Source organism: Myxine glutinosa, chromosome 13 (assembly GCF_964187855.1).
Source record: "Myxine glutinosa chromosome 13, kmMyxGlut1.1, whole genome shotgun sequence".
Lineage (NCBI taxonomy): Eukaryota > Metazoa > Chordata > Myxini > Myxiniformes > Myxinidae > Myxine > Myxine glutinosa.
In genome coordinates, this window is record NC_136273.1 from 15,905,507 (window position 1) to 15,977,595 (window position 72,089).

General features: G+C 46.5%; 1 protein-coding gene across 6 annotated transcripts; it reads right to left on the reverse strand.

Annotated features, from left to right (window-relative positions):
• Positions 1-15,598: 15,598 nt before the first annotated feature.
• LOC137438319 (liprin-alpha-4) lies at positions 15,599-57,690 on the reverse strand. Of its 6 annotated transcripts, XM_078767118.1 has the most exons (18): positions 57,537-57,620; positions 56,968-57,184; positions 56,393-56,422; positions 49,395-49,528; positions 40,405-40,544; positions 34,373-34,466; positions 27,291-27,372; positions 25,787-25,987; positions 25,588-25,650; positions 25,334-25,360; positions 24,286-24,461; positions 23,985-24,082; positions 20,042-20,217; positions 19,768-19,836; positions 18,806-18,992; positions 18,156-18,215; positions 17,373-17,417; positions 15,599-15,832 (listed from the first exon to the last, which is right to left on the reverse strand). In XM_078767118.1, exons 1-16 carry the CDS (start codon positions 57,575-57,577, stop codon positions 18,157-18,159), a joined length of 1,794 nt encoding a protein of 597 aa, XP_078623244.1. In that variant the 5' UTR covers positions 57,578-57,620; the 3' UTR covers positions 15,599-15,832; positions 17,373-17,417; position 18,156. The 6 variants fall into 6 exon arrangements, with proteins under 6 accessions (XP_078623244.1, XP_078623246.1, XP_078623243.1 ...); XM_078767120.1 differs by lacking the exon at positions 25,334-25,360 and having other exon boundaries at positions 57,537-57,690; XM_078767117.1 differs by lacking the exon at positions 17,373-17,417.
• Positions 57,691-72,089: the final 14,399 nt, after the last annotated feature.

Consider the following 72,089-nt stretch of genomic DNA (forward strand, 5'->3'; position numbering starts at 1 on the left):
GCGGATGTGTTGGTTTGGCGGATGTGTTGGTTTGGCGGATTTGTTGGTTTGGTAGTTGTGTTGGTTTGACGGATGTGTTGGTTTAGTGGATGTGTTGGTTTGGCGGATGTGTTTGTTTGGTGGATGTGTTGGTTTGGTGGATGTGTTGGTTTGGTGGGTGTGTTGGTTTGGTAGTTGTGTTGGTTTGGCGGATGTGTTTGCTTGGTGGATGTGTTGGTTTGGTGGATGTTGTGGGTTGGTGGATGTGTTGGTTTGGTAGTTGTGTTGTGGTTTGGTGGATGTGTTGGTTTGGTAGTTGTGTTGGTTTGGTGGATGTGTTTGTTTGGCGGACGTGTTGGTTTGGCGCATGTGTTGGTTTGGCGGATGTGTTCGTTTGGCGGATGTGTTGGTTTAGCGAATGTGTTGGTTTGGCGGACGTGTTAGTTTGGTGGTCGTGTTGGTTTGGCGGATGTGTTTGTTTGGCGGATGTGTTTGTTTGGCGGATGTGTTGGTTTGGCGGATGTGATTGTTTGGCGGATGTGTTGGTTTGGCGCAAGTGTTAGTTTGGTGCATGTGTTGGTTTGGCGCATGTGTTGGTTTGGCGCATGTGTTGGTTTGGCGGATGTGTTGGTTTGGCGGATGTGTTGGTTTGGCGGATGTGTTGGTTTGGCGCATGTGTTGGTTTGGCGCATGTGTTGGTTTGGCGGATGTGTTGGTTTGGCGGATTTGTTGGTTTGGCGGATTTGTTGGTTTGGTGGATGTGTTGGTTTGGTGGATGTGTTGGTTTGGTAGTTGTGTTGGTTTGGCGGATGTGTTTGCTTGGTGGATGTGTTGGTTTGGTGGATGTTGTGGGTTGGTGGATGTGTTGGTTTGGTAGTTGTGTTGTGGTTTGGTGGATGTGTTGGTTTGGTAGTTGTGTTGGTTTGGTGGATGTGTTTGTTTGGCGGACGTGTTGGTTTGGCGCATGTGTTGGTTTGGCGGATGTGTTGGTTTGGCGGATGTGTTGGTTTAGCGAATGTGTTGGTTTGGCAGACGTGTTAGTTTGGTGGTCGTGTTGGTTTGGCGGATGTGTTTGTTTGGCGGATGTGTTGGTTTGGCGGATGTGATTGTTTGGTGGATGTGTTGGTTTGGCGCAAGTGTTAGTTTGGTGCATGTGTTGGTTTGGCGCATGTGTTGGTTTGGCGCATGTGTTGGTTTGGCGGATGTGTTGGTTTGGCGGATGTGTTGGTTTGGTGGATGTGTTGGTTTGGCGGGGTTTTTTTTTTGGTTTTTTTTGTATACAAGATCGAGGCTCGTGAAAGAGCGAACATTAATCACACAAAAAGTCAAACCGACACAAACCGACACATGAAACACAAAATCAGGGGAGCGGTAGACAAGATGGGAGAGAGGGGGAAGGACACAAACACAACACATTTGAGAGCAGTGACATCGAGAGAACTGTGGGAGGGAGAGGGCTTTGGGGGAGGTGGGAGAGGTATAAAACATATGGACACTGCAAGGATTTACATATCGGCTAACTGAATTCAACCACCAATTATTTTTGAGATCAACATCGGTCATAAGGTCAACATCGGCCAAAGGTAAACCACTTTTTTCAAACTTCTAAAATCCTCAATTTTCATCCGATTGACTTGAAATCTGAATAGGATTTGCATATCAGCTTACTGAAACCAACCACCAACTATTTTTTAGGTCAACATAGGCTAAAAGGTCAACATAGGCCAAATTTCTAAAATTGTCAATTTTCATCCGATTAACTTAATTTGAAGATGATTTACATATCAGGTCACATAATTCAACCACCAATTATTTGTGAGGTCAAAAGGACGCGCTACCGAGTGCCATTCTACTTTGTTCTGTTTTGCCAAGTGTCGCTCTATGAGTGATTTTTCATTTGTTTGTTTGTTTTCTTGTTTGTTACTCGGATATTTTTTTTTGACAAGTTTGTTAATCACTCCGGTTTGTGTGTGTGTGTGTGTTCGTTTGTCTGTCCGCTCACTTATACTTGTGTACAGGTCACAATTTTAAACCGATCTTCACAAAACTTCACCAAACTGTAGAGTTCGTGGTCTGACAAAATCCTATATATTTTTGTGGTCAAAAGGTCAAAAGATTAACATAGGCCATAGGTCATCCACTTTTTTCGAATTTCTAAAATCCTCAATTTTCATCCGATTGAATTGAAATTTGAATAAGATTAACATATTAGCGAATTGAATTCAACCACGATTTTTGATCAACATAGGTCACAAGGTCAACATAGGCCAAAGGTCAACAACCATTTCAAATTTCTAAAATCCTCAATTTTTATCCGATTGACTTGAAATTTGAATAGCATTCTCATCTGGGCAATATCTCAGGCACTTTTTGAGCTAGGAAGCTAATATTTGGACATGGCAGTGACCAAGTAATGTGGCTATTAAGGATATTTTTGATTTATTGATTAATCAATTAATTATTTAATATTCTCGATTAATGACTTATTTAATTAATTTTCGAAAAGTTACAGCTTCGGATGAAGCACTGGTGCTTTAGGTATGCTATGAGCCAATTGATTAAGAAAATATTATATGATTAATGTTTATTGATTTTAATTATGCAATTAATCAATCAATTATTGTACACCTCTCCCTCCCAATACAGTCTCGATGCGGCATGCGCTGCATGGCAGTATCGCCGGACACCGAAGGTGTGTGTAACGTGTGTGATGTGTGTGTGTGTGACGTGCATGTGCGTAACGTGTGTATAACGTGTGTGTGTGTGTGTGTGTGTGTGTGTGTGTATGTGTGTGTGTGTGTGTGTGTATGTGTGTGTATGTGTGTGTGTGTGTGTGTGTGTGTGTGTGTGTGTGTGTGTGTGTGTGTGTGTGTGTGTGTGTGTGTGTGTGTGTGTGTGTGTGTGTGTGTGTCAATGTCATTAATGCCCTCTTGCTTTGTAGAAGGGAAAAAAAGGGGTAGGGGAGGACAGAGAGTTGGGGTGGGGCAGAGAGGGAACCAGTCCGTTTCGTCCTTTTACTCTTTTAGTCCTTTTAAGACCCTTCCAACACTTTGGAAGTGTTGGAAGACTAGACCCCTTAAGACACATACCCCGAAGATTCTTAAGAATCCCAAGACCCTGAATACCCTTAAGATCCCCAATACTCCAGAGAATCTTTAAGTCCGTTTTTACTCATTCTCGAAACTAAGCTGCTCTTTTCTTAGCCACTCAAATGCCTCTATCTATTTCCAGTATGAGGACCATAGTTATTCTTATTTATTTAAATAAGTCATCCTATCATTTTGTCATTCTCCAGATTTTGATACATTTTGTTTGCATATTGTTTTGTACTTGTTCTTTTGCCGCATTTCCTCATTTTCTTTTTCCCTCATTTTTGTTTTTCTATACTGAATCGAGGCTCGTGAAAGAGCTGACAACCGCGAGGGAAAGACAGCACAGGGGGGCCGCGAGGGAAAGACAGTACAGGGGGACCACGAGGGAAAGACAGTACAGGGGGACCGTAAGGGAAAGACAGCACATGGGGACCGCGAGGGAAAGACAGTACAGGGGGACCACGAGGGAAAGACAGTACAGGGGGACCATGAGGGAAAGAGAGCACAGGGGGACCACGAGGGAAAGACAGCACATGGGGACCGCGAGGGAAAGACAGCACATGGGGACCGCGAGGGAAAGACAGCACATGGGGACCACGAGGGAAAGACAGCACATGGGGACCGCGACAGCACATGGGGACCGCGAGGGAAAGACAGTACAGGGGGCCCATGAGGGAAAGACAGTACAGGGGGACCACGAGGGAAAGACAGCACAGGGGGACCACGAGGGAAAGACAGTACAGGGGGACCACGAGGGAAAGACAGCACATGGGGACCACGAGGGAAAGACAGCACAGGGGGACCACGAGGGAAAGACAGCACAGGGGGACCACGAGGGAAAGACAGCACATGGGGACCACGAGGGAAAGACAGCACATGGGGACCGCGAGGGAAAGGCAGCACAGGGGACCATGAGGGAAAGACAGCACATGGGGACCGCAAGGGAAAGACAGCACGTGGGGACCGCGAGGGAAAGACAGCACGTGGGGACCACGAGGGAAAGACAGCACATGGGGACCGCGAGGGAAAGACAGCACATGGGGACCACGAGGGAAAGACAGCACATGGGGACCACGAGGGAAAGACAGCACATGGGGACCACAAGGGAAAGACAGCACAGGGGGACCACAAGGGAAACACAACACAGGGGGACCACAAGGGAAAGACAGCACATGGGGACCACAAGGGAAACACAGCACAGGGGGACCACAAGGGAAAGACAGCACAGGGGGACCACGATGGAAAGACAGTACATGGGGACCACGAGGGAAAGACAGCACATGGGGACCGCGAGGGAAAGACAGCACATGGGGACCACGAGGGAAAGACAGTACAGGGGGACCGCGAGGGAAAGACAGCACATGGGGACCACGAGGGAAAGACAGCACAGGGGGGCCGCGAGGGAAAGACAGCACATGGGACCGCAAGGGAAAGACAGCACATGGGACCGCGAGGGAAAGACAGCACATGGGGACCACGAGGGAAAGACAGCACAGGGGTACCGCGAGGGAAAGACAGCACATGGGGACCGCGAGGGATGTGTTGGTTTGGCGGATTTGTTGGTTTGTCGGATGTGTTGGTTTGGCAGATGTGTTGGTTTGGCGGATGGATTGGTTTGGCGCATGTGTTGGTTTGGTGCATGAGTTGGTTTGGTGCATGTGTTGGTTTGGCAGACTTTGACCTTTGACCTCTTGGCCCCAAATTCTAATCCGTTAATCGTTACATTATTACACATACCTGGTTTGGTTGGTTTGGTGCATGTGTGGGTTTGGCGGATACATTGTTTTGGCTGATGTATTGGTTTGAGGGATGTGTTGGTTTGGTGGATGTGTTGGTTTTGCGCATGTGTTGGTTTGGCACGTTTGTTGGTTTGGCGGATGGATTGATTTGGCGCATGTGTTGGTTTGGTGCATGCGTTGGTTTGGTGCATGGGTTTGTTTGGCAGACTTTGACCTTTGACCTCCTGGCCCCAAATTCTAATCCGTTAATCGTTACATTTATTACACATACCTGTACCAAGTTTGAATTCGATCACTTTAGCCGTTCTCCAGTTATAGACATATTACAGACTTTGACCTTTGACTTTGTGAGCCCAAAATATAATCAGTTAATCTTTACCTCATTATACATACTTGTACCAAGTTTGACTAAGATCCCTTCAGCCGTTCTCAAGTAATCGCGGTAACGAAAACCTATCACAAGCGGACAGACAGTCAGACAACCTGAAAACACAATTCCTCCGGCAACTTCGTCGGCGAAGGTCTAAAAAGTGACCACTTCATCTGTGATGTAACAAACTTGATAATTCATGGGAGGCTTGTGTGGGTCATTTGCTTTATATTGAAAGGGGGCTTTTATTTCTTCTATTATTTGTCTGAAATATATGCATTTACATAATTTATGAATATCAACATTGAATGAACATTATCACAAGACATAAGCCTAAAACATGTGTACAAGGTAAAGTAGGCCCTTGCTCGATGGTCAATCCAACACTTACCAAAGTTGTACCAAAGCACCATTTTTTAAATAATCTTATATCCCATTCTTACAAAATAAGAACTTACAGATGGGTCTTTCCCCATCCACGGAATTATCTGTTTGTGCAGTTTATCGACGCACAAGCTGGCATTTTACTGATGATAGAACATGCGTTGCAAGTTTTATACGAGTTTTAAAATGGCGTCCGCTGATCTGACCTCATCCCACATGCCTGACTCGATATCCAGTCAGTAAGATCAGTGGCTTTAGTTAACTAGGAGGCCCGTTGGTACATTGGACCAAATTTTCATTGGTCTTCACCGCCTTGTCGCACACCTGCCTGCCAGACTTTGGGGGCTTACCTTTGGGGGCTTACTTTGGGGGCTTACGCATGTCTTTTGGGTCCTCAGTCTTTTGGTTGCTTGGGGACTTTTGGGTCTTCAGAGTCTTTTGGGTCTACTGGGTTTTTTGTGTCCTCAAGGACTTTTGGGCCCTCGGGAACTTTTGTGTCTTCGGGGATTTTTGGGTCATCTGGGTCTTTTGGGTCCTCGGGGACTTTTGGGTCCTCTGCGTCTAAAGGATCTTAGGGGTCTTCAAAGGTCGAAGGGGTCTCAGTAGTCTAAAGAGTTAAAATGTGCATTTGAATGGTACGTAACTAATTAAGAGACCCAAAAATTTGCAACACAAAGCGCCAGCGAGTGAGTCCGCACGCACACCTCATCCATTTATAGTAGATACGCTTTCTTCTTTATATTCTTTTTCATGAATCCGTATTCCATCCTCGATCGCCCTCTTTTGTCCAAAGTGGGATTACTATACTGTATACATAGTCGATATATGAAAAACACACAACCTCCCCCTTTTTGTTGAATACCTCAGAATTGAACTTTGAAATGTTAAAGAAAGCAACCAGTCAAACAAAATGCACATCACAGTAATTATCCCATTACAATTCGTACTCTCAAAACATTGTTACGGATCTCGGGGGTCGGCGCTCCCCTTATCAAGGGGGGGGGGGGGAGTTAATCCCCTTGTCTTTTTAGCTGGCCGTCCCGAGTCCTGGGAGGTTATAATGCTCCTTCCGGTCGGTATTAGCTAGGGTCATTGGTCAAAGTAGTCCCAAATACCTACTTACTAACGCGACCGTAAAGCAGGGAAATAACTCCCTCTCGAACCACGGATACGATGGAAAACGCTGAGCGGATGGCAATCCGCGATCCGAGCCGTTAACAATGAGACTAAACCCGATTATAGCGGTTTCCTAATCGTGCCACAGGTACTCAATTGAGAAAAGACAAATGCGATCGGATTAGGGAAAACCAAGAAAGAACAAGGTAATTTATTTACAAATATACAGAAAGAGGAAAAAAAAGGAATATACAAGAAAGGAAGAAGAAGAAGCAGGACACAGGGCAGTCTTAAAAACAGTCTTAACTTATGACCCCAGACAAACATACACACTCACACGGGGATTGTAGCTGGTAGGGTGGAAGGTCCAGGTCGATGGTCCAGGCTCCAGTCGACTCCGTCCAGGCTCCGGTTCCGCGGGCGAAACCCGGCAGGCAGCTCCATGTGTAGTTGGACGTGAGCGGACCTTACATATAGCGGGGGGAGGCTGGTGTCCTTCAGCGTACGTAATAACTGCACCAGCGTGCCAAACGCGCCCTCTCCAAGGTTCTCTTAAAAGCGCCAGCGAGTGAGTCCTTACGCCAATGTGCGCTCCGTATTAGGCTTTCGAAGCAACCAGCGCTCTCTCATCAAGTAGTCCTTTCAATAGCGCCGCTCTCGCACCAGTCCACCAAAAGAAGAAGTCCTTTCAATGCGCGCGCCTCCAACAAGTCCCCGGAAAAAAGTCCGTTACAATGCACGCTCTCCCACCAGTCCTGTGAAAGGGCTTTGCGTTCGCGCTTATGTAACGCGCGCCAAGATCACTCCGCCAGCCAAAAAGCCACGCCCGTCGGTGATATTGCCTCAGCCTTAGTTGGCTGGTGAAGGCTTACAGGCCACGCCTTTGATGGCTGGATGACAGGCCACACCTTGTTCTTGGCGTTCCGCCCCCTTTTTCCTCGGGCCTGACCGCATGGTTAATGGCGGCGTTGAGCGAGTGCTAAGGCAGCGAACGCTGCTGGCAAGGCGCGTAATGGTGGTGCATGGAGAGGGAGGTCGCCAAATGGACAGAATGAAATGGGACCTACTCCTTATTTAATTGATGCAACACAGATTCAACTATTGGAAACACGGCCTTAACTAAAACACATAATAATGAAATAACTGGAATTTCTAAGGTGGCCTACGTGTTGCTGTGGCCTAACTAAGGGTGCTACCTTTAACCTTTAATGTCATATTTACAAGTGATTATTTATTTACAAAAGTGTGGGTTCTACAACCGCAACACTATTGACACTATCTATCAATTAATTCTCATTATGTTGGAGAGCATTGCCTAAAACCTCATAACGATATTAAATGTAAGGAACGAAATTGTAAATTATTAAAGTATATTGAGAGAGGACAGAAGAAGTGAATTGCGGCCCATTGTCAGTAACCGTCAACCACTTACTGTAATGTTTCACCTGGGTGATGGCAAAGTGGACATCCCGTGTGCCACTTTTGAACGGTCCAACAATGTCTAATGCCACTTTGAGCCATGGTCCCTCAGGAAGTTGGACTGTTTAAAGTGGAGTGGAGAAAGTTTCGCTGCTTTGTCGCTAAGTTCACAGGACACGAAAGTTGATATAATGGAGTACACAAGAATGTCCAGCTGTGGTCACTAGTATAGGTCACAGACGCTGTTTAGTGCACACAATGCACTTGTGACCTCCATGTGTCAGGTTGACCAGTTTGCTGTGCAAGGATAGCAGTGCGATCAAACATATCCCTCGCATCACATATGCATTGTCCACGGCCAGTTCATCATGGACAGCGAAGAACGAAGGGATAGATTTTGAAAGCCCACAACAACTGCTTTCCTTGAATTTGGCCAGCCATTCCCAATGTGGGCATGCAGTAGACACAGTTCTGCGATTGTACCATATCCTGATGTGGTACAATCACACGTGTCCTGATGCTGTGTGGGCTGTGCTTCCTGGCTGATGGGCCTCTGGTAGCTTGTAACTTTTGCTGCATTTTTGCCTGAGGAAGAACTGCTTAAATATATCTATCCGAGTTCTTCCCAACATCTATGTTCCTTTCGTATTTCTTTCTACTTTTTCATATTTCTCTTTATTCATTCTAATTCTTGGTTCTTCTTTATTTCTCTCTTTCTTTATCTATCTGTCTTAGGAGAAGTGAATTCTTGCAGAAATATTTCTGAAAGGTTCACTTGACTGTGCCTGGATGGGTTGGAGGGTGGAGGAGTAGCAGTTGAAACCCAAATCCTATCCATGTTCCTCCTGATGACTCCATCTTTGCTCTTTACTTATTCTGGTTCCTTCTGATGACTCCAATGCGGTATTTGGTTTACCGTTTCAATATAGCTGTGTTGCAGTCAGTCAGGAAGGAGACTGTCTTTTGAAATGACATGTCCCAGAACACACACAGGCTGGTTCGATTGAATGAACACTTTTGAGTGTTAAGTATTAATCCAGCGTCCGACAAGTGGTGTAGGACAGCACTGATGCTTGTATCTTGTATCTTGCGGCTTGTATCGTGCTCAGCTTTGCAACAACCACAAACAATTTTTGTCCAGGTAGTTTTATACACCAGGTAATCAATCACTGAAGAATTGTCACCATCATCTTTTGAAACGCAGCAGGGTCTGATTCCAAGCCGTATGGAACTCTGCAGTATCAGAAAAGTCCGTTGTGTGTAACAAAAGCTGTCAAATTACGGCTGTCCTCATGCAGGATAACCTGATGGTAAGCACCAGCAAGGCCAATTGTTGAAAAGACTGTAGCGCCTCTCAGTTCAGCTAAAAAAAAATCCTCCATGTGACGCAATGGGCGATAGTCCAGGAGCATTGCTTTGTTGAGCTCCCGCAGATCGATATCCCACCTGATTTCTTCTGAATGACGACTAAATTATCTTCTGAACTTTCAGAATTATACCCATAACCAGAAGGTGTTTCAGTTCATCTGCAGACAGCTTGTCTCACAGGAGAGTGGAGGCCCGCACAATTTTTGTTGTACAGGAGCCGCATCGTTGGACATTAACCTATACACGTACACTTTTGCACATCCCACAGGTGTCACAGAATCGGTATGCATCTAGCACACAAACGATTTGTTCTGAGGTCAGTACCGAATAACTTACAATGTGGCATCGCAATGCTTTAAGTCCATTCCTACTAATGGTGAAGCAAACTCAACTATGCAGAACTATAACATGTGGCTGGAGCTATAGCCCCATCATGAAAACCGGTGACATGATGAGCTCAACATTGCAGTTATGCCCAGCAGGTGCTTCGATTTGTACCTAACAGAGAATTTTGTAGCGACAGCAGATTTTGTTTCTGGACAGAGAGGCAGCAGATTGTGTTTCTGGGCAGAGAGACAGCAGATTTTGTTTCTGGGCTGAGAGACAGCAGATTTTGTTTCTTGGCAGGGAGGCAGCAGAATTTGTTTCTGGGTAGGGAGGCAGCAGATTTTGTTTCTTGGCAGGGAGGCAGCAGAATTTGTTTCTGGGTAGGGAGGCAGCAGATTTTGTTTCTTGGCAGGGAGGCAGCAGAATTTGTTTCTGGGTAGGGAGGCAGCAGGTTTTGTTTCAGGGCAGAGAGGCAGCAGATTTTGTTTCTGGGTAGGGAGGCAGCAGATTTTGTTTCTGGGCAGAGAGGCAGCAGATTTTGTTTCTTGGCAGAGAGGCAGCAGAATTTGTTTCTGGGTAGGGAGGCAGCAGATTTTGTTTCTGGGCAGAGAGGCAGCAGATTTTGTTTCTGGACAGAGAGGCAGCAGATTGTGTTTCTGGGCAGAGAGACAGCAGATTTTGTTTCTGGGCAGAGAGGCAGCAGATTTTGTTTCTGGACAGAGAGGCAGCAGATTGTGTTTCTGGGCTGAGAGCAGATTTTGTTTCTTGGCAGGGAGGCAGCAGAATTTGTTTCTGGGTAGGGAGGCAGCAGATTTTGTTTCAGGGCAGAGAGGCAGCAGATTTTGTTTCTGGGTAGGGAGGCAGCAGATTTTGTTTCTGGGCAGAGAGGCAGCAGATTTTGTTTCTGGGCTGAGAGACAGCAGATTTTGTTTCTTGGCAGAGAGGCAGCAGAATTTGTTTCTGGGCTGAGAGGCAGGAGATTTTGTTTCTGGGCCGAGAGGCAGCAGATTTTGTTTCTGGGCAGAGGCAGCAGATTTTGTTTCTGAGCAGATAGGCAGCAGATTTTGTTTCTGGGAAGATAGGCAGACTTTTGAGAAATGTTGCACTTTCCCACATGCTTACATTTTGCCTTTGAAGCAGGGCAAGGTCCATTGGCAAGATGGTTTGCACATCCACATCTGCAAACATCCACATCTGATCCAAAAAGCAGAGATTTTTCAAGGATGAATTTTTTTCGTTTGTGGAAACGATTTTTCGTGGTTGCTGATTGCATTGCTGATTCAATTGCTGATTCAATGCATTGCATTGCAATCAGCATTGCTGATTCAATTTGGCAAGCCAAATGAACTGCTTTCAATTTCTTTGAACTCACAAACAGCAGACAGTTCGTACAAGGCCGCAACATATTGACAGACTCATCAGGCCTCTGAGCTCTCTGACGCAATTTACAGCGTTCAGCGGCCATATTGATTTGCTGTATGAAGTGCTTTTCTAAAGCAACGACAGCAGATGCGAAGGTATTACCTGTGGCTGGTAAGGTGTAGAAAAGCCATTGTCCCTCCATCCCCAAGCAACATAACAGGCTTTCAGATTTCAGATGCTTTCAGATTTCAGACCAGGCCTCACCGGTGGTGTCGATTACAAGTAGTTCTCAAACATTATCTTCCGAGTCAGGAACGGAAGTGCAGGTTTTCCCATGCAGAGCAGGAAAGGAAGCCGCCATCTTTGTCGCAAATTTTGTTGTTTGTAGCTTAGACTTACAAGAAATTATAATCAGACCACAGGTGTACAGTACACAGGCTATACTTAAAACGACATCATCTTTCTGTTCTTCTTCGCCTTCTTGTTCCTGAATCCATATGCCATCCTCAAACGTAGTCTTGGGTCCAAAGTGAGATTAGCATTTATACAGTCAAAATACAAACATGACGCAATATGCATTTTCTTGAAAGTTTTGTCATACTTTAAAAAATCATTAAAGTCCCTTTCAATTTAGATTCCTTTCCCTCATCGTGCCCATGAAATGGTAAGCCAAGCTTATAAAGTAACTTGACAATGTCACAAACCATTGCAAGGTGAGGCCTGTTTCTCTGAATGGTGCTTTTATGACTTTCTGTAACCTTTACTGCTACTGATCTCGTTTCTTCGCTGTTTAAAGCATTACCACTTTTTCATACATTTCAAATTGACCAGTCTGACTCACAAGCATGTCTAAATCCGATGCTTCATAAACAGTAATTACTACGATTACTCTACTTCGACTATTTATTCAACAGACCAAATTTCCACCTTGCTGTACTGGCAAAGTCCCCACATCTGACAATGGTTGATGATTTGAGGTGTCATATTGCATATACACACTGTCTGGCCTGGGGTTGAAGCCTAACCCAGCTATAAACTGTCATACTGCTGTTTCATAGACAGGATGAGGCATCAACACGTTAATCTGGACATCCCGTCTGCTAGCATTACTTGGTGGACGCTATAGAACCCAAGATGTCCTTTGCGAGGAGTAAGCGAGATACAAAATCGTGCCCTGACTTCCTGTGTCCAGAGTGGCAACCTGTCCAGGATTTTAACCCGAGCCAAGAAACTACCTCTGCAGAACCGATGCTCTGTACATGATTGATTGATATTGCTTATACAGGAAGGCTGTACAAGATGGCACAATGTATTTTTTCTTCATAAAGTGTTGGCTCACGGAAACTAGCAGGTGTACCCAGCGTTTCCACGGGGGGGGGGGGGGGAAGCAGGAGAGGGAGGGGGGAGTGGAAGGAGGTGGTAAGGGGAGAGGGAGGAGAAAAATATACTACATATACATACTCTACATATACAAAATATACTACAAAAATATACGATATATATTTCTACTACATATACAAAATATACAGATATCTAAATTCCAACTTATTTCCTGGAAATCCTGGCAGTGTCCATATGTTTATACCTCTCCCACCCCCCCCCCCCCCTTCACATGCCTCCCCCCCTTCACATGCCTCCCCCCCTTCACATGCCTCCCCCCCAAAGCCCTCTCCCTCCCAAAGATCTCTCCATGTCTCCATGTCTCTCGGTCCCTGCTCTCAAATGTTGTGTTTGTGTCCTTCCCCCTCTCTCCCCATCTTGTCTACCGCTCCCGATGTTATTTGTTTTATGTGTCTGTTTGTCTTTCTGTGTGATTAATGTTCGCTCTTTCACGAGCCTCGATCTTGTATACAAAAAAAAAAAAAAAAAAAAAAAAATACTACATATTATTTTGCCAGGGGGAGGGGGGGGGGCTTTGACAGGCCCTTCCATTTTTGGGGAAGGGAAGAAGGGAAGGAGGAAAAATTTTCCCATGCAAAGAGTGCTTCATGACCTCAGTGTTGCAAAAGGAAATTGTAATACCCTCTGCCACCATCACCAGGTGGTGCTACACGGTACACATTTACATAGAGAGTTTACGCCCCTCTCCCGGTCCCCCACGCCCCCGAATGAGGCCTTGGCCACATAGCCTATGTTACCCCCGAGACAAAGTTGTATTTGTATCCCGAGTAAAGTATAAAAGTGTTTATAGCTGGAGTACCCAGCATTGCTCAAGCAAAAAAGAAACAGTAACATATTTGAAATGAGGGCAAATATAATGGAAAAGCAATTACATCCAAATCAGAATCCATCACAGATGTCAAATCATCATTTCACCTTTTTGTTGAATATATGATGCTGAATGTGTCGCTCATCACGTTTCTGAGTTTAGTATAACTAGGGCATGCCTGTACTATATATATATCTTAAATTATATCCCCCCCCCCCCCCCCTCTATTTACATGAAATGGTTTGGTCCATTCACAAAGCCAAAGCGAACGGCTTGCAAGTACGGTGACAATCCCCCCCCTCTATTTACATGAAATGGTTTGGTCCATTCGCAAAGCCAAAGCGAACGGCTTGCGAGTACGGTGACAATCCCCCCCCTCTATTTACATGAAATGGTTTGGTCCAAAGCGAACGGCTTGCGGAGTTTGGTAAAGAAATCGCCATAGCTCGGTAACTACTTGTCCGATTAATATGAAACCTTGAAAAGGCACATCCTCGGGTCCCCAGCAATATACCTGGCAAGTTTCAAGTATATCGGACCCGTGGTTGTCGAGAAACAGCGGTCACAGACAAACACACAAACACACAAACACACAAACACACAGACACACAGACACACAGAGATTACTGGAATTATAGATAGACTAGGGCATGCCCGTACTATATATAAGCTAGGACGTGCCCGTACGTGGGTGCCCGTTCCTTGCCAAAAAAAAAAAAAAAAAAAAATTTGTGTAGGGGTGTGTGTGTGTAAACATCCTAGGGCGTGCCCGTACGTGGGTGCAAAAAAACATGCGTGCAAACAACAACAATAAAAAAAAACTTTGAAACCACGTGGCAGTAACGACCACAGAACCCCCCCCCCCCCCTCTATTTACATGAATGGTTTGGTCCATTCGCAACGACCACAGAACCCCCCCCCCTCTATTTACATGCAATGGTTTGGTCCATTCGCAACGCCAAAGCGAACGGCGAACGGCTAAATCGCCATAGCTCGGTAAGTACGTGTCCGATTAATTTCAAACCTTGAAAAGGCACATCCTCGGGTCCCCAGCAATATACCTGGCAAGTTTAAAGTATATCGGACCCGTGGTTGTCGAGAAACAGCGGTCACAGACAAACAAACAAACGTACAAACGTACAAACGTACAAACGTACAAACAAACACACAGAGATTACTGGAATTATAGATAGATGACGTTCAGGAAGAAGAAGAAGCCTTACCACCAACATCGACCGCTTCTGGAATTGTTTTATTATTTGTGTTCAAATGTCTGGCGATTGTTTTGTATTTGTTTATGCGAATGTGTACTTGTATATAACTGTCATTAATCAAAAGGTTTAAGTACTACAGAGCAAAAAAAAAAAAAAAAAAAAAAATTCCCTTTTTTTTGTTGTTGTTGCCTCAAACACTCCCCAGGCACTCATTGATGAACCTCTGAAAGTTTGACGAAGATCCGTTCAGCCATCTCTGAACGCGCAGGATGGCAACAGACCAACGGCTCTCTTATATACTACATTCATGGTACTTATCGCACCGAATCTGTGAAGGTACGAATATCTTCTTTCTTAACAGATGATATGCTCACGACACACAGTTGGGGCGATTTTTTGACGCCTTTTCTATAGACATCGTCGCAATTCACCCCTTCCGTAGAGGACGCCATTGCTGGATAAATATAGGGCTTGTTGTGACAATACTGACTGATGATTGGCTGGGTGTAAATACTACTACGCAGTGCAAACAACTCACTGCACCCGCGACGGCTACGCTATAAGAAAATAGTGCTGATTATTCACGGAAACTACATGGCGTTGGACAAAATTCATGATTCGAACTGTTTATATTGATGAGAAAATATGTTTCTGAAATTTATTCAAGCGAAGATAAGTTTCACCCCTACAATGCAATGAAACTGAACAAAAACTCAGACCTGCTCATGACCAAATGTAGAGCAATGTCACCCGGCACCTACCAAAGTGTATGGCACCGTGGAGGAAGCAGTCGTTGGGAGTGAAAATCCACACGCCTGTTTGGAAGGCCAAACTGTACCCAATACGATAAACATGGATTGCTTTACCAAGCAGGTCCTTAAAAATATTCCAACACGACCACTTAATTTTGACCTTTTGCAGGGAGTAGGGGGAGGGGGGGGGGGGAGTTGGTCCCTGACACCTGCTTATTAATTAATTTCTCATTCAATTGTCACTCAAAAATGAATAATGAAAACAAGTTTTCTAATTGTTTGGGTTTTATTGTTAAACACGTTTTGAGGAAATCACCCAGGACAGTCTGCACAGAAAATGAAACCGATAGCACCATCAGGCATGACAGAGATGGCCAGCCGACAAAGAGGCAGCCTCATGAGGCCTAGTCAGGCCGACTTGGGCCCGGCTTAATCCTAGGCCTTGTGCGGTAGGCGTCGGGTGGTCAGATCACTATTCAAACCCTTGGTGCTCTGTTTTGTCTGGAAAAAAACAAAAAATACAGACCATATAATTAATGTACAACACCAACTGCATAGACTTTGGAAAACATAGCTCGAGACTTGTACAACTTGTATTTGCATCATCAGATTGCTCCATAATAACCGATATATTAAATTGCCAGATTTCTCCGTCCGTCCCTCTGTCACGCTCTTTTCACTGGGACCTCATTACGGCTTAACATCTTGTACGTCATTATGGCATAACGTGTCGTGCCAGGCACCTCTGCGGATGCGCACGTCATCCCGGCGTCCGGCACTCAACCCGTCCCGTCGCTTTGCTGATGGCAGTTGAACACCATAGCCCATATATCTGACTCTATCTGACGTCAGCGACTGGCTGTATGCCAGACACGAGGTGGAGTTAGTAAGATGGTGGTGTAGTAAGAATGCGTTACGTCTGGGACATCATTACGGCATTTTGTCTAATGCCAGGCTAGGCCTTTACAACAACAACAACAACAACAACAGGCATTTTAAGGCCATTTTCCCTGCTAGAGCGGGGATTGGGATTACCACAATCTTCTCCATCTTGCCCTATTTTCTACATCCCCCCTTGCCCGCATTTCTTCTTCCACCACCTTTAGCCAAGTCTTTCTCGGTCTTCCCCGTCCTCTACGGGCCTCTACCTAGGCTAGGCCTTCACAGCGTGGATTATTCATGACTCGATGACAATTGCATTTTGCAACTTGAAAAGGAATAACGACGTAACATCTGATCCCTGGGAACATAAAACGAATTTACAATATTATTTTTTGGCGAATGCATGTGCGTATTACTACAACTAACGCTGGGTTGTTAACAGTAAACAAAAGGTTTTTAAAAACCACCTTTAGAGGCCATTTTTCCCCGCAAAGCGGGGGTTGGCCTTTTTCGGGAACCGTGGTTGTTGTTGTTTTTCGGTCCCCTTTTTGAAGCAATGTTTTACGGCCGGATGCCCTTCCTGACGCCAACCCTTTTTGCCGCCTTTAACGACAAACAGGGCATTACCAGTAAACTGGTACTCAATTAGCCGACCTCGGAAGGATGACAGGCTGAGTCAACCCCCCTGGCGTTAATTCAGCAATCGACCGGGATTCGAACCCAGGATCCTAGGATCCTAAGCCGGCACCCTAGCCACTAGCCCAACACCAGGGATATTACCCAGTAAACCCAGTATTACCCAACACCAGTAAACAAAAGGTTTTTGGAATAAATTTTTTTTTTACAAATATTGACTGACAATAAACTATTATTGGACCATGCAGACAGACAGACAGACAGACACGCCCTTAGTGAGGGCGGGACGTGCCAGTGCAATCGAGAAGGTTCTCAGCGGAATCGGGAATCGGGATGCCGCTTCACCCCGTCCTTACCAGGAACAGACAGACGTATACAATGTTATGTTGTTCAACTACCGCCAGTGAAGCAACGGGTTCAATGCTGGTAATGTATAAACAAAACAGGCCTACACTTAAACAGCAAATCCAATCAAGTATGAGCGCTCCATACATATACTTGAGCATAAAAACGTCTCTTTTACCTTCGTTTTCCCACAAATCAAAGTTGTTCATTATTTATAGTTTCCCTAAAAGGAGAAAAGAAAGGCAGGGAATAGCTGTGGTCTTTTCAAATGCTGGTATGACATGACCATTTATGTGCACATCCAAAGCTGTTGTGGTCCAATGCCACCCAAAAGGTCTCGTCTTCGGCTGATAAAACTGCCTCTGGTAGTACAGCTCTGAGGCTTCTCTATAGTCTAATCTACAAGCCTTGAGCTGCTCCGAACTCGAAGGGGGAACTTTTAAACACAATCGAGTATTGTATATTTCAAATGGTTTCTACAAAATATCTGGCTTCTTTTCTTTGTTGTCCTTCTTTCATATGCAGCACATGGCTGCAGGTAGCATAATTTTCTGCGAGTGTGGCTATGCTGCTGATGCAGTCGCCCTGTAGGTTAGAGCATGATTTGGGAATTTGGCCAGGATGCCAGCGATAACTCGCCCACTCTTTGCGAAAGACATCGAGGGATCTTTAAAGTCCACCAACTGATGCCGGCAGAGAGGACACCCGGTTCAACGTTCATCCAAGTGACAGCACCCACATCGATGGATTTCCCTGCAAATCAACACCAGGATGGCGGTGTTAAGCAGCGTCAGAATTCAAACCCAGGCTAGACAACTCGGAGTCATGTATGCACACCTCTAGGCTCTCCTGCCATCCCAAATACCCCGCCATTAAACATTTATATTATGACCAGTATCTCCTCGTGTCACAAGCATTATTACATTATATAATGGCACAATAAGGTGAAGTAGTGGCAGACCTCAGCACGAATACGTCCGCACAGTAGAGGTGTCAGGCCTTGGTGGTCCGGGCAAGCTGCCTGTAGGGGGAAGATGTGGATAAATAAGTATGTTGGAAAGATGATTCACAGATTGTGCAAATAAAGCAGTATTCACTCTCTCTGTGTCAATCCACTGCTGCTGATGAAATTTACAATTTGTACATGAATGAATGAATGAATGAATGAATGAATGATCGTTTTAAGGCCATTTTCCCCGCTAGATCGGGGTTTAGCCTTGCGGGCCCCATGACAATCATGGTTCCCTGTTTGAGGCAATGTTTTTATGGCCGGATGCCCTTCCTGACGCCAACCCTTGGTCACGCTCCTACGATGCGCAGGGATACGGTGTACCTATTCTAAATCGGGGTACACACCGTGATCATTCATCCCAGCAAGCTGGTACTCAATTTGCCGACCTGGAAGGATGACAGGCTGAGTCAACCCCCCTGGCGTTAATTCAGCGATCGACCGGGATTCGAAACCAGGATCCTAGGATCCCAAGCCGGCACCCTAACCGCTAAGCCAACACCACAATTTATACATGATCCTGTTAAATGGTTCTCATTTTCACGTCATCTTTATAACATTGTGTGCTGCTTTAAAACACGTCATGCACCCCCACAGCTCACTCTCTGATGGCAGCTTGCGATGGGGAGGAGGTGTGGCCACTGGGGGAAGGGCTGTCGGAGGTGGGGGTGGTAGACGATATGCTGGAGGGAGGGGTGGCTCTGGAGGAGCACCCACCCCCAGAGGGGGTTCCTTCGGGCGAAAACGCTTTCTCCAAGAGGGAGCTCTTTGGAAACCCCGGTCTTCACCCTGCGGTAAAGAGGGTGAAAAATTAACAAATTCAAATACTCCGCAAGAGGAAGTTTGAAGCCATGAAAGCAATAACATAATGGATGGATCTGACATCTCCATGGAACTTTTCTTTTGCACATATTGAAGGACAGGAGGAAAGGAGGGGAGAAAGAAAAGAACAAGCTGCAGTCATCTTCATGCTCCGTAAAAACGATGTCGAGTGAGAACCACACCAGAGGATGGGCACTCAACCTCAGCATGAGATGGTTTGTATGGTCCCTGGAGTTACAACCAAAGAAGCACTCTCTTGGGATCACTTGCTAAATTCCGATGGAGCAAATTATGACCAAAGTTGAGAGATGCTGCAGACCAGGATGTAAGAATCTAGAACTTGGCCAGGGTACCAGTACACAATAGATGATTGTCAAAAAGCATCATGCGGTCTTTATTATTCCAAAGCGAATGCTAGCAGCTGGAACAGAAGGCTTAATGTCTGCTCCAATGGGATGACATGCTCCACGATGAAGAGGAGAGGAGCAACTTTTGTAGAGAAGAGGACGGCGGGCATTAGGATTAAATATACATTGAATAAAATTCCTTCCGGATAGACTAAATAAATTGAAAAGTTTAACAACAGTCGTGGATATAATATAACAAAAGATAATGTGGAAGAATAAAAAAGGCAAATAGTAATATGCAATTCCGAGTTTGATCAGTGCTTAAAGACCATGATGTACAAATAGCGAAGTTGTTGTTTGCTCAATCACAGAGAAATACAAGAATGGTTCCTCACCTCCTCTAACCTCCTGTCTGTGCCAAGAGCAAGCAAGTTGTTGAACTCTCGCTCGAGAATCTGTCGGGCCTGGAAATAGAAATGCAGTACAGCTTCATTATACCTCATGGCATATCAGGTCTCTATCCCAAAAAGTCTTCATTTTCTAATCTGCCAAGATCTCCATTGCAACAATTATATTCTCAATCGTTTCCAACCAACCCCCTTCCAGGCCCTCATCCTTATCAGCTTCGCTATAGTTCCTCAACTTACTTGACTCTCTGTCCCTATGTACCTGTGTGTTCTGTGTTGGGACCTGCAGAGCAAGTGCCAGACTGCAATGGTCGAACCCATCATCAAGGGCCAGCAAAGCCCCATGGACTCCACTTTCCACCAGGTTCCCGGCAAAGTCTCGCAGACCAATCGATACCACCCACGACATGACCCGCTCGTTACTCCAAACTAAAACATCTGCAGGTGGCAATAATTAATCAGCCTCATTAATGACACTTGGGGAGACACAATGTTAACCTCATTTCTACGATGCTGCATCGCCGTGTTAACCTCATGTCCACGAAGCTGCATGCATTGAGGCAATGGTTCACAGCAGGTGCTGCAAAATGAGCGAGAGTGATAAACTGTGGTGTATGAGTACCTGCCAGTGTTATAACAAAAATAGCCATTTCCCTCATTGAAATATTGAAAGCATTTGGTATTTCAACCATAACCTATTTTTCAACTAACCTCCCTTCAACACATTCTATATTATTACAGAATTATCTCTCATTAGCTCGTCCCCCACACAGCCAGCGGAAGACGGGGTTTGGCAATCGCTTGTTTGTGTGCGTGTCGTTGGTTGGTATCTCCATAATTTGGGTTTTAGAAGGTGAAACGGAGTCCTCCCAGGACTCGAAGTATGTGCACGCTCCCAACCCCCGCTTCGGTGAAGGATTGCGATTCATTGGCTGAGTTGTGAAGTTGTGTTGGTCTCAGAGTTTTGCTCCAAGGGCTCTTTTCAGGATCGTCACTGAGCCCCATACAGCCTCCAACTGTAGATGGTTTGTGGAAATGTTCCCAGGGATGGTTTTTAACATCTCTGTAAGGTTCTTCTTTATCATTCCCGTTGCCCCAATTATCACTGGTACAATTTCGGTGCTCTTCAGCTTCCAGGATCTTTTCACTTCATTCTTGAGGTCCTGGTATTTGGTCATTTTCCTGATTTCTGCATGATTTAGGCCAAAATCGCTGGGTACTGATATCTCAATCAGCAATGCTGTCTTTTCCTTTTTGTTCCTGAGTATTATGTACAGTCGCAATGCTTTGTTTTCTATGTTTATTGTTTACGCTGGATGGGATCATCATGTCATATGTGAGCATTATGTCATTATTTTTAGTGGTTAGTTTTGGTTCATGCTTCCACAGGTTTTGTGCAACTGGGATATTGAAATTTCTGCAGATGTGCCAGTGGATTACTCTACATACCTTGTTGTGCCTTTGGGTGTACAGCTGCTCTGACATGAGTTTTTTACATCCCGATACGAGGTGACTCATGCTTTCTGTTTCCACCTTGCAGAACCTACACTTGTCCGATTGACTCGGTCCTGCCATATTTGTGAAGCCATTGATGTAGTGTCCTTGGTCTTGGCCATGAATAAGGATTTGTTCTCCGTCCCAGTTGAGCTGACCTCTTCTTAGCCATTCCAGTGATTCTTCTTTGTCTTTCCCGAATGTGTCCAACTCTTCTTTTTTTGTTCCTGATATCAGCTGGTATTTCATCTTCTATTATTATTTTGTCTTTTTTGCAATAATTGGGGCTGTATTCAATTCTGTTTCAGTTTGGTGCATGACATCTTCTAATCACACCTGTTTTTGGAAGTTTTTTTGTAAGGTGAGTGAGAGATACCTTTTCTGGCTTGATGTGTTCATGCTTGTACACAAATTGTATTCGGTCGTCAATTGAACGTTTCACATACTCTGCTAAATCTACAGTCTTCGCTCTGTGCACTTGTGTTCCATCAGGCCACCACCTTCTTTTTTCCTCAACAGGTACATTCTTGAGATGCACTGATTTTTGTAGAACATTATGTGGATAGTGAGGGGTTTCCTTGTTTTAAAAAAAAAACCACCTTTAGAGGCCATTTTTCCCCGCAAAGCGGGGGTTGGCCTTTTTCGGGAACCGTGGTTGTTGTCGTTTTTCGGTCCCCTTTTTTGAAGCAATGTTTTACGGCCGGATGCCCTTCCTGACGCCAACCCTTTTTGCCGCCTTTAACGACAAACAGGGAATTACCAGTGAACTGGTACTCAATTTGCCGACCTCGGAAGGATGACAGGCTGAGTCAACCCCCCTGGCGTTAATTCAGCGATCGACCGAGATTCGAACACAGGATCCTAGGATCCTAAGCCGGCACCCTAGCCGCTAGCCCAACACCAGGGACTTGTTGTACATTTTGTATGTACAAAACAACACCTTGTTTTGATATCTTGTTTTTTGATGTCCACTTGTGGCCAGTTGTCGTTGTTCTTCTCAAGTATGGGCTTGTTTAGTAGTAGGTGGTCTATTTTTTTGTATACAAGATCGAGGCGCGTGTAAGAGCTAACATCAGGGAGGGGGGGGGGGGGGTATAAAACACATGGACACTGCGAGAACTTCCAGGAAATAAAGAAGTCGGTATTTCCCAAAAAAAAAGTGGATTTGGGGTGAATTAAAGGGGGTAGGAGAGATCAAGGTTTTGGATGGGGGAAGATAAGAGATGGTGGTGAACAGCTGTTTTTAAAACCTGGAGGGAGGAGTAGGATTGAAGAGAGTGAGGGAGTTTGTTCCAGAGGCGGGAGTAAAGAGGAATGAAGGAGTCTTATTAGCCGGCTCCTATTCCAGATAACAATTGTGTGTTTGTGTGTTTGTGTGTGTGTGTGTGTGTGTGTGTGTGTGTGTGTGTGTGTGTGTGTGTGTGTGTGTGTGTGTGTCCGTCTGTCCAAGCCAAAACGTATTTTTAACCTTTCCATCTTTTATCAAATTTTCAGCAAACCAATTACTATGTGAATATGGAGGAAAAAAAAAAAATTGGGTGAAAATGTAAAAGGGCAAAGTCATCATCTATCTATAATTCCAGTAATCTCTGTCTGTCTGTCTGTACGTTTGTTTGTTTGTCTGTGACCGCTGTTTCTCGACAACCACGGGTCCGATATACTTGAAACTTGCCAGGTATATTGCTGGGGACCCGAGGATGTGCCTTTTCAAGGTTTCATATTAATCGGACAATTACTTACCGAGCTATGTCCAAAAAACGATTCAACCAATCAGAGAGCAGCGAACGATCGCGTGTGCCGAACGTGGCGGGCACACTCTGCCTCGGATGGCACATTTGAGAGCGTATTCATTTATTTCACGTTTGCAAACTATGTTGGCGTTAAACTATGTTTTACAACTAATAAAAACGAATTTGCGATTCATTCGCTTTCCTGCGCGTTTGTGTACGCGATGGCGATTTCTTTACCAAACTCCGGAAGCCGTTCGCTTTGGACCGAACCATTTCATGTAAATAGAGGGGGGGGATTGTCACCACTCGCAAGCCGTTCGCTTTGGACCAAACCATTTCATGTAAATAGAGGGGGGGGATATAATTTTAGATATATATATAGTACGGGCATGCCCTAGTGACTATAAATGGCCCCAATTAGCCCCGCTGCAGTGCATCAAGCATGAGATGCCCTGTTTTTTAAAATCGCTTCCGTGTTTATTTATCGTTGAGCTTCAGTGTTTCTGTCCAGGCCATATGGTTTTCAGAACATGGAGAACACAAATCAATAAAATGTACAATTTTTTAAAACTGTCGTTTGCGTCAAGTTTAGTTTGAGTATAAAGCGGACGCGGACAGGCATTTTTAAATGCTTTCAAGTTTACATTGCTATTTGTTTCAATCATAATGGATGCAAGGTTTACAATAAGAAAATGAAATATGGTGATACCCCACATTGCATGACACTGCTTTGTGTGGATTCACTTTAGCACAGACTAAATATCAAGTTTTGAATTGTCGATATTCGGTAGTCAGTTCAGATTTGTGTCTCGGCGGGTCATGCATGTTTTAATGTCCGTGTTTGTGTTACATCGACAAGTGTACATGCACTCCGGCATCCCCTCAAGCACTGTTGCATTTATCAACAACATATATATTCAGGTACAGTGTCATATATACTGTACAAAAAAAGGCATTTTGGTCTTTATCTTAAGAACGAACCTATGATTTCATGCTGGCCCTCTTCCCTCCGTCTCTCAAGGTCTTTGCGATCATAGTTCAGCCGTTTCAAGCACATGACACCATATTGCAGACTCATCCTGGAGAAACAGTGATATTAACCTGAGAGCAGTTGAACAGGCAGCACATATACCCAGTGATAGGACGCATGGGTCACATTCCAATGCCATACCAATCTTGAGCAGAAACATAGCAGAATGATATTATAATGGACAGGTCACTCAAGTTACCACCTGGGCCTGTAGATTAAAGAAACTTCTGTTTCCCAGTCCGAGCTACTGACCTGTGAAAGCTGTCGACCATCTTGAGATGAAGTCGAAGATCTTTCTTGGTGAGGTGGTCCAGCATTCTTGCATCTACAAGACTTTCCATAAAGTGGCTACGATATTGTGGTAGGCCAAGGCTTGGTAGCCAATAGTTCCCAATCCATTCGTGATTCATTTCTCCATATCCCAGCGTCTGTGCATGAAACCACAACCAGATGTGTGTTCATTAATAATGTAAGAAATCTCAATTTGTACTTCAATTACGAGTTTTACTTCAAAAATGAATTATTTCAATTTTTACTTCACATGATAAAGATATGGCTCTGGGAATTGAGGAAAAATTTAGAAAGATAATAAAACTAGAGGTTCCAGGGAACCTGAAGTCAACTGGTCAACTGTCAGAGACTTGCTTCAATTGCAACTTTTTCATTTTGAAGAAGATGTTTGGGACATTGGACGCTGCCCTCCTGTCTACATTTCGAAAAAAAACCATAATATATGTGTTGACAAAAAATTGACAAAAATTAATTTTTCAATATGGCCGCCCTGCCACGCCCATTTTTGGGCGTACAACGCCCAAGTGCAATCCCAAACTAGTTTATGTCTTTAAGATGCTGCATAACAAGTTTCATCAAATTTAATCAATATTTGTGACTTTTAGAGCGTAGACGTCAAATTGTTTACAGACGACAGACAGACAGACGATAGACGGACGACGGACACTGGGTGTCGACAAAAACTCAGCTGGACATAGTCCAGTTGAGTTAATAAACATGTTTGTGCACATCAAAAGAAAACAAGAAAAAATAGAAAATAATTTTTTAATTAAAAATAATCAAATAAGAATTTTTGAAAAATTCACCATTCATGTGAAACTGCCTAACGACCCCTTTGTAGTCGTCAATGGGAAAAATACCTGCTTTATCCAGCTTTCATAGGCAAACAATTTTGGGACAAAAAATTGATCTGCTAATTGGAAAATGTCTGCGGGCAATCAATTGCCCATTGTGCTGAAGTTTTTCGTTTAACTTTGAAAATAATTTTGACACTCATTACATTTCTCACCTGAGCCCAGGTAACCTCCTCAGCCTCCTGGGCTCACAGTCCAAGTAAGGACAGCAGGGGAGGAAGAAGAATTAAGAAGAATAGGAAGAAAAGGTAGCGAAAGAACATGCAGAACAATACGATTAGTAAAAGAGGAATAAAAAGCAAATGAAGAGACTGGAATAGGAAGGAGTTCACATGAACGCAGTTAAAGCTTCCCTGAGGTTTCACTGGCGGTACCAAAATCATAATAAATATTTGTAGGAATAGCGTACGGTTTTGGTAGCAGCTGCTAGATGTTCCATTTCCTCGTGTGTCAACCACACGTTCCCGGTAGGCTGGTGGAAGGTGAAACAGGCTTGGAACATGAGCGTCACTTTCGGAGCCGAGTTAAAATGCAGACCCCCAGGTTTCCAAAGTCGCATTAGCTCAATGTAATTTACCAAGCTGCAATGTGATGGACGTTGGTCTCACCGTCCGGGAGGTTGGCGGTGCCGACGGGCTGGTCAGCGAAACCATTTCCTGGATCGCGAGGCGCAGCTTGAGGCGGTGCAGTGGGTTGCTGATGCCGATCTCTCGCTGGATCTCGGTGTCGGACAAGGCTGACATTATGGCACCAGACTTGACGTTCGCTCGACATGCTGCGACGTACCATGCTGGCATTCCTACCCAGAGCTGAGGAGATATGCAGGGAAGGATGCATAAATAAACGAGCAACTCCTCATTAGGTAACTGCACACACAGACTTCAAGAGAAAAGGTATATCTTTCTCTTTGTGTGGTAGTCGAAGCAATCATGTGATAATTGTTTTATAATCCGTGAGCCCCAATTGATGTCATAGGACAGCTCATTCAGCTTAGCTTTGCAGTGAACAGGTTAGTTATCATGAATCTGATGGTATATTTTTGTGAATCAGGCACTTATCAAATGAAAGCTTCCTGTTTCTTCCACCCTACCTCTCCCTCCTGATAAAGGCACTCTGGCCAAAGTGCTCCGCGCATTTTTCATTTCGTGACAAAACTTATCCCTATTAGATAAGCATTCTGGCACCCACACTTGCTGACATCCCCCGGAGCCCCCCCCTGCTGAGGCCCTCTGGCGCCCTCTCTTGAGCTCCTCTTGTTAACACTCTCTGCTCCCCCGTCCCATCTTGCTGACGTGCTCCAGCGCTCCCTTCTGTCAAAGCACTTTTGCACCCCTTATTGCATCAGCACTCTGACGCCCCCTCTTGTACAGCACTCTGGCACCCCACCCCCCCCCCCTCTTGCACAAGCACTCTGGCACCCCCCCCCCCTCTTGTACAAGCACTCTGGCACCCCCCTCTTGCACAAGCACTCTAGTGCCTCCTCTTGCGAAACCACTCTGGCACCCCCGCTCTTGTACATGCACTCTGGCACCCCCCCCCCCCTCTTGTACATGCACTCTGGCACCCCCCCCCCCCTCTTGCACAAGCACTCTAGTGCCTCCTCTTGCGAAACCACTCTGGCACCCCCGCTCTTGTACATGCACTCTGGCACCCCCCCCCCTTGTATATGCACTCTGGCACCCCCCCTCTTGTACATGCACTCTGGCACCCCCCCCCCCCCCTCTTGCACAAGCACTCTGGCACCCCCCCTCTTGTACAAGCACTCTGGCACCCCCCCCCCTCTTGCACAAGCACTCTGGCACCCCCCCCCCCCCTCTTGTACAAGCACTCTGGCACCCCCTCCCCCTTGTATATGCACTCTGGCACCCCCCCCTCTTGCACAAGCACTCTAGTGCCTCTTCTTGCGAAACCACTCCGGCACCCCCTCTTGAAAAAATGCTCGAGAATAATGTTTGGTGAAAGCGCTTGGGTGCCCCCTCCTGATGAAGGCACTCTTGTGTTCACTCAGGCCAAAGCAATCATGTGCCTTCAGTTGGTGGTTTCTGATTCCTGGTGTTTATTCTCATTCAATCAATTCTCCTTGCAAGATGTTGAGCAAAAGTCTGAACTTACCTCGAGCCAAGCCACCACCGTCGGTCCATCCCATAGGGCAAAGGGCAAGCTCTGCCTCCGAGCCTCCTCCAACAATTCATGTCTGCAGAAGAACACTAATTGTAAATATAAATACTCTACCATAACAACTACCACCATCGTTTGACAAGACATTGCAAAAATAGTTCGCCTACCTTTGGGCTGTCGAACCTGGGCCTGATTCCCAACCAGACAGGCCTATAAACTCTCGGATTGGTGCTTCACAGGTGGAAATTGCATTACAACGTGTGCTGCCCCTGGATAGATGGGAACTTGGTGTCTTGTTTGCGAGCATTAATTGACGGATGTTAAAGATGCCACGGGGTGTCTGCTCTGAGTCTGGGAGGTTGACAGTTTGAACCCCGGCTGAGTCGTACCAAATACCCGAACAATGATACGTGCTGCTTGTTTGCTTGATGTTCGTCATTTAAAAAGGGACAAACAACCACAGGTTGGCAACTATTGCACAAGTTCAATGGGCTGATTGGCCTCCTGCATTGAAATTCCTTGTAAGGTAACTCATTTCATGTGTGAATAATTGGAACCGTTAATGTAGTAGTCGTAGTAATTATACGAGTAGTAGTAGAACTAGAACGGCACTCAGTAGAGAGCATACCTCCGCCAGGTGAACAGTTTACGTTTTGTATCCCACAATAGACCAGAAAATCACAATACAGAATCACATTTAATCAAAATCATCTATGCACAACTTTTTGAGATATCCTGCTGTGTATCGTTTTTGGCCATATCTCCCAATTGTGAACAATCACAATAAACATTCTACTAGCCGGATCCGGATCTTCACCAAAATCGAATCGATTCTTCCTCGTCACACACACAACCTGTCCACAAAGTTTCGTCGAAATTCGTCCAGAACTTTTTGAGATATCCTGCTGTATGTTGGTTTTAGCCCTATCACTCAATGGTGAAGAATCACTTAAAAAATTGAATAATTCTCATATCCGAAGCCATATTCAGATCTTCACCAAAATCGAATCTACAGACTTGGCATTTAATATGGAATATTTTTTTTTTCTTGACTTGGGTTTACTTTCTTAACTCAGTATATCAATCTGGTGAATTTCTTTTACACTTTGGTGATTTATTTGTTAAAAGAACCATGTCACTGATTGTCTGTCGCAGCAAGAAGTCAACAACAGGATTATATCACAGGTGGCGTGGCAAAATGTACGGACAGGTGCATTTGATGATTGGCTTCACAGTCGGGTATACAAGGGTTGTTGCGTTCTGTATTGGTGGAAAACAACTGCTGCACGTCTCCAAAAGTTATTGCCGCTTCCTCTGGAGATGGTCCGTCAACTCAACAATGCTGTTTGTCATGGAGTGGTGGCTTTACGAAATTACGGCATGAAACAGCGTGCTATTGCTCGGCAGTATGGCATCACTCAAGGTCAGGTGTCAAAGATCCTGAAACGAAATGCTCAGAGGGGTATCCCTCCTCCAATACCGAGGCCAGGACGTCCCCGCAGAACCACAAGGAGGGATGATCGCCAGCTGCACCTGTTAGTCCGCAATGGCCGTACCAAGTCAGCTAATCGGCTTAGGGCTGAGTGGCAGCAACTGACAAATGTGCCTATATCCAGAAGGCGAGTCAACCAACGACTGGTTCAAGCAGGCAATCGTGCCAGGCGTCCCCTGAGAAAGCCACGCCTGACCAGACAACACCACCAGCGCCTATTGCAGTGGGCCAGAGAGCACCGTCAATGGCAGCCAGGACACTGGAATCACGTGATCTTCAGTGACGAGTCTAGATTTCTGGTCTATCGTCAAGATGGCCGCATCCGAGTGCACAGACAAGTGCATGAAGCCTACAACAAAGATTGTAAAGTGCCAAGAGTCCAGGGTGGAGGTGGTGGGGTGACCGTTTTGGCTGCTTTTCATGCAGGGGGCAAAACTGACCTGGTTGTTCTGAATGGAAACCTGAACCAGTTCAAGTACAGGGCCATTCTGGAAGAAACATTACTTCCATTTGCTCGTGCAGCCTGTCGAGGAAACTTTGTCTTCCAAGATGACAATGCATGGCCTCATCGTGCTCGCATGATCCAACACTTCCTTGCTGACCGTGGTGTAGAGCATATGGAGTGGCCTGCCATGTCCCCGGATATGAATCCGATAGAGAATTTGTGGGCAGAATTAACGCATCAAATCGACCACTTGGACCAGCAGCCGACCTCTGTGCGTGAATTGCAGCAGGCTATTGTCACTGCATGGCAAGCGATTCCTGTCCAAACCTTGGAAAATCTCGTGAACAGCATGCCTCAACGTGTACGTGCTCTCCTGAATGCTCGTGGGGGTTACACGAAGTACTGAACTGTAATTTTACTGTCCGTAATCCCAGTCGTAATTTAACTTTTGTTTTTGTTAAAACAAAATTTGGCTAATGTGCAAAATAAAGAGATACTTCTGGAAAACGTACAGAAGTTTAACACAGTACTGTCCATGAATTGAGTTCGATATCAGTTTACATCACTTTCAAGGATCAATTTATTTGTTTCGAAATGTCAAATGTGGTTTTTGTTTCTTTTAAAGGTCACATTAACAAAATCTAGAATAATTTCAACATAATTCCAATGAACTTTTGGTTCTAAGTCATCTTGAAAAGTAAGTTCACCCCCACAAAAAAATATTCCATATTAAATGCCAAGTCTGTATTTGTCCTTGTCGGACACCCAACCTCTCCACCAAGTATCGTCCAAATCAGTCCACAACTTTTTGAGATATCCTGCTTTGTATCGTTTTTGGCCCTATCTCCCCCAATGGTGAAGAATCCCTTAAAAATTATTGTAGTCGAATCCGGATCTTCACCAAAATCAAATCATTTCGTCCTTGTCGCATACGCTACATCTCTGCCAAATTCCGTTTGAATCCATCCCCAACTTTTTGAGATATCTTGTTCACAAACAGACAAACAGACAGGGGTGAAAATATAACCTCAATCCACCTTTGGTGGCGGAGGTAATAACTACTGCCAATCACATTTATGTGTATTTCTATGAAGAGTAGAACAGGTATCATGGACACCCTGGCCAAATTCAAAATTCTTGCCGTAACCTGCAGGGGACACTGCATTTGTGCCACAACCGCAGCCCTTAGGGCTTAGACAACGGTGCACACCTGTAGGCCAAACCCACAACTGACTCTCAGTCTCATATGTATACAAATTAACCAATTCAATGTTATGTTATTTTTGACTTGATAACCTGCTTAATTACATATATATTCAGATATATTAAATTGAAATCATTTTCTAATGACTTCCAAATTTTAATCAAAATATATCAGCATATCTGAGCGTTTCAAGCTATATTGAGTTAAAATATCTCAGTGGTAAACAACTGCACAAAGATGACCAAATTTTTGATGACCAAACAAAGATGAGCAGATGGCAAATCAATTTCCTGCCTCTGAGCTTTCTGGTACCGAGTTTGATCTCTGGTCATAAAATTGGACTACGACCGCCATGTGTTGCAATACCAACAGAGGGCATTGCATCATATAACAGAGAGGGGATATTTCAATTGCTCTTCCAAGGAAACCTGGAGGCCATTTGTCCCATCATGCCTGTGCCATATCTACTGTACATTTTAACACCTCCCAACTCCCCCAACCCTTGCATTTGTGTTCTGCAGGTAATTATACACATTGCCCCAAGCAGGAAATTTGACCAGAATAAAAGGTCAAATGTCCTACTTTCTTCAAAACAGTGTTGTGGGAATGACTCCTCGGGGTTAATAGATCCTTAGCATACGGTTTGAGACTCAGAAAGGTCCAAGGAGGCTTCTTTGTTCATTAATACGTGTTGTGGTGAGGCAGCCTCGTTCACAACGGTCCAGATGGGCTTATTCATTCATTATTACATGTCGTGGTGAGGGAGCTTCATTCACAACGGTCCACGAAGGCTTCTTCATTCATTACAACGTGTCATGGTGAGGGAGCTTCATTCACAACGGTCCACGAAGGCTTCTTCATTCATTATTACATGTCGTGGTGAGGGAGCCTCTTCACAACGGTCCACACAGTCTTTGTTCATTACTACGTGTCATGGTGAGGGAGCTTCATTCACAACGGTCCACGAAGGCTTCTTCATTCACTACAACGTGTCATAGTGAGGGAGCTTCATTCACAACGGTCCACGAAGGCTTCTTCATTCATTACAACGTGTCATAGTGAGGGAGCGTCATTCACAACGGGCCGCGAAGGCTTCGTTCATTACAACGGGCTGGGCCATCATAGTTTTGAATGATTGATTTTTCTGGTAACCATTTACTTGGTGTAAATTCACAATGGTCTAAACTTGGTGCAGAATAACCACGACTTTATGGTATTAAGTAGAGCAGGGATAGTGGGACATAAGGAAGGTGAGGGGGTGGGAGCAGGGTGGATGGAGGAAGAAAAGAGGGAAAAGAAAAGTAGGAAAGAAAAGAAAAGTGTGTGGGGTGCAGGTAGGGATGAGTGCCTCGAGGGTGAGGGTGAGGAGTGGAGGGAGAGGAGTGGAGGGAGAGGAGTGGGCAGGTGGGAGGAGATGAACGAGTGGAGAAGGAGTGGTGTGTATGTGAGAGTGCACACGGGGTTAGAATAATAGGCTGGGGTAGTAGGTCCAGCGGTTCAGCCTGGGCAGCACTGATGATTGATGGCCTGAGCATCCTAAATTGATCAAGATGGTACTTACTCTACCAGGTGGGCAGCGGTTCAGAAGCGAGGTGAGGCTAGGTAGTTTGAATATGGGATCAATGCAGGGAGAGGGTGGAGGAGAGCGGTGGCAAAGAATGGTGTGGCCATAGCCGATTCATTCTTTCAAAGGCGGGAAAGCCACAAGATTACATATCGGAGTGGACAGCAAAGAATATAATTGGATTTGGTAGTGGAAATGAAGCGACAGTTGTGGAGGGTTAAACATTGCAAGGCAGTGGCAGGAGAGCATGTAACCACCCAGCATAAGCCTGTGGTGTTTGTGGTGAGGATGAAGAAAAGGAGGGACGTTAAGAGCAGGGGTCGGAAGGTAAGTACAATGAGAGGGTGAGAGCCAGGTATGAGCAACTTAACGAAGAAGCGGAGGGCTTGGAGGAGTGGAAGAACTACGGAGATGCATTTAGTGAAAATTCAGAAGTGTTGTGTGGAAGGAAATCATGAAAGAGTGCATGGTCGAGGGATATAAACCAGGTATGGTAGACGGAGGAAGTAGTGAAGGCAGTTGGTGAAAAGGAGGCTTGGAAGAGGATAGAGAAGATCAAGGATAAAGAGACGCAGCCGGTTGTGGGGTTGCTGTACCTGTATGGGCAGAAGAAGAAAGCAGCAAGAAGAGCTGTGGATAAGGCGAGGAATGATATGGAAGAGGTGTACAACAAGTTGGAAGAGGATGGTGGGAGGAAGATGATCTATAAATTTAGACAAGACGCCCGACATCTGGCAAATAAAATACATTTACTTCTTCATGCAGCTGTCTGAATCAAATTGGCGCCTCTTTATATGAACTTTTCTAGAGCATTACTTGGTTCCTCCAAAGAACACAAGGGTAGTCCAGCATGCACACGAGATTATTTGAATGCCCCTTATTTTGTATTGTTTGGCATTTCCTACAAGCTATGGAATGTCCCTTCATTTCTGTACTTTGCCACATGGCACATTCCCTTATATAAAGGTGCCTTTTCTATACCCCTGGCATTTTACCCAAGAATATCGATTGTGGAGTGTCTGAAATGCCTTTACTGACAAATAATGAAGAATCTCCTTTCGTTCGTTGGCATCATAGGCGCGTATCGGTAGCCGGTTAAGGGGGTCTTTTATAACGGTCGATTACATTATTACCCTCGCCAGAGTAGAGGGTATTGCATTTGACTGTCTGTCTCTTTGTCCACACAGAATAAATAAGATTTTCTCTGCAACCGTTGGTCCGATTGACAGGAAATTTTCACCATAGGTACATCTCCTCCTGTAGAATTTCTAAATGATAATTATGATGCCATGGGTCACGTGGCACGTGGTACTTGGAAAAATTGAAAAATTTGCATCTCTATATCTCCGAAAGTGCTGCATAGAAAAAATTGAGGCATGGCTCATTGTAAAGAACTCTCCATGGGGAATAGCATGTGTTAATGATGACGTCATAGGTTCCTCCATTATGACGTCATAATTCGACAAGTGCAAAACTTCATCCGATCAAGATGAAATTTCTTGAGCATCATCTCGGGATAAATTGGTGGAGGAAAAAAAAATAATTATGACGTCATCAAGTCAAGTGGTTCGGCCGCCATATTTGTTTTAACAGAAATGCCTTCAAAACCACTAAAACATGTCCTAGTGAGGGTCTGCAATCTCTGATTGCTCTTTCCTGTTTGTTATTGTGATTGCTTTATTCTTGTAAATTCCTTCGCCCATGCCATTTGTTTGTTATTAAATAAACCTGGTCTTGGGGTGAATTTCACTTGTCCTGGCTGTTTTGTTTGGTGGTTTAGGCTGGTTTCAGGGCAGTTGGGATGAGCTTCAAACTGCTTAGACTACGTCCGTTACGGTTTGCTCGGTGGAATTGATAAGAGGCACGGGCATCAGAAGAAGGGCATGCTCCAAAATGTAGTTATTCCCTGCTGGATGTGTCAGAATGCCATTTTTTTTAGAGAACACTCCGCCCGCCCCCCCCCCCCCCTCCCAAGGGATCAAACACAGACTATATAGCTCATTTGAAAGCAGGCCACCAAATAAGCTATACTCAGGCTAGAGCTCCCATATTCATTCAAAATTTGTGTGCCCTTGGGTCAGTGTACCAAGTTAATTATATAACTTGGTGTTAATAAGAATACGAATGTTGAGGGAGGGGTGCCATGGTGGTGGAGGAAGGAGTGGGGGGGGGGGGGGAGTTGACACTGCATTAACAAATGCATCAACTTTACAGCAGCATTTTAACGCCAACAGTAAACTATTTGGGGATTTTCAAAAATGTGCAACAAGAAAAGCAACAGTGAAAAAAAAGAAACAAGCGATCCAGAGAAAAAAAAGAGGAATTAAACAGAAAGGAAAACAATGAAGGAATTTCCAAGTTTGGTACATACTTTTTCTGCAAGCGTCTATCCCTCTCTGCCTTGGTTCCCAATTTTCCGATTCCCAGTACATCTGACGGTGTAACTTCCGAATCGGATGAGCTGCCTGGAGAGAAGCAAAAAAGCGAAGGATCAACAATGAATCAGGTAGAAAATAAGGGTTCAACCTCCTGATTAAGATTCTCCAACTTTCCCATAGGGGTTGGGGGAGGGATCCGTAGCTACATTGTGTTAAGAATAGTATGTACCGTGTGCTCGAGTAGGTGAGATTTACACCTGTATTAGGGGCACGTCCCAGGTAAGTCAGATGTACGATGTGCAGCGAGGGGATTGTCAATATCCATTATAAATCGGCATATGCTAAGGGTGTTGGTGTGTGAAACTTCCTGACCACAGGAGAGGCCAGGTGGAGGACTTGAGGTAAGTGGAAATGGTCATGCAAACGTGCTATATGCCGTTTTTTGGAATCTGTCTCTCTGTCTGTCTCTCTCTCTGTCTCTGTCTCTTTCCTTGCTGTGTTGTCTTGCTGTCTTGTCTCTTGCTTGTCTTGGCCGTGAGAATTGGACTTTCTGCCTGTATTCTGCTTCTCTGTGCGATGGATGCCAGCCGACTCAGAATTCACACAGCAGAACGAGCTGCAGTGACAGAGTGTCTCAGAGATGCTGATGCATTTCCTCAAGCCCTCGCTTGTCCCCTTTGTTGTGTTAGTTAGTGTGATTGGTGCCATGTGGGTTATACAATGCTTTCAGAAAGTATTCACAGCACTTGAATTTTATCACATTGTGTTGTGTTACAGCCTGAATTTAAAAATGGATTAAATTTAGATTTTTTTTGTCACTGATCTACACATAATACACCATAATGTCAAAGTTTTAAAAAAAAAATTGAAGAAATTTTTACAAAATAATTTTTAAAATGGAATACAGAAATATCTAATTTACATAAGTATTCAACCTCCTAAGTCAATACTTCGCAGAAGTGCCTTTGGCAGTGATTACAGCTTTGAGTCTTCTTGTGCATGTCTATCAGCTTTGCACATCTGGATTTGAGGAGTTTCTCCCATTCTCCCTTGCAGATTTGCTCAAGCTTTGTCAAGTTGGATAGGGAGCGCAGATGAACAGCAATCTTCAAGTCTTTCCAAAGATTCTCAATGGGATTCAAGTCTGGGCTTTGGGCTGGGCCACTCAAGGACTTTCACGTTCTTGTTCTGAAGCCATTCCACTGTTGCTTTGGCTGTGTGCTTGGGGTCATTTCCTGTTGGAACATAAATCTTCGCTGCAATCCAATGTCTTTTGCACTCTGAAGCAGGTTCTTCTCAAGTATTTGCCTGTATTTGGTTGCATTCATTGTTGTCTCTATCCTTACATGTCTTTCAGTCCCTGCTGCTGAAAAGCAACCCCATAGCATGATGCTACCACCACCATGCTTCACACTAGAAATGGTGTTAGATGGGTCATGAGCTATGCTCGGTTTCCGCCAGACGTAGCTCTTTGCATTGAGGTCAAAGTGTTCAATTTTCGTTTCATCAGACCACAGAATATTTTGCCTCATACTCTCAGTCTTTCACCTGCCTTTTTACAAACTCCAGGAGTGCTGTCATGTGGCTTTTTCACAGGAGTGGCTTCCATCTGGCCACTCTCCCATAAAGCCTAGATTTGTGAAGTGCTGCAGAGACCGTTGCCCTTCTCACAGGTTCTCCCATCTCAGCCAAGGAACTCTAATTCTGGTAGAGTAGTCATTGGGTTCTTGGTCACCTCCATGACTAAGGTCCTTCTTGTCCGGTTGCTCAATTTGGTCAGAAGGCCAGCTCTAGGAAGAGTCTGAGTAGTTCCATATTATTTTCATTTCCTAATGATGGAGCTCACTGTGCTCTTGGGAACTTTCAACATTCTAGAAATTGTTTTACACCCTTCCCCAGATCTATGCCTACTCACAATTCTATCTCGGAGTTCTACGGACAGTTCCTTAGACTTCATGGTAGAGTTTCTGCTCTGACATACAATTTCAACTGTGGCACCTTATATAGAAAGGTGTGTTTCTTTCTAAATCATGTTCAATTAATTGTATTGGCCACAGGTAGACTCCAATGAAGTTGCAGAGTCATCTCAAGTATGATCAAATTGGATGCACCTGAGCTCAATTTGGAGTGCCAAAGCAAAGGGCTTAAATATTTATTGACTGAAGATATTTCAGCTTTTCATTTTCAATTATTTTGTAAAAAAAAAATCCCACTTTGACAATGTGTGGTATTATGTATATATCAGTGACAAAAAAAAATCTACATTTCATCCATTTTAAATTCAGGTTTTAACAAAACAAAATGTGAAAAGGTCAAGGGGTGTGAATACTTTCTGAAGGCACTGTAGCTGCATTTGCATCACAAGTATGTGTGCTCCTTTATTTGTTTGTCTTTTTGGCACCATGTCTGTCCATTTATTTATTATTTGCGTCTCACCTTCCCTTCTGTATTGTTATAATAAATTATTTTATTTATAAGAAGCATCTTCACACCTTTAGATTCCCACACGCAGGAAAGACCACCTGGTTCGGCTGTATAGACCACCCTTGGGGAGGTTGTAAATTATAACAATGTCTCCCATTATTAGAGCATGAATAGGAGCACAAGCACTGTCCACTCACAGTGTCTTGTCTAAAGATTGTTTGACCAAAGTCTTGGACCTCCGGTGCAGAGTTGTGTTAACGGGATTCCCTGATGTGACAATATACTCATGATGAGGCATCATAAGAAATAAGCATGCGGTATGTTACATGACATTTTATTTAAAACCTCTTCTCGTACATATCTATTATATTGTAGTGTCAACGATCCGGCTAATGCAGGCATTTTGAGCTGGAGATCTAAGGTCTCCGAGAATGACCTAAATGATCTCCGAAATCACTGTTTTGAGAATAAATGCATGATTTACCATGTTACTTTGCCCAAGGATCGTTCAAATAAAACCGAGACTGGCGGTTGCTCGTGCGGGAAGGCAAGAGATGGGAAAACGCTATTATAAATAAGATGTCTATTTAAAGCAATTAATACAGGGGGGTGACAAGACACTAATAAATAAACACAACGAACCAAGCAGTCGAAAGACAAATAAATAGGGAGCACATGTACTTATTACAAGAATATATCTAAACCTCGCTAAAGCACCAAATTACCAGATTCACACCAGAACAAAGGGGCAGGTGGGGATTTGTACAGACCCGAGATGGTCTATGCTGTACCATGATGATGTTGTGCAGGTTGTCTCGGCACAGGACAAAGGTGTGGCATGGGACCGGGGACGAGAGCATGGAGATGAGGTGTGATGATGGGGAGATGCCATTCACTGTTTCTTCAACTGGTCCTTCATGGGGAGCCACAAAGTGGGGAGAGAGAGGTAATCTGTGTTCTCTAAGCCCCACTGTCATGTGCTGTGCACATGCACATATGTGGTAGCATTTACAACTTCTGGGACTGCCTTAGGACCACCACAAGCAGGTGGTTGGTCCCATCATTGGCCACCCGCTGCTGCGGTGGCAGCCTCTTCCAACCAGCATCTCACCCCATTTCCATGGCTCCACAGCTTACTATGCGGCTCTGGCCTGCAGTCCTCTGGTGATTTAGTCCTCAAACACCCCATTATAATGGCCATTTTGTCAATGCCTTTCTTGGTGCCTTTCTACCCAAAAGTCCTTCACCTGGTCTCTCCTGCATGGGAGGTTTAACACAATACAACCATACCTATTCTACTCGAAGGTTTACACTCCCCACCTCCTCGGTGCATGTTTTACAAGTGACAGATCCCTGATAAGCCGGAGTTATGCTTCTGCGAAGATGCACGTAAACGTCTCTGCATAGCTACGCAGAGAAGGGGTTTATGGGTAACCGTAGCCCATAGAGGTTCGCAGAGGGGTCGACGGGCACACCTCCAAAATCTCAACAACACGTCGCGCGCAGCTGTGGTCATGTGCGTCAAACAAACGCTGATTGGTTGAGAAGGGAAGTATATCCGGTAGCATTGAAGGGTTGGGTCCAGACCCAAAACGGAACGAAAACGAAGAACCAGAGCATTCAAACGGAGAATAGCAATGGAGAAGTTTGAGGAGCGACTCTCAGGTGAGGTTCGCAAATACAAACATTTGTATGACACCTCATCAAAATATAAAATTAACCAGGCTACAATGACTTCTTGGAGGGAGATCGGGAAAACATTAGATAAAGATCCAGGATTTTGCAAGGAGAAATGGAAGGCGATGCGAGACAAATTTGTGCGACTGAAGAAGCAAATGAAGACAAAGAGTGGGGATCCTAGGCCCGGGGGGCATAAAGTACCAGACTGCTATATTATGTTGTCTTGGCACCATGGATTTGTTAAACACCGTGAAACTGAGACCAATTTCTTCAGTAATGAATTTGAGGTAAGACAATGGAGGCATGCTTTGACGATATGTATTAATTTAGTAACCATGGCAGTAGGACTATGATATAATGATAGTCTTATGGTAGTCTTATTTTAATCTTATAGTCTTATAGTTAACTAGCAGAAGTACCCGGCATTGCCGGGCGGGGGAGGGGAGGGGAGGGGAAAGGGGAGGGGAGGGGAACGGGGGGGAGCGGAGGAGAGGGGGGGAGGGGAGAAGAGGGGGGGAGGGGAGAAGAGGGGGGAGGGGGAGGGGGGAGGGGAGGAGAGGGTGGGAGGGAGAAGGAGAGGGGGAAGGGGAGGGGGAGGGGGAGGGGGAGGCGGAGGGGGCGAGGGGGAGGGGGGAGGGGGAGGGGTGGGGGAGGGGGAAAGGGAGGGGGAGGGTGAGGGGAGAAGGGGAGGGTGGAGGGGGAAGGGAGGGGGAGGGGAGGACGGAAGGGGAAGGGGGAGGGAAGGGGAGGGCCAGTCAACAATGATGTTGCAGTTCTCATGGTTGGAGAGCAGCACAACAATCGCGACATCGTCCTGCATCTTTGCAACAGCACGAAGCGGATTTTGGAGACTCACCGATCCTGTGACGCCCTCCAGTACCGGCATTGCCGGGCGGGGAAGGGAGACCCGTACATTACACACATTACAACATTACACACACACAAACTGTGTTTTATGTTCAATGGTCTAGCGGCGGGAATGGAACATCACGTGATCGCTCTGAGCGAATCAGCGCGCTGATATGCCACCGCTCAGATTCCGTGTATAATATTCCTCACTGAAATGCGCTGAGGTAAATATGAATAAAAAATATGGATCTCGTCAAATATTTTTAGGTCGGCCATGTCCTTCCCAGGCTCAATGGCCATGTCTGTGCCAAATATCAAGTACGTGAGCCTCTCCATTTAGGAGTCTATCGGTAACATTACACACACACAAACTGTGTTTTATATATATAGATGTTACGTGCAGGTATGTTGGCAAACACCCATGTGGACATCTGCGGGCGACACCGGTGCATGTTCGCAGACTCACAGACGCAGAAGCATAAATCCGGCTTTACAAGCGTAATTCTACCCAACTCGAGTACACGGACCAAATTAAATTCTTAACAAATTCTATCTATGGATCACCCACCCCTTTTAGCTGCAATATCTTCTGTCTGTGACTGAATTAAAGAATTCAAGTGCAAAAAAATTTTTTCCCCAATAATTTAAAACTGCATTAATCGAGGTACTAACTCGATTAAATGGCTTTCCTTTTAATCTCACAAAAATGTACATCGCAAAGAAATAGAAAAAATACAGAAAAGTGACAAATGTAGACGTGCAGGACATTTAGAAGTTGATGAGGATGTCAACTCAGGCTTAAAGTGAGATATCTTTAAACGTCCAACAGTTAGTGTTTAAAAAGAGATATCCCTTCTGGAGGACAGCATGCTTCATGATCCATTCCCTCCTGCTGAAATCCCATTTGACCTTTGCATTTTGCCCATCCCAATGGCTGATATTCATGAACCCCTCCTGTCTTATTACAAGTGGAGAGATATACATGGAGCACAAGAGATCACAACAACATCAAGTAGCGACTTCACTTGAGCAAAGATATACAAAGAATGAGTTTCGAGAAGCGATCAGATACCCTGACTGGATAGCTGCAACTCTTTTCCAGATGCTCCGACCACGCGACTCTTTCGACGAAAGAGCAACCCAAACTTTAGACCTCGTTTCTTGTGTGCCTTTCGGAGGGTCTCAGAGCCAGAATCCCCTACGAGAGAGGCGCTGCGAGGAGGAGAGGAAACAGGAGATACATGAAAAAAGGTCTGGGCCTTCGGGATACAGTCATGTGAAAAAGTAAGTACACCCCATGTAAAGTTTTGACTTTTTCAACATATTTCAACATACAGCTATTTGATCTTCATTTCAACAATATTGACAGATAAAGGTGATATAATATAACAAATATCATGAAACATTTACATTTTGTAGTCCATTGTATAATTTAAATAAACATAAATGCAAATTTCGCATGTGGAAAAAGTAAGTACACCCTTGGCTCTAATAGGTGGTATTGCCCCCTTTGGTAGAAACAACCTCAAGTAAGCGCTTCTTATAACTGTCTACCAGTCTCTGACATCGACTGGGAGAAATTTTTGCCCACTCCTCCATGCAGAATTCTTTCAGCTGTGCGATGTGTGAGGGCCAACATGTTGTGTGGAACAACAACATGCATTTTAAAGGCCATTTTCCCGACAAGAGCGGGGGTTAGCCTTGCGGTCCCCATGACAATCTTCTCCATTTTGCCCTATTTTCTGCATCTCTCCTTGTTAACCCCCTTGCACGCATTTCTTCTTCCACCATCTTTAGCCAAGTCTTTCTCGGTCTTCCCCGTCCTCTACTTCCTTCTACATTCATTTCCATCACTCTTCTCAACCAGTCACTTTCATCCTTCCTCAACACATGACCAAACCATCTCAACCTGTTCCTCTTCACAGCATCAATCACAGGCTCTATTCCCATCATCTTTCGCAATTCATCATTTGTCTTCCTCTCTCTCAACGATACTCCACACATCCGTCGAACCATTCGCATTTCCACCCTTTCCAACCTTCGTTGCTGCTCTATGTTCATTACCCATGTCTCACTCCCATAAATCATAACACTTCTCACACATGCAGCATACACCTTTCCCTTCAGCTTCAATGACACTCCCCTCATCATCAGCACACCACTCAGTTCCCGAAACTTCTTCCATGCACATCTCACTCTCGCAACCGTTGCCGAGTCTGATCCACCTTCTCCGTTCAGCATGTCTCCGAGGTAGCAAAATATTTTCACACCTTCCAGCTTCATGCCGTCTCCAAGATCCAACTCAACATTTCCTCCATCTGCAGCTCCCTCTGTGCACACCTTACATTTGAATGTAGCTGCCACACTGGTTAATGACCCTCTCAGACCACTACATTTTTGATGAACCCACTCAGCGCACATTGTACATTGAATGGAGTTCACTCCGACACCCTTCCGACACACAGCAAAGGGCCACTTCCCAGTTCTTTCCACCTCACCACATGCTTTACCACTTGCCATCACCTTCGTCTTTCCGATATTCACCTTCAGACCTTTTGTCTCCATACATTCCTTCCACTTGTTCATCTTTTCCTTCAGTCCATCCATACTTTCCGCAATCAACACCAGATCATCTGCATACAACAACTCCCACGGTAAACCCTCCTTTACGTTCTGAGCCAGCACCTCCATCACAGCTACAAATAGTAGTGGACTTAGTACCGACCCCTGATGCACTCCCACCTTCACCTCAAACTCACCACTGTTCCCGTCCTTCGTCCTTACAGCTGTGCGCGCTCTTTTGTACATTGCCATCACTACTCTGATCAACCATTCCTCCACTCCTAACTTCCTCAATGCCCATGTCAATACTTTGCGTGGAACCCTATCGAATGCTTTCTCCAGATCAACAAACCCAAGAAACAACTTCTTCCTCTTCTCCATGTACTTCTCCTGCAAATGCCTCACAATGAAAAGCGCGTCTGTCATTCCTCATCATTGTAAGTACACCCTTGGCTCTAATAGGTGGTATTGCCCCCTTTGGTAGAAACAACCTCAAGTAAGCGTTTCTTATAACTGTCTACCAGTCTCTGACATTGACTGGGAGAAATTTTTGCCCACTCCTCCATGCAGAATTCTTTCAGCTGTGCGATGTTTGAGGGGTTTCTTGCATGCACAGCTCGTTTCATATCCCCCCACAACATCTCAATGGGATTTAGATCCGGACTTTGACTTGGCCATTCCAGAACCCTCCATTTCTTTCTTTTCAGCCATTCCTTGGTGGATTTACTGGTATGTTTAGGGTCATTGTCATGTTGCAAGGTCCACCTTCGGTTGAGCTTCAACTTTCCGACAGATGGCCTCACATTATCCTCAAGCACCCTCTGGCACAATGAAGAATTCATAGTGGATTCTATGATGGTGAGCTGCCCAGGCCCTGATGCAGCAAAGCTGCCCCAAACCATAATATTTCCACCACCATGCTTTACAGTTGGTATCAGGTTCTTGTGGTCAAATGCTGTCTTTGGTTTTCGCCAAACATGTCTTCTGGTACTGTGGCTAAATAGCTCTACCTTTGACTCATCTGTCCAGAGCACATTGTTCCAGAAGTGCTGGTCTTTGCCTAGGTGTTCATTGGCAAACTTTAGTCTTGCCCTGATGTTCTTTCTGGACAGCAAAGGTTTCCTCCTGGCACACCTCCCATGTAGATCAAATTTGTGCAGCCTCTTTCTGATGGTAGACTCGTGCACTTTGACATCAACAGTGGCAAGAGCTACCTGTAGGTGCCGTGATGACATTCTGGGGGTTCTTAGAGACTTCTTTCAGCATCTTGCGGTCTGCTCTCGGGCTGAACTTGCTGGGACGGCCTGGCCTGAATAAGTTGGCAGTTGTTTGGAATCTTCTCCACTTGTAGATGATCTTCCGGACAGTCGAATGATTGATTTCAAATTCTTTGGAGATCTTTTTAAATCCCTTCCCAGACTTGTAGGCATCTATAACCTTCTTTCTGAAGGCCTCAGAGAGCTCTTTTGATCTAGGCATGGTGACGCCGCACACTTCAACAACAAAGAGCAAACCAAACTAAATGTCTGAGGTTTAAATAAGACAGGTTCCTCCAAGATCCTCTCTGACGATGTTCTAATCATTTGCACCTGAGCTGGTGCATCTGAATCAAATTTTAGGTATTTGAAGTCGTGATAAATGTCGGGGTGTACTTACTTTTTCCACATGCGAAATTTGCATTTATGTTTATTTAAATTATACAATGGACTACAAAATATAAATGTTTCATGATAGTTGTTATATTATATTGAAGGAGCAGTGCTCCTGCTTGAGACGGACGAAGTGACGGACAAGACACAAACTCATCCGAGAAGATGTTTAATGTATAATCAACTCGGGAACTCTGAAAGCCCGTTTATCGGGTTCGCATACATATAATCCAAGCCAAAAAGCATACGTCAGAACCAAAGCCACGCCTCTCAGGCGAGGCACGCTTTGGTGGTCATGTGACCGACAGGTGCAAGCAATTATAACCTCGGCGCCGCGGTTTGTCCGCCGGTTACGTCACCGGCTGGGGCAAGGAGATTATGTTGCTGGTCTCGAGCTTTAGGGGACCCATGGGTCGCTACACACGCCCCCCCAGAATCGACTTGGTCCAGGAAGGTCAACCTGAGGGGGGTCCGGATGACCCGACCGAAACGACCCCTGGCTGGTCACAGGGGGGGGGGGGGTCCGGTGTGGTGGTGGGTAGCCGGGCGGGGGGTGCAGTGGACGGGGGGCGGCCGCGGGCGGTGGGAGAGCCAGCCGTGGCGGCTGGCCGACGTCCATGTGGGCCGGCTTGAGGCGGTCCACCGAAATCCGGTCCGCCCGGCCGCCGATGCCGACGACGAAGGACTTGTTGTCCCGTCGTAGGACCCGGAAGGGTCCGTCGTATGGTGGCCGGAGCGGCCCCCGGTGCGCGTCGTGGCACACAAAGACGTACTCCGCCGTGCAGAGTGCTGGGGGGACGTAGGATTGGGGGTCGCCGTGGCGGGACGTGGGCACCAGGGCGAAACGTTGGGCGGCCTCCTGGAAGTCCGTGCGCTGCCGCGCGGCGGACTAGGGGCTGGTGGCGTCGGGCACGAATTCGCCCGGGATGCGGAGGGCCTGGCCGTACACCAGCTCGGCGGTGGACGCCTGGAGGTCCTCCTTTGGAGCCGTGCGGAGGCCCAAAAGGACCCACGGGAGCCGGTCGGCCCAGCCGTCGTCCTGGAGGCCGGCCATGAGTGCGGCCTTCATGGAGCGGTGGAACCGCTCGCACAACCCGTTGGCCTGGGGGTGTTAGGCCGTGGTGCGGTGCAGGGTAACGCCCAATGTGCGGGCGACCGCGCCCCACAGTTCGGATGTGAACTGTGGGCCGCGATCCGACGAGATGTCCGCCGGTGCGCCGAAACGCGCGACCCAGGTGGCAATGAACGCCTGGGCCACGTCGGCGGTGGTGGTGGAGACAAGGTGGCACAGCCTCCGGCCACCTGGTGGTCCTGTCCACCATGGTAAGCAGGTGGGTGAACCCCTGCAATGGGGGAAGGGGACCCACCAGGTCCACGTGGACGTGGTCGAAACGTCGCTCGGGCACGGTGAAAGGAGCCAGCGGAGCCTGGGTGTGACGGTGGACCTTGGCCCGCTGGCAGGGTGTGCAGGCGTTGGCCCAGTCGCGGACGTCCCGTCGCAACCCGTGCCAGACGAAACGTGCCGACACCAGCCTCTGGGACGCCTTCCGGCCCGGGTGAGAGAGGCCATGGAGCGAAGCAAAAATGCGACGCCGCCAGGTGACCGGCACAACGGGGCGAGGTCGGCCTTGGGAGACGTCACAAAGCAGGACCGTATCCGCGAAGGGGACGTCAGCCAAGCGGAGGCCCGTGTCCGCCACCCGGAGCGCCTGCACCGTGCCGTCGGTGGCCTGGTCCGTCGCCATCAGGGCGAAATCGATGCCGAGGTGGACGGCATTGGCGCTGGCTCGAGAAAGGCAGTCGGCCACGGCGTTGTCCTTTCCGGTGACGTGCCGGATGTCCGTGGTGTATTCCGACACGGCGGAGAGGTGGTGCTGCTGGCGGGCCGACCACAGCTCCGTGACCTTGGCGATGGCGAAAATCAATGGCTTGTGGTCGACAAAGGCCGTGAATGGGCGGCCCTCCAGGAGGTGGCGAAAATGGCGGACGGCCAGGTACAGCCCGAGGAGCTCGCGGTCGAAAGTGCTGTACTTCAACTCGTTGGGCAGGAGTTGCCGGCTGAAGAACGCGAGCGGCTGCCAGGCCCCGTTTACCCATTGTTCATGAACCGCGCCCACGGCGTAGTCGGAGGCGTCCGTGGTGAGGGCGATGGGAGCATGGGGTACCGGGTGGGCCAGCAGCGTGGCGTTGGCGAGGGCCCGTTTCGCGCCGGTGAAAGCAGCGTCCATGTCCGTGGACCAGACGGCGTCGCGCTTCGCCGGCTGGCCGCGGAGGGCGGTGTACAAGGGCCGCATGAGTTGCACAGCTCGGGGCACGAAGCGGTGATAAAAGTTCACCATCCCGAGGAACTCCTGCAGCGCCTTGATGGAGCAGGGGCGCGGGAAAGCGATGATGGCCTTGACTTTGGCCGGTAGCGGCACGGCGCCGTTCCGGGTGATGCGGTGGCCCAAAAAGTCGATCGTCGCCGCACCAAAGTTACATTTGGCCGGGTTGACGATCAAGCCGTGCTCGCTGAGGCGGCCGAACAGCGTCCGGTGGTGGAGGAGGTGCTCGGCTCTGGACCTGCTGGCGACAAGGATGACGTCCAGGTAGGTAAAGAGGAACGGCAAGTCGCGCAGCACGCCGTCCATCAGGCGCTGGAACGCCTGTGCCGCGTTTTTGAGGCCGAAGGGCATCCGGAGGAATTCAAAGAGGCCGAAGTGTGTAATAACGGCCGTCTTCGGGATGTCGGCCGGGCGGACGGGCACCTGGTTGTACCCCCGAATCAAGTCCACTTTTGAAAAAATGGTCCGCCCCGCCAACCAGGCGGAAAAATCCTGGATGTGCGGGACGGGGTACCTGTCGGGGGTAGTGGCGTCGTTGAGGCGACGGTAGTCGCCGCCATCCGCCCCCCGGCTTCGGGACGATGTGCAGCGGCGAGGCCCAGGCGCTGTCGGAGCGCCGCACGATGCCGAGGCGCTCCAGCGCGGCGAACTCGGCCTTGGCGACGGCGAGTTTGGCTGGGTCGAGACGGCGAGCTCGGGCGTACACCGGCGGGCCCGTAGTGGGACTATGATGCTCGATGCCGTGACGCACCGCGACGGCCGAAAACGTCGGTCGCGTGAGGGCCGGGAACTCCGCGAGGAGACGCGCGAATTCGTCTGCAACGGGAGGACACAGGAAAGCTCGGTGGGCGCGGAACGGCTCAAGGCGCACACCAGCGAGCTGAAAGTTTCGGTGTTGACGAGACGCCGGCGTTTAACGTCGACCAGCAGCCCATGGGCGCAAAGGAAATCGGCACCTCACAGCCACGACGTCCGCCGTCACGAACTCCCAGCGACCATGTTTAAAAACACCTCACCACCATGAAATTAAAAACACCTCACCACCACGAAATTAAAAACACCTCACAGCCATAAACCACGTAATAATAACACCTCACCACCACAAAATTGAAAACACCTCACAGCCATAAAACACGTAATAAAAACACCTCACAGCCACGAAATTAAAAACACCTCACCACCATGAAATTAAAAACACCTCACAGCCACGACGTCCGCCGTCACAAACTCCCAGCGAAAGAGCTGGCTGCCGAAGCGGAGGGCGACGGTGCGTGGGCCGAAGGTGCGGATGGCGGAACCGTTGGCCGCGATTAAGGAGGGGCCGCAAATGGCGGCCCGCCTGTCCTCCGCCGAAGCGGGAATGACGCTCAGCTGAGCGCCGGTGTCGCAGAGAAAACGCCGCCCCGACGCTTGGTCCGCGATGAATAGCAGGCTTCCGGAACGGCCGGCGCTCATGGCTGGTAGTGAGCGCCGGCCCGACCGTTTCCCGACTTGCCGAACGTGCACGGGGGTCGACATGATCGGGCCCGCCGCCCGAACCTGGCATGGAAATAACACCAGGCCGGGTCTGGCGGGGGCTCCGGTCGACGCGTCGGGACCGGGCGACGCGGCGTCGCCGCTGCCAGTCGCGCTGGCCCGGCGGCCTCCGGGAAGGAAGCTGCGTCGCGGGCGTCGGGCGGGTGGGCGGGAAACTGCGCCGCGGGCGCCGACTGGGCGGCGGGCGGGTTCCCGGCAGCCACCCCGACGAGCTGGCTCGCCGCTCCGACGAGCGGGCTTGCCGAATAGATCTTGTCGGCCTCCCTGGCGAGGTCGCGGGGGTTCGCGATGGTCGTGCTTGCCAGGGCGACCCGTACCTGGGCCGGGAGCTGGCGGAGAAAAAGCTCTCGGAAAAGGAAATCCGAGGGGTGCTCGCCGAGCAACGCGAGCATGTAGTCCATACGTTCGGATGGGCGCGTATCGCCGAGCTCAGGAAGGTCGAGCAGGCGTCGTGCGCGTTCAGCCGGGGAGAGGGCGAAAGCGCCCAGAAGAAGTGCCTTGATGGCGTCGTACTTGCCGTCAGCGGGCGGGCTCTGGAGGAGGCTCAGGCAGCGGGCGGCGGTCACGGAGCTGAGCGCGGCGACCACGTAATGGTATTTAGTGGTGTCCTCCGTAATGCCACACAGGGCGAACTGGGAGTCTGCCTGAGCGAACCAGACGGCGGCATGTGCTTCCCAGAAAGTGGGAAATTTGAGGGACACTGCCGTGTCCATCACGTGTTGTAAACTCGGGGTCACCAGTGAAGGAGCAGTGCTCCTGCTTGAGATGGACGAAGTGACGGACAAGACACAAACTCGTCCGAGAAGATGTTTAATGTATAATCAACTCGGGAACTCTGAAAGCCCGTTTATCGGGTTCGCATACATATAATCCAAGCCAAAAAGCATACGTCAGAACCAAAGCCACGCCTCTCAGGCGAGGCACGCTTTGGTGGTCATGGTCATGTGACCGACAGGTGCAAGCAATTATAACCTCGGCGCCGCGGTTTGTCCGCCGGTTACGTCACCGGCTGGGGCAAGGAGATTATGTTGCTGGTCTCGAGCTTTGGGGGACCCATGGGTCGCTACAATATCACCTTTATCTATCAATATTGTTGAAATGAAGGTCAAATAGCTGTACGTTGAAATATGTTGAAAAAGTCAAAACTTTACATGGGGTGTACTTACTTTTTCACATGACTGTATGAGAAAAATACAATGGACTCGAAACTGAGACCAAATATCCCAAATTCATGAGTCAGCCTTCAACTATATACTGTATGGCCTTCCACTTCCAAAATTGGGCTTTATTAGGAACAAATATTTTATCCTTCGAGCCGTATCACCAAATCATTAAGAAGAGTGAAAGCATTTGCTCATTTTTCAAACTTACTATTATAGTCTAGTGTTTATGAGTAACTGCATGTACTTGTTCGATGTCAATTTCTGGTAAACAATTGTTTGGCAATCTGTTAACAATATTATAGAAGCATCTAGAATACTCTTTCCATTGGGTGCTTGTATCCTTAAACTTGTTGGACCAATCCTATACGTTACTGTGTTGAACTGTAAGCAGCTTGATTGATCAGGAAATGAATGAATGAATTAAATCAGAGTGACTGTGTATCTTGGTATTGCACATTCTTGGTATTGCACTTTTCTTGGTATTGCAATACTTGCAATACCTGCACCAATTCTTGGTATTGCACTTTTTGAAGTTTGACTATAGCTACGACAGGTTTAACAAACTGGAAGTTCACAAGGTTATGCTAACCGCCGTGGGAAGCAAAGTGAAGCTGTTCCAGGCTGTCAGTTTTGGTCCGACGAAGGGCTAATGTCCGAAACATAACCTTTCCGTTGCTTCCCATCGTGGTCAAACGCACCTTTATCAACCTCCAGTTGATGCAACCTATTGATAGAATTGTCCGTCGACACAGACTGACACTAGCCTGGACAAAGTGTAGTTAGCATTTGTTTCACGATCGGTAGTTTGTACATTGTTGTGGGTTTTACCTGCGGATGTCCTCTTGACTGGCTGCCTTCACAGAATAGCCCAGGCGATGTAGATTCCCATGTGGACTCGTTGGTGGAGAGGTCTCACAGCGGATCGTCGTCTTGTCTTCCCTGGGTTCTTCACCGGCCATTGTCTGGATTTTGGGAATGGAGTTTGATGTGAGGTTTGGAACAATTAGGTGTGGGACAGTGTTGAAGGTCTAAGATTATGGTTACATTTTAACACCGGTGGTTGTAATGTGTGTTCTCAAGAATCCCAGATGGATGAGAAAGATTACCACGTTTGAATGTTTAAATTGAAGTAGATCTTTGAAGCCAAAATTAGAAACCAAAAATTGTGGGCTTTATTGCAAAATGCTTCTTATTAATAACTACATAAAATGGGATATCCTAATTGGTATAACTAGGGCATGCCCGTACTATATCTATATCTAAAATTATATCCCCCCCTCTATTTACATGAAATGGTTTGGTCCATGAAATGTTTTGGTCCATTCGCAACGCCAAAGCGAACGGCGAACGCTTTACATGAAATGGTTTGGTGCATGAAATGTTTTGGTCCATTCGCAACGCCAAAGCGAACGGCGAACGGCTTGCGAGTACAGTGACAATCCCCCCGGGGTTTTTATTAGTTTTAAAACATAGTTTAACGCCAACATAGCGCCAACATAGTTTGCAAACGTGAAATAAATGAATACGCTCTCAAATGTGCCATCCGAGGCAGAGTGTGTCCGCCACGTTCGGCACACGCGATAGCTCGCTGCTCTCTGATTGGTTGAATCGTTTTTTGGACATAGCTCGGTAAGTAATTGTCCGATTAATATGAAACCTTCCGTTTCCTTCCGTTTCTTCCATTTCTTCCGTGACTTCCGTTTCTTCCGTGACTTCCGTTTCCGGTCTTGCTGGCGACGGTTCGTTTTTTCGCAGGTCTCCACGCTCTCCATCGAAATCGAAGTTAAGTCATTGTTCCAATTTGTATTTTCGTTATAACTGTATTTCTTTTATGGTGTATGTACGTATATTGTCCCGTCAAAGATTTTCGGTGCAAATCTTTCATACCTGTATTGAAAATCGCGTTAATTCGTGTCGTCTCGAGGTCTTGTACAGTGTACACTGTACAACCTTGAGGCTTTGTTTTTCTCTCAGCGCCTGTCGTTTGTGATCCAATAACTTTCGTTCTCTGTTTTCGCAGTCTTTCCACCCCAAAGCCTACTTCCTTATGTAAATCTCAACTCAAAAAAACAAAAAAAAAAGACTACCTTCTCTGTGCTCATTCGTTTATTCATTCTTATTCGTTCGTTCGTTCTTCGACCACGTGTTTCTCCCCCATTTCCCCAGATAGATTGTCAAATTTCAATTCGTTATTTTATCGTCCATGTGATATTGTTTGATTATAGTTAGTTTTGGTTTGAATTTCCTGTAACTCGTAATTAATTAATTAATCGTTTTCTGCTCATCGTGTGTGGCCTTGTAGTTGTACCCCCGTCGGTGTTTTGTTAACTTAAGTGTGTTTTGCTTGGCTCTTGGTTTTTTCCCTTCTACCCCGAACATAATACTGTCTAACGTTCTAAATCCCCCCCCCCCCCCCAAAAAAAAAAAAAAAAAAAAAAAATTATTTTCTTTTCTCCACGTGTACTGTTGTCTCATCCTGTATTTTCTGTCCAGGTGTGCTGTTCGCCCCACCCCCATTATCTCCTTGCCATCCACCGTTTGCCCTGTTCACGTGACTCGTGGTGGTCCCTCTCGGCTCTCCCCCCGTTGGTATTTTTGTGCATATAAGATTGTTCATAGTTCTGTTTAAATATTTTTAAATATGTTTAACCTTTCCCCTTCTGTTTTTTATTCAGTGGTATATTACAACACGCTGTTTTTCTTCCTATTTAAAAGGCTTTTCTCAATTTCCTCTCCAACTCATTCCACTTCAAAAAAAAGAAATTCAATATCTTATACGTCTCCCTCACTACATGGTCTAAATTCACATTCATTCCATCCCTCCTCCATCATCCTGAACCGGATTGCTAACTTGAAAATCACAACAAACCCAATTTGTTATCAATGTTCGTCTTTCATTAATCATCCACTTTCTAAACTCCCCTCTTGCCCCTCCCATCCAAATCCCCCCCCTTGCACCTACACTCCGAAACTTCCCCCTTGCCCCACCACTCTTAAACTCCCCCCTTGCCCCTCCACTCCTGAACTCCCCCCTTGCCCTTCCCCTCCTAAACTTCCCCTTTGCCCCTCCCCTCCTAATCCCCCCCTCTTGCCCCTCCACTCCTGATCTCCCCCCTTTCCCCTTCCCTCCAAAACTCCCCCCTTGCCCCTCCCCTCCTAAACTCCCCCCACACTCCTCCCCTTCAAAACTCCCCCCCAATCCCTCCCATTCAATTCTCCCCCCATACCATTCCTCTCCAATTCTCTCTCCTCCCCCCTCCTCCTCCAAGCTGCCTCCTCCCCACTTCGTCTCCCTTCTATCTCATACCTCCACCCCCCCAAACCTTCTACTTTCCTCTGCCCCCCCTCAAACAACCCCTCACTGTGCCGCATCCCTTCACCAGCAAACCTTTCATCCTCCTCATCCTTCCCTTTCTTGGAACTGTTCTGCAACATCTGAAACACTATCAACTGCTCTCCCTACATCCCCCTCTCATCCTTCATCTTACCCTACTCCTCCCCTCCCCTGTCCTGTACCCGATGCTCCCCCTCTCTCTTAATTAACGGTATGGACCTCAAACATCCGGGGCCTTCGCTCAAACCTGACTGATCTCTCCATACAGGTTGCTTCTGACAATCCAGACTTGATCTGCTTAACAGAGACTTTCCTCCTTCAAGATGTCTCTGATTCCTTAATATCTCTTCCTGGTTACTCCCTCCTCCGGTATGATAGACCTGAGCCTCGGCCTGGTGGTGGGGTGGCTATCTTTGTCAAAAACTCTCTTCCTCACTCTCCTTGCACTGCTCTCTTTCCTCCTCACCCGCAGGAGTACCTCTGGTTACGGCTTCCTCTCCGCTCCCACCTTTTGTTCATATGTGTTCTGTACCGACCCCCAAACAGTGATGACTCCATCTACATTTCAATGTCTGACAACATGGACCAACTTCTATCCACTCATCCCAACTCTCTCTTCCTCATATGTGGTGACTTCAACTGTCATCATGCCACCTGGTTGGGTGTGGGTTCCTCTCTCACTAGTCATGGCACCTCAGCAAAGGACTTCTGTGACTCACTGGGATTGACACAATCTGTCAATTTCCCGACCCGGATCTCAGCCAATGGAGTATCTTCTCTTCTAGACTTGGTTATGACAAACTTCCCTGCTAATGTCTGCTGCTCTTCTTCTGCTCCAATCGGCTCTTCTGATCATGTGCTTGTCAAAGTGGACATCTCTCTGGCCATTCTCAGAGAGCCTCCTCAGCGTCGGCGAGTCTGGCATTTCACTCAGGCCGACTGGGACGGTCTTCAAGCAGCCATCAATCGTCTGGATTGGTCTCCCATCTCCACTGCCTCTGACATCAATTCTTCCTGGGAATTCTTCCAAAGCAAACTGATCTCTCTCATGCACAGATTTATCCCATCTCGCCTTCAATTGTCTTACCCTTCCTCCCGTCCATGGTACACTGAATCTTGTGGTGAGGCAGTTGCCCTGAAACAACTTGCCTTTGCCTCTTGGAAGGCTAATCCAACTGAAGGAAATCTCAGTTCCTTCCACCAAGCTCGGAACAAGTGTGTGTCTACCCTCAGGAGTGCCAGGAAGCACTATCTCTCCTCACTCAAGAATGAACTCTCAAACCTGTCTCCTTCCTCCAAATCCTGGTGGCGTCTGGTCAAATCCGTTTCTGGTGTTTGTTCCCCCTCCATCCCCTCCCTTACCTCAAATGGCCACACAGTTGACATCGCACGTGACAAAGCCGAATGCCTCAACTCTGTGTTCGCCTCGAAATCCTTAGTCCCAAACCCATCTCTCTCTGTTCCCACCTTTCCCAGTCGAACCCAACTGCTCCTGGACTCTGTGTCCTTCTCTCCTGACAAGGTGGAGGAGTTTTTGTCAAACCTCGACTCTGATTCTGCAACTGGACCAGACGGCATCAGCCCACGGGTCCTAAAATCCTGCTCTGCCGCTCTATCTCACCCTCTCTCTGTTCTTTTCACCCTATCTTTTGCTCAAGGTCATCTGCCAGCATCCTGGAAATCAGCTAACATTACCGCTTTACACAAAAAAGGTGCAAAAACAGATCCTTGCAACTACAGACCAATCAGCCTGCTCCCAATTATCAGCAAAGTCATGGAATCCATCATTGCTTCGGATATGAAATCTTTCCTCTTCTCCAATGGCTTGATCTCTGATCATCAATTTGGTTTCAGACCAGGTCACTCTACTCTGGACATGCTGCTTCTGCTGTCTCAACAATGGATGGAGGTCCTCAATGCCAAACAGGAAATCAGAGCTGTCTCCCTTGACATATCAAGGGCCTTTGATACGGTCTGGCACCCAGCTCTGCTCACCAAACTCTCCTCCTATGGTATCCATGGAAATCTCCACGCATGGCTTGCGGACTTCCTCTCTGGTCGTAGTCAACGTGTGGCCCTGAATGGATTTCTCTCATCTCCCCTTCCTGTTCAGGCTGGAGTTCCCCAAGGAAGTGTGCTGGGCCCTGTGCTTTTTCTGGTCTTTATCAATGATCTCTCTGACTCTCTGGAAAATCCTCTCTATCTCTTTGCTGATGACTCCACTCTCTGCCGCTCCATTCCTCTTCCCTCAGATCGGCAGTCTGCAGCCTCCTCACTCTCTGAAGACCTGGACAAAATCACAGACTGGTCAAACAAGTGGAACATGTCTTTCAATCCTGCCAAATCTCACTCTCTTACTATGTCTCTCCGAAAAGATCGACTGGACAACCCTCCCATCTACTTTCTCAACAATCCTCTCCAAGAAGTTCTGTCACTCAAGCTTTTGGGTCTCACTATCTGCCATGATCTTTCTTGGGAAAACCACATTTCCAAGCTGGCCTCCAAAGCCAGTCGCCGACTGGGCATCCTCCGTCGTGCGAAGTCCTTCCTCGGCACACCTGAGCTCCTCACCACATACAAGGCTTTCATCCGCAGCTCAATGGAATACTGTTCTCCCCTATGGGCTGGTGCTCCTGCCTCACACCTGGCTCGGCTTCACGCTGTTGAATCCAAAGCTTTCAAAATCATTGGAATCTCCCGCGATGAAGCTATCTCTGAGGGCCTTTCACTCACTCACCGCAGGCAGGTAGGTGGTCTTTCTGTCTTCTACCGACTCCTCTCCGGCCTTGCTCCCCCAGCTCTCTCTGTGCTCTGTCCCCCAAATATTCCTACAGGTCGCACAAGATCTGCCAGCAACCCTCTGATGGTTAAACTGCCGAAATCTCGGCTCTCTGCTCACCTTCACTCTTTCATTCCTCTTTTCTCCCGCCTGTGGGACAAACTCCCACACTCCCTTCAATCCCTCTCCTCCCTCCAGGTCTTTAAAACAGCTGTTCACCACCATCTCTTATCTTCCCCCATCCATAACCTTGATCTTTTCTACCCCCACTAATTCACCCCAGATCCACCTTGTTTGAAATTCCAACTTATTTCCTGGAAATCCTGGCAGTGTCCATATGTTTATACCTCTCCCACCCCCCCCCCCCCTTCACATGCCTCCCCCCCTTCACATGCCTCCCCCCCTTCACATGCCTCCCCCCCAAAGCCCTCTCCCTCCCACAGATCTCTCCATGTCTCCATGTCTCTCGGTCCCTGCTCTCAAATGTTGTGTTTGTGTCCTTCCCCCTCTCTCCCCATCTTGTCTACCGCTCCCGATGTTATTTGTTTTATGTGTCTGTTTGTCTTTCTGTGTGATTAATGTTCGCTCTTTCACGAGCCTCGATCTTGTATACAAAAAAAAAAAAAAAAAAAAAAAAAAAAACCTTGAAAAGGCACATCCTCGGGTCCCCAGCAATATACCTGGCAAGTTTAAAGTATATCGGACCCGTGGTTGTCGAGAAACAGCGGTCACAGACAAACGTACAAACAAACAAACACACAGAGATTACTGGAATTATAGATAGACTAGGGCATGCCCGTACTATATATAAGCTAGGACGTGCCCGTTCCTTGCCAAAAAGAAAAAAAAAAAAAATTTGTGTAGGGGTGTGTGTGTGTAAACATCCTAGGGCGTGCCCGTACGTGGGTGCAAAAAAACATGCGTGCAAACAACAACAACAAAAAAAAACTTTGAAACCACGTGGCAGTAACGACCACAGAACCCCCCCCCCCCTCTATTTACATGAATGGTTTGGTCCATTCGCAACGACCACAGAACCCCCCCCCCCTCTATTTACATGAAATGGTTTGGTCCAAAGCGAACGGCTTGCGGTGTTTGGTAAAGAAATCGCCATAGCTCGGTAACTACTTGTCCGATTAATTTCAAACCTTGAAAAGGCACATCCTCGGGTCCCCAGCAATATACCTGGCAAGTTTCAAGTATATCGGACCGGTAGTTGTCGAGAAACAGCGGTCACAGACAAACATACACACATACACACATACAAACACACATACACACATACACACAGAGATTAATGGAATTATAGATAGATGAAAGCCTGGTGTTGGCTTAGCGGTTAGGGTGCCGGCTTGGGATCCTAGGATCCTGGGTTTCAATCCCGGTCGATCGCTGAATTAACGCCAGGGGGGTTGACACAGCCTGTCATCCCTCTGAGGTCGGCAAATCGAGTACCAGTTCACTGGTAATTCTCTGTGTGTCGCAAGAGGCAACTAACAGGGTTGGTGGCAGGAAGGGCATCTGGCCATAAAACATTGCTTCAAACAGGGGACCACGGTGCCCAAAAAAGGCCAACCCCTGCTCTGCGGGGAAAAATGGCCTCTAAAGGCGGGTCTAATTGGTATAGTATTTTTGATTGTTTAGGGTTAGGCAATCCATTTCGCATGTTGTGGAACAAAAGCAAAAGGAAGGTGTGGTGTATCAGAACCTTACCTTCCGCCGATATTTCCTTAAATCGCTTGGCTAAAGACACACACAGAATGACAAGCAGCTTTAAACAAACATATCAAGAACAAATATATACAAGTAAACTCAGATACTGGAAGAAGCCATTGGTTTCATTGTGACAGTGCTTTATCCACACTCCACAAGCTTATACTCCTTACCAATTTACTATTCTGCATTTACTCAGTGTTAACTTACTCAAACATCGACATGGCTTTAAGATCTAAAGGCAGGAATTTTTTTTTTTTTTTACCAGGGTACCGGCAATGGCCTATTCGTTTCAAGAGGGACAGTGAGACCTTTAAAGTGTAGATCCCATATGCATACTGGGCAGCAAGATCTACATCTCGATTTGAAGAATGATGAGCTCTGAAATGCATCCCCTCCTGCCGGTACTCTATTGGAATGGCAGTTTTTTTTAAGTCAAGTTTGATCGCGTTATGGATCAAACCCATCCAAGACAGGTCAACGGTAAATGCAGTACCAAGAGAATGATCCTGCAGCCCCAAATTAACCGAAAAACCAAACAGATTACCAGTCTCAATGGTGTGCGGTAAGGTTACCAAGGTCATGACACCCATCCGGTCGAGGTCTCTTGGAGGACGACGGGCCGCAGTTCGTGGAGGAGAGGCCGGAGGTGTTGCCAAAGAGCCAGGGGTAGAGGCGGCGGAGCGAAGACGGCACGGTGGAGAGGAACCGCCAGCAGGACTTGAACTCCCAACTCGGCTCTGCAGCTCCTCGGCACGTAAATCGGTCGAGTCCTTTTCCTCCTGGATGAGCCTGAACAGGTGATGATGTGTGGAAAAGCAGAAAGTGGGAAGACAGTGTGAAAGAGGTAGAGAGAGGAAAATAGTGGTAATGATAAAGAGTAATGATAGGAATAAAATGGAAAAGACATCTGAAAGAGAAGGCAACAGAAGGGGGTGGACAATGAGGAGGCTGAAGAAATATAAACAAGCAATAAAAGGGAACCCTTACAAATATCTCCCATGGATTTCTCAAGAGATCCGATGAGAAAACGATGAGAAGCTCATAAGATTTCATGAGAAATGCATAGATGCTTTTTTTTGTAAGGAATGTAGAAAAGGGAAATAAATACATGTGGAAATGGAAAGTGAGATAAAAATGGGACCTTATTTCCCTGTTGATGGCATCCAGCTGCTCTTGCAGCATCAATGCCAAAGTCTGTGCGTCCGAAGAGCCCCCGCCAGGGGAACCAGCCCCCCCATCTCCAACCCCCTCCCCACCTGCTACCTCCACCCCCTCGAGTTCAACATCACGAATGCCAGGCTGAAGTAGCAAAAAAAACAAAAAACATCGACATTGTCAACAGCAGTGCAAAGTCAATCGAGCTCCAAACTCACAGCAAAAATGCAAATTTATCCAACATGTCAAACTGGCTTCACTCTCAACAAAATGAAACTATTTTCAGAATATATATCATAATCATCATCATCATCAAAATCATCATCATCATGTGCCAAACTCTCCACAAAGCAATAGTGCTGCAGAAGCAGTCTCTTGGGAATAGTTATATTGGGTGGTTTGCCATTGCCTTCCCAGCAATCAATCAGTACAGGAACTTGTAATTTGTTCAGGGTGTAACTTGTCTTCTCGTCTCTGAAAGACATCAGTGAAATATCCCCCATTGACCATTGCTGGCAGACGGGTCATCCAGATTGATGTTCTTCTAATCGAGATTAATGCTCTTCTAATCTTCAAATGATTGTGCAAGCATTGATGCCTCACCTTGCCTGAGAAACACCAAGGTAGTTAATAGTTGGGTCGGGATTTGAACTCGGGCTAAATGGCTCAAAGCTGAGTGCACATACAGTATCTCTATGCTGTTCTGCTATCCCTGATACAAATATATTGTTACGGACACGGCTAAAGATGTTGCTTGACCGAGCGGAATGGCCGCCGTGTTCGTACAGTTCCCCCGATTCTTCCCCAACTCACCCGATTCCACTCGAACGTTGGCCAAATCGCGCTATGCTAAATCAATGATGGAAAGGACACAACGATTGGGTTAGATGAAACGACGCAAGGGGTACAGTTCTCAAGACCTCCGGAGGAGGATATAATTAGTGGTGGAGAAAAGGGGTAGATTACAAGGTAGAGTGAGGTAAAAGACACAGAAGAGATGGGCACTTAGTTACAGTCTTATGTTATCCCCGACAGACCACAGACAAACGGAACAAGACTGACTTACACAGGGATTGATGGCAGGGAAGGACAGGTAGTTCGATAGCACAAGGTGCACCTTGGCTCGGGGGCAGGATCAAGCACGGTCCAAAAGATGCAGGGAGGCCTCACAGCGCTCGGAGGGTACGTCTTGCTTCTCCAAGCTCAGCGCGCATCTGACGTCACCTCCCTCTTCCTGCGCATGCTCAGTGGGGAGTCACACGCCCTCGGCTGGTTGGCTCCGCCCCAGATGGGACCGGTCCGCCGCTTCTATTGGGTGCGGGGGTTACCGGGCTCCGCCCTTGACGAGGAGCTGACAGCGAGCCCCTACGTGGAAACCCCGTCGAGCACATGTTCGATGGCGGCTCGTTGGAAAGGCCTGGTGCCCTCCCAACACCCCCTACCAACCAAGCCGGAGTGAGGACGCGCACTCCCCGCGCCGCCGCCGTTGTTGTTGTTGTTGTTGTTGTTGAACCGTGAGGAAGAGCTGCGGGGAGGTATTGGGAGGTCCTAAACTTCCTAACGGTGCCATACAATCACATTCTGGTGCAACGAAGAGTCAGAATTAATGGAAACGAGTCCTTAACTGACATAGACTAAGAATAACTAGCAAGATGTCCTATAGTTGTCTTACATGAGATGCGGTGAACCTGGGTGCGACATTTAATGGGGGAAATAGGGGGAGGTCGGGTCTACAGAGTGTTGTTTACAGAAAATGGGACTAGGGAATGGGGGATTGGGGATAGTTGGGAAGTATTGAGGAAATAGGGGAATATTTACAAGCAGATATGGATGGATGCAAATCCCATATCCGCAACATTGCACCCTTCTCTACCTCGGGGCGTCCCGACCCGATAAATTTTTACCTACTTTAGTGTGGCACTCAGATGTAGTTCCCTCTACTATTAACTCAACCCTGAGTGCGACAGTTTTACAGATGTTCACAAATGAGTAAATATGTCCCCCTGCGACGTTGCACCCTTCTCCTAACAGAAACACACCCACAGGATAACCAAATCGCGGAAAGCATCCTCAAACTAAACAAACAGCCGGTAGGGAGCATTATTTATACAACACTACACTGATATTTACACTACGATCCAGGACCTGTTCTTTGAGGGACACATGCAGATGTTATGCATAGAGAGAGAGCACGCATGCCAGCATCGATACACCAACCCACGAGTGCCCTGTGGCCCTACGGCCTTTAATAATGTGCAGAGCACCCCGTCCAAGCACCAAAAGCACCACCCCATTATGTACAGTCAGCACCATCCGGTGCACCAATAAAGTGTTCAGTAACAATGCACAATTAAGTGTCCATGGTCACCGGTGGTGTCGCAGCCGGCCGATGTTCTGCCGCTGGTCTTGCCTTCATGGAGTGCACTTGGCCTTCTGGCTTCTTTAGGAATAAAGAAAGGCGCCAACCGCGTCCATTTCTAAATTGTGGCCGTCAGGGGAGCCAACTAAAAGTGGTTCACCTGTATGGCATAGGTGCCACGTTGACCCAGAGGTCCATCCACGGGTGGTGCTTGCCCGCAAAAGAACTGCGGTCCATGGTGGGCGGCCACAAAAATTGCGGTCCATATGGTGTATCAATCCAGGCAGCAAGCAGCGGAAGTACAGGCCCACAACTGCGGAGCCAGCACCTCTCTCTCCTCTCTCTCTGCCCCAAAGCCAGATCCTCGGAGGTGGGAGACAAAAGAAGACAAGTGAGTAAGGTGGTAAGGGCGCAAAAGTGCATGCAATATAAGGTAATGCACACTGGGGGCACATGGGAACCAGGTGAGACAGGTACGTTCCTACCGTACGCCCCCTCCCCCCCCCCCCCCCACCAGGTAACCTACATTGCCCCTCCCTTACCCCTTACTGTATCCACAAAACACAACACTACCCATAAACATCTACTTTACACATCAACAACGTCCCTACTGTCTTCCCCGTTCCTCCCATAAACCAAATTCGTCTTCTCTCCCTCCTAACCAATCAAATTTGCCATTTCCAACTCTCATCAAAATTTGCCATCTCCTACTCAACATCAAAATTTGCCATCACCAATTCATCATCAGTCCCTCCTAAGGAGGGAGAGATGGAATCACCCCAATGTCTCATCCACGTCGTGATGCGTCTCACAAATCCACACAGCAATTCTCCTTTCCTGCAACACAGAACAAAGGAACACAGGTGTGGAGTCATCATCACCACCTCAGGTAAGTGGCTGCGTATGGTGCGACAGGTTCATCAATCCTAACTATTTCCTAAATGACTTCAACAACTTTACATTACCCGGGGTCTTTCCCTGCCAATCCATTGGCCAACTTACACTATGGGTTCTAAAAACCAATTCCCATTGACCAAACTGTGGTGCTTCTCAAGTTGGGGTCTCACTCCCCCGATTCAACACTCGGTGCCCCCGCACAATTTCGGTGGCTGGGTCGTGTGACGCTCCTAGCTGGTCCGCCCACCTGCACACCTCCACCACTGTGGTTGCCTACCGAGCTCACCTGCTCCTCACCCTAACCTAACTAACTGGGGAAGGCCCTCTCGCACTCTCACCCCCTCAGTGCCCTCTCTGGCACGGCCTGCCCGATCCACACCCGGGATCCTCAGGCACCCACTGACACTAACGGCTCCCAGAGCCCACCTGCGGCCTCACCTGGCCGACATCTAACAGTGGCGGAGTGCCCAACCATTCACACTCATACTAACAGGCCACACGACCAGCCAATTTCACCACACCAATGCACCCATCCACAATACCATTCTGCAACTGCACCACAAATGCCAATATCCAACCACAATTTACCTATACCTTCTAACTATTCTTTAAACTACCCTCCCCGGGTACTCGTGAAAAGGGGTCCACTCTTCCCCCATCCACACCTTCGCACCATGCACACCACTCCGTACCACTTACTCCAACTCTCTCCCCACCACTCATTCTCTGCTCCATATATTCCACACACCTGTACCTGCACACCTGTGCTCTCATACTTGGTGCCGCCTGCACCCTTCTCTCCCCCAAGCGCATTCGCGCTGATCCACAACACACTACTCATACACTGCTCCACACACCTGTCCAGTTCTCACACAGCATCATCTCATCTAACTACTCCCCTCTGAAACTTGCGCTTCCCAGTCGTCCCTTTAAACTATTGCGCTCCCTCGTCATTATCATCCACACTAATCTACCTGCGTCCCCACTACAGGTATCCTTGTCACTAACTAACCTTAACGTTACCTAATGTCATCTTCGCTAGATCCCTACACACAATATCCTAACCCACCCGGGCTAGTTTTCACTGCCATCAACCCCATAATCTATAGCGCATTTGCCCCCACTGTTGTGAGGGATGACAGAGTTGCCATCCCTCCACATGGGGGACGTTCCCACTATCAATTTTTGCCCACCAAATCCAACAAATCAAAAATTTTCTATTTACTGCCAATTCTATTCACTTTTCTAAATTTTGGATCAAAACCACTATCACTATTATCATCATCCGTCTACTTATTAGATCCTCTCGGTGCGCCAATTCCCTTCTAAAGCTCGGCTTCGTACAGCCGAGCAATGAATGCAGGTTGTTTTGTGCCAGCGGCTGGATACATCCGACATTCGGTGCAGGGACGGGGGCTTACCCGGCCCGAGACCCCACGCACCACCTTGGCGTGGAGCCATCCAATGTCCCGATCTCGACCTGCCGGCACATCTCAACAAAAAGTGGTCGCCATGATGACCCTTCCTATCGGGCTGCCCGCTCCGCCTGGTGGAGCACGGACGCGGCCGTTCCAAGCGAGGCCCAGCGTGGATCGCGTATGGCGGTCCTTCCGAACCCGCCGTGGCTCGGATCCCCGCTGGTTCTCGCGGCACGCGAAGCCCGGCACGCACCGAGGGCCCGATTCGGTTAAAAGTCGCTCTAACCGCTAACCCGGTTACCGTCGATGCCTCACCTGCATGCTTACACGCATACGCTACCCCTTTCTTGCTCATACCTCCAGCTGTTCCCATGCTCCTCGTACCTTTCCTTACACACCTCGGTACACTCATTCCATTCACAGCCTTGGTCACACACCTGACCACCGAACACTTTGGCACACATTCGTTGTTCGCACACCTCACCAACACACCTCTTCGCGCCCCTTCCTCGGTCACCTCCTCTGTGACAATCACAGGTGTGCTTTCACTCGCACACCCAACCACGTGCCTCACTACCAATTCCAGCGTGCATTCCCACACACGCTCTACCATTCCAGGTGTGCTTCCTTTCTCACCTGTCACAACCAACTCACGCTCCGTGTCACTCTTACTACTCTCACCTCCACTCTTGACAGTGCACTCACCCTTACTCTCGACAGCGCACTCTTTCCTCATGCACCCGTCCGTTACACACCTTTCTCGCGCACACTCTCCCGTTACACCCTCTGTAACACTCACCACAGGTGTACACTCTTCCTTACTTTTGACAGCGCACTCTTTCCCCATGCACCTGTCCATCACACATCTTTCTCGCACACCCTCTCCCGTTACATCCTCTGTAACACTCACCACAGGCGTGCATTCTCCCTTTACACCCTCCGTAACACTCCTCACTACGCGCTTCCATGTGCTCCCTCGCACACGCTCTACGACCGACTCACTTTCGACAGCACCCTCACTCCTTGGCACGCACTTTTTCCTCACACACCCCAGAGTCGGACTTTCTTGCACACCTCCTTTTTCGCACACCAGACCTGTCGCACACTTCACCAACGGTCTCTCACGAACACCCGGGTCCATCTCGACCCCCAAGCTTATTAAATCACCTGGCGCATCATACGCACGACCATATTGGTCACCACTTACACCGGGTCCTCTTTCTCTTCGCTTCTCCTCCATCACCTGCGAATCCCTCATCCGGTTAATGAGCACATCATCACGATCCGAACACAGACTTTGGACCAATTCTTTTACTTCCTCCTTTATCTCTTTCTTATCCTCTCTCCGTCGCTTCTTAATTTCGCTCACCCCTTCTTCCACTTCTTCTAATTTCTGCTTCACCTCCTTCATCTCCTCGTGCACCCCCTTAAGTTCTTCCTCTAACTCCACCTTATTTTTTTCTATGTGCTCCCGCACCTCCCGCTCTTTAACCTCCATCACCTCTACCACCTTGTTCATTTTCCTCGTCAGGTCCTCATGTACCGTCTGACACTCTTTTTTAATTACCCCTACGTCCTTTTTCATCTCCTTCTGTATCGATTTTAAACCCTCTATTACCGCTGTGTTCTTCTTTACCTGACCCCCAACTCCTTTTGGCCCACTGTCAGTTGTTCTACTCCCAGCGTCAACTCCTCTATACCACCTTGCAATTTTACAGTCCCCTTTCTCACCTCCTTCTCCATGCGCTCCTTACAGTGCCTCACCTCCTCGCGCACTCCTCCGACCTCCTCACTCACATCTCTTCTGATCTCCTCTTCCATCACTTGCATCTCCTGCCCAGATGCCACCCTCATCTGCTCCATTTCCTCCCTGTGAGCATCCAATTTAGTTTCTACCCCCATTCTGACCCCCTCTATCTGCTGCCCCATTTTTTAACTTCCCTTTCCGATTGGTCCCTCATGTCCCTCAATTTGCCTTCCATACTGTTTTCTAACCCCTCTAACCCCTTTTTCACTCCCTCTATCTGATTCTCCTGGGCAGCCATTCTGTTTTCTACCCCCGTTAACCCCTCCTGTATTTCCCCGAATCTATTGTCTAATCCCTCTATTCTACTCCCTAACCCTCCGATCTGGGCCCCCATCCTTTGTTCTAACCGTTGGCTATTGGCCCCCATGTCCTCCCTCAATTTCTCGCTATTGGACCCCATGTCCTCCCTCAATTTCTCGTTATTGGACCCCATGTCCTCCCTCAATTTCTCGTTATTGGACCCCATCCTTTGTTCTAACCGTTCGCTATTGTGGGCCATAAGGGCCTTCATTTGTATTAAAAAAAGGTTCAAATCCACCAGCGGCGCTGCTAAGGTCGCGGGCGCGGTCGCCGTAGCCATCTGCGAGGCGCCATTTTGCGCGCCCGTAACCTCGTGCGCGAGGACGCCATTTTGCGAACCTGCCGCCCTCACTGCTTCGCTCTCCTCTTGTCCCTCAATTTGGTCCTGGATCGACCCTGCCTCACTCTCCTCTACCGGAACCCAGCCGTCTTGATCTGCCATAGCGCGACTTTCAAAATTCGGGTTTTTATTTTAAAACAAAACAAATTTCACAGTTAATAATTTCGAGCGCGTGAAGCGCGCTTCGGGTCCAATCTCACTTCCTGACACCAATTGTTACGGACACGGCTAAAGATGTTGCTTGACCGAGCGGAATGGCCGCCGTGTTCGTACAGTTCCCCCGATTCTTCCCCAACTCACCCGATTCCACTCGAACGTTGGCCAAATCGCGCTACGCTAAATCAATGATGGAAAGGACACAACGACTGGGATAGATGAAACGACGCAAGGGGTACAGTTCTCAAGACCTCCGGAGGAGGATATAATTAGTGGTGGAGAAAAGGGGTAGATTACAAGGTAGAGTGAGGTAAAAGACACAGAAGAGATGGGCACTTAGTTACAGTCTTATCTTATCCCCGACAGACCACAGACAAACGGAACAAGACTGACTTACACAGGGATTGATGGCAGGGAAGGACAGATAGTTCGATAGCACAAGGTGCACCTTGGCTCGGGGGCAGGATCAAGCACGGTCCAAAAGATGCAGGGAGGCCTCACAGCGCTCGGAGGGTACGTCTTGCTTCTCCAAGCTCAGCGCGCATCTGACGTCACCTCCCTCTTCCTGCGCATGCTCAGCGGGGAGTCACACGCCCTCGGCTGGTTGGCTCCGCCCCAGATGGGACCGGTCCGCCGCTTCTATTGGGTGCGGGGGTTACCGGGCTCCGCCCTTGCCGAGGAGCTGACAGCGAGCCCCTACGTGGTAACCCCGTCGAGCACATGTTCGATGGCGGCTCGTTGGAAAGGCCTGGTGCCCTCCCAACACCCCCTACCAACCAAGCCGGAGTGAGGACGCGCACTCCCCGCGCCGCCGCCGTTGTTGTTGTTGTTGTTGTTGAACCGTGAGGGAGAGCTGCGGGGAGGTATTGGGAGGTCCTAAACTTCCTAACGGTGCCATACAATCACATTCTGGTGCAACGAAGAGTCAGAATTAATGGAAACGAGTCCTTAACTGACATAGACTAAGAATAACTAGCAAGATGTCCTATAGTTGTCTTACATGAGATGCGGTGAACCTGGGTGCGACATTTAATGGGGGAAATAGGGGGAGGTCGGGTCTACAGAGTGTTGTTTACAGAAAATGGGACTAGGGAATGGGGGATTGGGGATAGTTGGGAAGTATTGAGGAAATAGGGGAATATTTACAAGCGGATATGGATGGATGCAAATCCCATATCTGCAACAATATATACACAAAGAATTAAGTTAAGCACCCCTACACAACGAATTAAGGTAAGCACCCCCTAATATATATTCTTTGTGTATATGTATACATTGGCATATATTCTAAGGTATGTGAGATCAAATAATGATTGGTATGACATTAGGAATTATCCATTGATGAAATTGAGTGATCAAAGTGAAAAAAAGTGATTGGTTGAGTCAGTGATCCGATCACGTGGGTCCTACACACGTTATTGACGCAAAGATCGCTAGAGGTCTTCTCAGAACAATGACTGTACGTTAGAAAACATAAACGTCATCCACACTGTCCGTGATGGAACTATAGCTCCATACTTAAATTGAGGTGAAAATATGCCTAAAATTCCCAAAAAATTGCACCTTAAATTATTCAGAATAAAATATTGAAAACGGCATGATTGTTATGTTTTTATGTGACCATAATATCACTTCTCCAGAAAATATAGCAATATCATGGGTATATTACACTGATTTGACGACAACAAACTTGTAATGTGCGAGGTTGTAAAAAAACGCGGGGGTGCTTAACTTAATTCTTTGTGTATATATACTAGCGTGGTGAGGCGAGCGCACTGCGGAACTGGCTTATTCTAGCTGAGGCTAATGACTGTACCTGAGTTGCTGTGTTGTCATGATTTACATTTTAGCTGAGCCATAAAACACGTAATAAAAACACCTCACAGCCAAAAAACACGTAATAAAAACACCTCACAGCCAAAAAACACGTAATAAAAACACCTCACAGCCATAAAACACGTAATAAAAACACCTCACCACCACAAAATTAAAAACACCTCACCACCACGAAATTAAAAACACCTCACCACCACGAAAATAAAAACACCTCACAGCCAAGAAATTAAAAACACCTCACAGCCACAAAATTAAAAACACCTCACCACCACGAAATTAAAAACACCTCACAGCCATAAAACACGTAATAAAAACACCTCACCACCACAAAATTAAAAACACCTCACAGCCAGGAAATTAAAAACACCTCACAGCCACGAAATTAAAAACACCTCACAGCCACGAAATTAAAAACACCTCACCACCACGGTATTAAAAACACCTCAGCCATAAAACATGTAATAAAAACACCTCACCACCACGAAATTAAAAACACCTCACAGCCATAAAACACGTAATAAAAACACCTCATGACCCCGAAATTGAAAACACTTCACAGCCATAAAACACGTAATAAAAACACCTCACAGCCACGAAATTAAAAACACCTCACCACCACGAAATTAAAAACACCTCACCACCACGAAATTAAAAACACCTCACAGCCATAAATCACGCAATAAAAACACCTCACCCACGAAATTAAAAACACCTCACAGCCACGAAATTAAAAACACCTCACCACCACGAAATTAAAAACACCTCACAGTCATAAAACACGTAATAAAAACACCTCACCACCAGGAAATTAAAAACACCTCACCACCACGAAATTAAAAACACCCCACAGCCATAAAACACATAATAAAAACACCTCACGACCACGAAATTGAAAACACTTCACAGCCATAAAACACGTAATAAAAACACCTCACAGCCACGAAATTAAAAACACCTCACAGCCACGAAATTAAAAAAACCTCACCACCACGAAATTAAAAACACCTCACAGCCATAAAACACGTAATAAAAACACCTCACCACCCCAAAATTGAAAACACTTCACAGCCATAAAACACGTAATAAAAACACCTCACCACCACAAAATTAAAAACACCTCACCACCACAAAATTAAAAACACCTCACCACCACGAAATTAAAAACACCTCACCACCACAAAATTAAAAACACCTCACCACCACGAAATTAAAAACACCTCACAGCCATAAAACACGCAATAAAAACACCTCACCACCAGGAAATTAAAAACACCTCACAGCCATAAAACACATAATAAAAACACCTCACGACCACGAAATTGAAAACACTTCACAGCCATAAAACACGTAATAAAAACACCTCACAGCCACGAAATTAAAAACACACCACCACAAAATTTAAAACACTTCACAGCCATAAAACACGAAATAAAAACACCTCACAGCTACGAAATAAAAACACTTCACAGCCATAAAACACGTAATAAAAACACCTCACAGCCACGAAATAAAAACACTTCACAGCCATAAAACACGTAATAAAAACACCTCACAGCCACGAAATAAAAACACTTCACAGCCATAAAACACGAAATAAAAACACCTCACAGCTACGAAATAAAAACACTTCACAGCCATAAAACACGTAATAAAAACACCTCACAGCTACGAAATAAAAACACTTCACAGCCATAAAACACGTAATAAAAACACCTCACAGCCACGAAATTAAAAACACCTCACAGCCACGAAATTTAAAAAACCTCACCACCACGAAATTAAAAACACCTCACAGCCATAAAACACGTAATAAAAACACCTCACCACCCCAAAATTGAAAACACTTCACAGCCATAAAACACGTAATAAAAACACCTCACCACCACAAAATTAAAAACACCTCACCACCATAAAATTTAAAACACCTCACCACCACGAAATTAAAAACACCTCACCACCACAAAATTAAAAACACCTCACCACCACGAAATTAAAAACACCTCACAGCCATAAAACACACAATAAAAACACCTCACAGCCACGAAATTAAAAACACCTCACAGCCACGAAATTAAGAACACCTCACCACCATGAAATTAAAAACACCTCACAGCCATAAAACACATAATAAAAACACCTCACAGCCATGAGATTAAAAACACCTCACCACCACGAAATTAAAAACACCTCACCACCACGAAATTAAAAACACCTCACCACCACAAAATTAAAAACACCTCACCACCACAAAATTAAAAACACCTCACCACCATGAAATTAAAAATACCTCACAGCCATAAAACACGTAATAAAAACACCTCACAGCCACAAAATTAAAAACACCTCACCACCACGAAATTAAAAACACCTCACCACCACGAAATTAAAAACACCTCACAGCCATAAAACACATAACAAAACACCTCACCACCACGAAATTAAAAACACCTTACCACCACGAAATTGAAAACACCTCACAGCCATAAAACACGTAATAAAAACACCTCACAGCCACAAAATTAAAAACACCTCACAGCCGTAAAACACAAAATAAAAACGCCTCACCACCACAAAATTAAAAACACCTCATCACCACGAAATTAAAAATACCTCACAGCCATAAAACACATAATAAAAACACCTCACAGCCACGAAATTAAAAACACCTCACCACCATGAAATTAAAAACACCTCACAGCCATAAAACACGTAATAAAAACACCTTACCACCACGAAATTGAAAACACCTCACAGCCATAAAACACGTAATAAAAACACCTCACAGCCACGAATTTAAAAACACCTCACCACCATGAAATTAAAAACACCTCACCACCACGAAATTAAAAACACCTCACAGCCATAAACCACGTAATAATAACACCTCACAGCCACGAAATTAAAAACACCTCACAGCCACGAAATTTAAAAACACCTCACCACCCCAAAATTGAAAACACTTCACAGCCATAAAACACGTAATAAAAACACCTCACAGCCACGAAATTAAAAACACCTCACCACCATGAAATTAAAAACACCTCACCACAACGAAATTAAAAACACCTCACAGCCATAAACCACGTAATAATAACACCTCACCACCACGAAATTGAAAACACCTCACAGCCATAAAACACGTAATAAAAACACCTCACAGCCACGAAATTAAAACACCTCACCACCATGAAATTAAAAACACCTCACCACCACGAAATTGAAAACACCTCACCACCACAAAATTAAAAACACCTCACCACCAGGAAATTAAAAACACCTCACAGCCATAAAACACGCAATAAAAACACCTCACAGCCACGAAATTAAAAACACCTCACAGCCACGAAATTAAAAACACCTCGCCACCATGAAATTAAAAACACCTCACAGCCATAAAACACATAATAAAAACACCTCACAGCCACGAGATTAAAAACACCTTACCACCACGAAATTAAAAACACCTCACCACCACGAAATTAAAAACACCTCACCACCACAAAATTAAAACACCTCACCACCACGAAATTAAAAACACCCCACAGCCATAAAACACATAATAAAAACACCTCACGACCACGAAATTGAAAACACTTCACAGCCATAAAACACATAATAAAAACACCTCACAGCCACGAAATTAAAAACACCTCACAGCCACGACATTTAAAAAACCTCACCACCACGAAATTGAAAACACTTCACAGCCATAAAACACGTAATAAAAACACCTCACAGCCACGAAATTAAAAACACCTCACAGCCACGACATTTAAAAAACCTCACCACCACGAAATTAAAAACACCTCACAGCCATAAAACACGTAATAAAAACACCTCACGACCACGAAATTGAAAACACCTCACAGCCATAAAACACCTAATAAAAACACCTCACAGCCACGAAATTAAAACACCTCACCACCATGAAATTAAAAACACCTCACCACCACGAAATTGAAAACACCTCACAGCCATAAAACTACGCAATTAAAAACACCTCACCACCAGGAAATTAAAAACACCTCACAGCCATAAAACACGCAATAAAAACACCTCACAGCCACGAAATTAAAAACACCTCACAGCCACGAAATTAAAAACACCTCGCCACCATGAAATTAAAAACACCTCACAGCCATAAAACACATAATAAAAACACCTCACAGCCACGAAATTAAAAACACCTCACAGCCACGAGATTAAAAACACCTAACCACCACGAAATTAAAAACACCTCACCACCACGAAATTAAAAACACCTCACCACCACAAAATTAAAACACCTCACCACCACGAAATTAAAAACACCCCACAGCCATAAAACACATAATAAAAACACCTCACGACCACGAAATTGAAAACACTTCACAGCCATAAAACACGTAATAAAAACACCTCACAGCCACGAAATTAAAAACACCTCACAGCCACGACATTTAAAAAACCTCACCACCACAAAATTAAAAACACCTCACAGCCATAAAACACGTAATAAAAACACCTCACCACCCCAAAATTGAAAACACTTCACAGCCATAAAACACGTAATAAAAACACCTCACCACCACAAAATTAAAAACACCTCACCACCACAAAATTAAAAACACCCCACAGCCATAAAACACATAATAAAAACACCTCACGACCACGAAATTGAAAACACCTCACAGCCATAAAACACATAATAAAAACACCTCACCACCCCAAAATTGAAAACACTTCACAGCCATAAAACACGTAATAAAAACACCTCACCACCACAAAATTAAAAACACCTCACCACCACAAAATTAAAAACACCCCACAGCCATAAAACACATAATAAAAACACCTCACGACCACGAAATTGAAAACACTTCACAGCCATAAAACACATAATAAAAACACCTCACCACCACGGAATTGAAAACACCTCACAGCCATAAAACACGCAATAAAAACACCGCACAGCCACGAAATTAAAAACACCTCACCACCACAAAATTAAAAACACTTCACAGCCATAAAACACGTAATAAAAACACCTCACCACCACAAAATTAAAAACACTTCACAGCCATAAAAACACGTAATAAAAACACCTCACCAACACAAAATTAAAAACACCTCACAGCCACGAAATTAAAAACACCTCACCACCACGAAATTAAAAACACTTCACAGCCATAAAACACGTAATAAAAACACCTCACCACCACGAAATTAAAAACACTTCACAGCCATAAAACACGTAATAAAAACACCTCACAGCCACGAAATTAAAAACACCTCACAGCCACGAAATTAAAAACACCTCACCACCACGAAATTAAAAACACCTCACCACCACGAAATTGAAAACACCTCACAGCCATAAAACACGTAATAAAAACACCTCACAGCCACAAAATTTAAAACACCTCACAGCCTTAAAACACGTAATA

What these genes read in the sequence shown, in the direction of transcription:
- LOC137438319 (XM_078767117.1), bottom strand. Translation starts at nt 57,577, where the DNA reads ATGCTGCAAGAGCAGCTGGATGCCATCAACAGGGAAATAAG. An exon ending in TAAGGAAATATCGGCGGAAG is followed by an intron (nt 49,529 to 56,392) that starts GTAAGGTTCTGA and finishes CCCAAAATCCAG; the next exon opens with ACAATGGCCGGTGAAGAACC. An exon ending in AGTCAAGAGGACATCCGCAG is followed by an intron (nt 40,545 to 49,394) that starts GTAAAACCCACA and finishes TCCTCCTCGCAG; the next exon opens with CGCCTCTCTCGTAGGGGATT.